This window comes from Dermacentor andersoni, chromosome 6 (genome assembly GCF_023375885.2).
Source record: "Dermacentor andersoni chromosome 6, qqDerAnde1_hic_scaffold, whole genome shotgun sequence".
In the NCBI taxonomy this organism is placed as follows: Eukaryota; Metazoa; Arthropoda; class Arachnida; order Ixodida; family Ixodidae; genus Dermacentor; species Dermacentor andersoni.
Window position 1 is genome coordinate 12,646,254 of NC_092819.1, and position 72,089 is coordinate 12,718,342.

At 44.5% G+C, this 72,089-nt stretch overlaps 1 protein-coding gene across 5 annotated transcripts; it reads left to right on the plus strand.

The window, feature by feature from the left end:
- Nucleotides 1–3,613: 3,613 nt before the first annotated feature.
- Nucleotides 3,614–56,729, plus strand: LOC126521231 (MFS-type transporter SLC18B1-like). 5 transcript variants are annotated; one of them, XM_055065848.2, is made up of 15 exons: nucleotides 3,619–3,795; nucleotides 21,487–21,794; nucleotides 25,161–25,256; nucleotides 29,123–29,196; nucleotides 31,006–31,153; nucleotides 33,071–33,139; nucleotides 33,813–33,909; nucleotides 34,982–35,142; nucleotides 39,434–39,532; nucleotides 45,611–45,699; nucleotides 47,180–47,275; nucleotides 54,694–54,771; nucleotides 54,858–54,951; nucleotides 55,994–56,029; nucleotides 56,296–56,729. In XM_055065848.2, the coding sequence occupies exons 2-15, from the start codon at nucleotides 21,543–21,545 to the stop codon at nucleotides 56,434–56,436; spliced, it is 1,530 nt and encodes a 509-aa protein (XP_054921823.1). In that variant the 5' UTR covers nucleotides 3,619–3,795; nucleotides 21,487–21,542; the 3' UTR covers nucleotides 56,437–56,729. The 5 variants fall into 5 exon arrangements, with proteins under 5 accessions (XP_072144734.1, XP_054921824.1, XP_054921823.1 ...); XM_055065849.2 differs by lacking the exon at nucleotides 39,434–39,532 and having other exon boundaries at nucleotides 3,617–3,795; XM_050169876.3 differs by lacking the exon at nucleotides 55,994–56,029 and having other exon boundaries at nucleotides 3,620–3,795.
- Nucleotides 56,730–72,089: the final 15,360 nt, after the last annotated feature.

Sequence of the window (72,089 nt, forward strand, 5' to 3'; positions counted from 1 at the left end):
TCAGGGCTGTGTCGGCCTGTTTTCATTATGATATATTGCATGTATGTTCGCCCGATAATAGAGTTTGGCTGCGTTTTGTTTTCTGGCGGACCTGCATACAAAATGAGGCCTCTGATTCTATTAGAACGAGAGGCGTTACGTTTATGTCTTGGGCTTCCTAAGTTTGTCGCTAACGATATCTTATATCAAGAAGCATGCCTGCCTTCTCTTCTCATGCGATTTCATACCCTAACAGTACAAACTTTTCTAAATATACATGCATCACCACAGAGGATATCACAATATGTTTTCGTAAATGAACCGGCCTCATTCTTTAACTATCACTGGTATCGCTCATGTTGCCCTCAAGATGTTTTCGCTCAAGAACTATTGGACCCAATAAACTTTCACCTATGCGAGGTGGTCTTACTGAATTCCTCGGTTCCAGATGCTAAAATTGAATTTGATGATACTTTTCCAAATAATGTCAGACATCTTCCCTATCAATATCTGAATAGTATTCGGGAAGATCACCTTGCACACCTGAATACAAAGACCGTTATAGCAACTGATGCTTCTGTCTGTGAAGAAAAGGAAGATGTGGGCATTGTATCATCACATTTAAATTGGTCTTTTTCGATTCGGCTACCTGACTTCACGCCTATCTTTCAGGCGGAGTTATTGGCCATTTCCTTAGCTTCACGCAAATTACCACCATCCACGTTATCAGTTATAACCATAACTGATTGCCTGTCTGCCTGTTCTTCACTAACCACACCCGAATTTTCAGATTCATTAAAACGTTTCTATTATCTTCTCCCAAGACACTGACGTCTCATTCGGTTAGTGCGGGTGCCAGGCCACAAAGGTCTAGCCTTAAACGAATATGCTAATACACTCGCAGTAGCATCCCACGATGGTCGTATAATCCCCATTTTACCTTTGTTAGCTTTCATCACTGCAGCGCTGATTCAGAAAATACACTACTACAAATAAGTTCGCGCAATTATCATTAGCAACATCTGATTTCCCGCATCTCCGTTTTCCTTGGAACAGCAAATCGTGCTCCTCTAGAAAAATTGGAGTAACGATTACAAGACTATGGTGCCGAGTCTTCCTACTAAACTTTTACCTCCACAGGTCGGGTCTGGCTATATCGCCCTTGTGCCCTTTATGCAACGAGAGTGAATCTACAGAACACTTCTTTTTGACATGTCGCCGTTTCATTATACAACAAAAATGATTTTTAGAAGAACCCTTCCAAAAGCTTGGCTTGAATATGACTCTTCCTGTAACTTTCCTTTGGGGCTACCGTACTGGGTTACAGCCACAGGAACGTTTGTGAAGCCCTCTGCATCTTTTTGCGTGAGACAAAACGAATTTCATGTTAGAATTCTTCTAAATACTTGAAATGTTCACAAAATTCGCAAAATATCTATATAATTGATTTTTCATATCTGTAACAGCAGACACCTTAAAATCCCATTTGCAAGATAGTTGTTTCATTTCTCCCTAATTTATTTTTTAAAATGCTAACAGTTCCTTCACCGCCCGATTCATGGCCGACCCCCCAGAGTGGCTTACGCCATTTCACTAGGAAACAAGAATAAGAACAAAAAAATGCGGCCTATGAACACATGTCGTTCGGTGCAGAGAGCTTTATGTTACGCGCAGCGGCTTCTGAAAAAGTATGGTGCACCAGTTTTGCAAAATAAATGTGGGTATTTCTAAAGCCGCACACGTGCAATATTTGCAGTATGGCAATAATGCGCGCGCTCTCAACCACTGCAGCAGGCTATGTGGGCTCTAGCGTTGTTAGCTGTTTTGCATTGGGCTGAAAATACGTGCTATCACGTTTTAATTGTGTATAGAGTCCTTACCGTAGAAAGTTTCTCGTTTCTTAGCATTTATAACAGTGCTTCCCTGACCTTAGATCAGAAAATAATGCATTACATGAAGGAACGTGGCATCGCCATTCAAAAGCTTTGAAGGCTTCAGTAATGCATACACGAATGAATGTAGCACCTACATTTAATAGCTTTGAGGCCTCCAGTACTACCTCCGGCCTGTCATATTACGTACTGCAGGGATATCCCCTATTCTTTCCTCAAAAATACACTCTACAGCCAAAGGACACCATGCATATTCAAGAACAAATTTCCAAGCATCAGAAGACGAGTGCAAGGCTTCGAAAACAGCAGGTAAAGACCCCCAACACAGTCGAAGTGCTTAATTGACTGAGATACCAATATCTTGCAGCTGCTTAATGAAGAGCTCACTGGAATACACATTCGAGATGAGGATGTTGGTGCTTGCCTAATCATTTTTGCAGCCATTTTATTTTGGCATGCAACCATTCACATAATTTTGCTACCTTAATTCATCCTCCTTCATAGAATTAAGTACAAGAAAAAGGGTATTATTATTCCTTCTAAAACAACCCATTTCGAGTAATTTAATTGCTGGCCTGTCCGGGTAGGGTTTTTTTTTTCTTTTTCTTCATTCTCTGGATATTTGCAATATGTCATGTGCGTGTTGTTATGCTTGTGTAAAGTTTATTGCCATCACGCCAATACCTTTCGACTATTCTCATTTACTTTAATTTCACAGTTTCTCCCCGTTTTCATGTGTGTGCCACTTTTCTCACAAGCTTGCGGCAATAAATTGGTTGTTATTTTCGTGCCCTTAGACGTCCAGCAAGCTGATTGTTATTGAAAACATGGCACATTGATTCACGATACTCTTTTTCGTAGGAGTTATTAAAAGGGCAACGTCACAAACAATAAAGTTCTTCTTCCTCCTTAACAATTGGCATGATTGTGGCACCAAGTTACAGTTGCAAACATAATGAATACGACTATAATCAAAAATAAAAATAAAACTTCTTTAACAAAATTTGTTGCTGGGCTCGTTGGTTCATGCTTGGCCAAAGAAATCGTGGAGGAATATACTAGAAAGAAAAAATTGCCTGTATTAGCGATATGTTTGTTGTTTCGCGTAGCAAAGAAAACCAGTTTTTAGAAATTATGCTGTAATCTATGCACTTCTTGATATCGTGCATTGGATGGCTTGATGGGCAGTGCGCTTGCGCGATTCTGGTCTGCTGTGTACGTAAGTAGGCGAAGTCTTCAGAATAAAGTTTAGTTGCGAGTTAGCGCTTGTGCTGTTCTTGTGTCTTCAGTCACATCTTCGAAATGCGCTTACCAGTATTCAGTTAAAACACCTTTGGGCGCTTGTCGTCGGAACATATAGACAGCGGCACAAGCACCTGCATGAAATAACTCAATTTATGCAACGTTACTGGTCACACATAAAAAAATTATAGAAGCAACGAAAATAATCATGGCCTCCGAGATTCGGCGGCGTGCGGCGACCATCTTAAAGGCTGCGGCAAATCTTTTGTGCCTTTTCTACCACTCGCGCTCTCCACCTACTAGCTTCGCTAACACGTCAGCTTAAGAACGCCTTCGTGGAAAGCAGGAACACGTGGCGGCGCATGTGACTGTCGTATCACAGCTGTCACCACGCGCGAAACAGAGGCGAAATGCAGCGAGCCTCTCCACGGCAGCCCCAGCCGGAGAGCTCACGTTTGGAAAGGGAGTCAATGACGGAGGCCGTCCGGTGGAAGTGGCAAGAGAGAAAGATAACGGGGAAAATTGGCTTTTGCGGGCAGCGACGCGCTAGCCGTGACGCTCGGGCAGCGGCGGAAGCGGCGGCATCGAGGCCGACCGAGATGCGTGTGCTTTCTGCGTAGAATAGCGAAAGCGCCGCTCGGCAGCTGCGACGCCCTCGCGCGCAACAACTGAGAAGCAAAATGTACGTACAACATTGTGAGCTTGCTACGTGTGCAATCCCACCTAAACTAGTTGCATGCGGAGCATCTGAATAACTAGTGACGTGCATTACTGCGCGCGATGCTTCGCGTTCGCTCTTAGATTGCAACAACCGAGACCTTGGCGGGCTTGTCGCTGGACCCGCCGCGCTCAATATTTTCACTCCACGCTGGTGTGAGAAAAACAAGTGAGCTTGCTTTTAGACCGTGGCTGGGCGTTTACTCCTGGTCATTCAGTGTAGCAAGAATCACGCCTGCGACTGAAGGCGGTTTGGTTGACCGAGAACTTAGTTGTCAACGGTTGGGTTCTACTTATGTTGGAGTGCGTAAAGAGCAGATCCGCGCTTCCGTGTTGGAGCTGAACGTGGCGATAGCGAGATGCAGAGCTGCGGCTAGCGGCTTCGCTTGAAAGAATGGCATGGCCGGTACGACCGTACCATTCATTCAATCACTATTTGTTGACCTCAAAGCACCTCCCGCACAAATATTACAAAGAGGACGTCTATAGGCATGGAGGAAGGAAAAAGACGAAGGAAGCAAAACGTCATGGCAGTTAGCCTCGGCAAGGCAGCTTCCTATAATGTCGCCCCTATTTTCCTTCGGGACCCTCTGCGCGTTGAAGATGGCGTAGAATGTACTAGAATACTGTTGAGTGGCACGAGCGGCTGGAGCGGCGCACGCTTTGCAGGGAGGCGCCCGACGACGAAAAATACCGTGGCGGCGTTGCGATCGAAGTGGGTTGGGCCGCATCAAGGTCGCGCCGTTTTAAATTGCTGGCGATTCTGCTGCGCGGAGTCGTTCGTACTGTTTCACGCGCTGCTGTTTGCGGTCATACCGCTCAAATTGTGTTCTTAATTACATATGGCTTCTATTTTTATCTTAAGAATACATTCATTTCCGTGAGTTTATGCAACGCGGTGAGTGGGCGTACATTGCGGCAGCAGTGTTGGCTTTCATTCTGCTATGTTACTGCAGTTGCCTTGGAGAATTATGTTGCTTGTTCTTCAAGCAGCATGTCTCTCGTGTGCATACTTGCGCATATATTAGTAGTTTTTACAAAACGCAGACGAAAGAAAAACTGCACGCTTGATGCTTGCCGCTTTAACAAATGAAATTTTCGTGAGCCTCCAGGTTTTTGCCATGCACGTGAGTACAGGTAAGACACAGCTGCTATACCCTTTTCTCTTGAGGGATAATGGCAACCTGCTGTTCATGATCTGAGAATGCCTGCCGAATGCACCCCAGCCCATTCTTATTCTTCTGATTATTTCAGTCTCATGATCTGGATCCGGGGTCACTACTTGCCCTAAGTAGATGTATTTCCTTACCAGTTCCAGTGCCTCGCTACCTATCGTAAACTGCTGTTCTCTTCCGACAGTGTTAAACATTACTTTAGTTTTCTGCAGATTAACTTTTAGGCCCAGCCTTCTGCTTTGCCTCTCCACGTCAGTGAGCATGCATTGCAATTGGTCCCCCGAGTTACTAAGCAAGGCAATATCATCAACGAATCGCAAGTTAATAAGGTATACTCCATTAAATCTTATCCCCAATTCTTCCCAATCCAGGTCTCTGAATACCTCCTGCAAACAGGCTGTGAATAGCATTGGACAGATCGTATCTCCAGGCCTGACGCCCTTCTTTATTGCGATTTTGTTGCTTTATTTATGGAGGACTACGGGGGCTTTGGAACCGCTATAGATATCTTTCAGTATATTTACATACGGCACGTCTACACCCTGATTCCTAATGCCTGCATGACTGCTGAGGTTTCGACTGAATCAAACGCTTTCTCGTAATAAATGAAATCTATACATAAAGGTTGGTTATATTCCGCACGTTTCTCTATCGTCTGCTTGATAGTGTGAATATGGTCTATTGTTGAGTAGCCTCTACGAAATCCTGCCTGGTGCTTTGGTTCACAGAAGTCTAAGGTGTTCCTTATTCTATTTGCCATTACCTTAGTAAATACTTTGTAGGCAACGGACAGTAAGCTGATTGGTTTATAATTTTTCAAATCTTTGGCGTCTCCTTTCTTATGAATTAGGATTATGTTAGCGTTCTTCCAAGTTCCGGTACGCTAGAAGTCATGAGGCATTTCGTATACAGGGTGGCAATTTTTTCTAGAACAATCTGCCCACCATCCTTCCACAAATCTGCTGTAACCTGATCCTCCCCAACTACCTTCCCCCTTTGCGTTGCTCCCAAGGCTTTCTTTACTTCTTCCGGCGTTAGTTGTGGGATGTCAAATTCCTCTAAACTATTCCCTCTTCCATTATCGTCGTGGGTGCCACTGGTACTGTATAAATCTCTATAGAACTCCTCAGCCACTTGAACTATCTTATCCATATTAGTAATGATATTGCCGGCTTTGTCTCTTAACGCATACATCTGATTCTTGCCTATTCCTAGATTATTCTTCACTGCTTTTAGGCTTCCTCCATTCCTCAGAGCATGCTCAATTCTATCAATATTATACTTCCTTATGTCAGCTATCTTACGCTTGTTGATTAACTTGGAAAGCTCTGCCAGTTCTATTCTAGCTGTAGGGTTAGAGGCTTTCATACATTGGCGTTTCTTAATTTAGATCTTTCGTCTCCTGCGACAGCTTACCGGTATCCTGTTTAACGAAGTTGCCACCGACTTCTATTGCACGCTCCTTAATGCTGCCTATAAGATTGTCGTTCATTGCTCCAACACTAAGGTTCTCTTCCTGAGTTAAAGCCGAATATCTGTTCTGTAGCTTGATGCGGAATTCCTCTAGTTTCCCTCTTACCGCTAACTCATTGATTGGCTTCTTATGTACCAGTTTCTTCCGTTCCCTCCTCAAGTCTAGGCTAATTCGAGTTCTTACCATCCTGTGGTCACTGCAGCGCACCTTGCCGAGCACGTCCACATCTTGTATGATGTCAGCGTTAGCGCAGAGTATGAAGTATATTTCATTTCTAGTCTCATAATTAGAGTCTCATAATTTTAGTCTCATAATTAGATCGTGGTTCTGGCACGCAAAACCACAGAATTTCATTTTCATTATGAACCAAAAATACATATACCGACATTGCAATCAATATGTGAACACCGAAAACTTAAAACATGCCAGGTCACATTTCACTATCGAAATTTAAAACACGAACTACCCTTTCAGACATTCTCTGTTTGATAATAGTTAGCTCCCTGCGAACTCTGCAATCTGGGACTTATGCTTAACATCGCACCAGCTGCGTGTCCTGACGTAACTGCGCCGTACTCTTTTCCGCGAGAAAGAGAATACCGTCTGTCTTCAGGCTCCAAGAAAGGGCATAAAGTAAGACGTGTGTGTTCGTTTCAGTTCTTCCTCCCTTCATTTTTTTTTATTTTTTCTCGTTTAAGTGTACGTAGGTTTCATGTTCCGTACATTAGGTGATGGTTCTAATTAAATACTTCGTTCGTAGCACTACACATGTACCCAAAGGGCTCATAACCTCGCGTCGTAGAGAATTTTGCCAACGCCGTTACGCTTCCTTTCATGAAAATGTCTTCGAACGGCCGCTTCTATTCATTCGTACGTAGCCCATCAACCCAAAACCTAAGCCTGTCGCGAAGACTGCATCAAGCACTTAAGCCATCATCACGCAAGAAATTATTTCTGTTCCCGCATATCTGCAAGCTCTTCAAGCAGGTACCATTATACGTACATACCGGGTGTCCCAGTTAACTTGCACGAAGATTTTTAAAAAACTCGAGAGCTCTGGGAAAATCGTACCAACTGCATAGTAGCCGTAGTCGTGTGTACTTACAGCCAGTACTTTTTTTCATCACGAAGGATTAATTAATATATTGCTTTTAATAGGTGAACTTTTTAATTATTGCTTCAATCGCAAACATGTCACTTACAAAGTTGTAGGGAACCTTAAATAATCTCCAAATCAAGCATTTATATCGCGCTGAAGTGTGCCTGGGTGGCTTTTCCAAGAAAAAATAAAAGCCCGCGAAATACGCGAAATATGAAATGGGTGCGCGCTCGCGCGCCGCTACTCAATCGCATCCAAGCAACCTTTGAAAGATATGCGGCTGCATTCGCTTATCGCCGCATCGTATAATGCTTCGTCATGCAGAATCGCTCGAGAGGTTTCGCGACCTCACTGGCGTGGTGCGATAAGCGTCAGCATCTGCTGACGCAAGAATGTTGTGCTCGATTATGAAGCACTCGGGATAGCTTTAACCTTCACGTAAAGTGAAACAAAACCACAAAATAAATTCAGCTATGGCTAAAAAAGAACTGTGCGCGAAAGCGCACAAAAAAAAGAAAGAAGGAAGCTCTCGGAAGAACAGAAAATTGTTACTCGGGAGTTTATTTAAATAAAAAAAACCTTAACCAAAAGCACATAAGGCGTCTCCGCCGCCCACAAAGAAACATCCAAAGAAGCAACTGGTTTAGCCATTTATCCTTTCTGTCTCTTGAACTCCGGAAAAGAGGCAAAACAAAGCACTTTATTACCTATTTCTACTTTTGTCGCAAACTTTCTTTGTGTAAGGGTAGGGTGACATCATGAAGGTGCGTTAAACATTCACGCTTTACACCGGTTTTGAGTGGTTATTTTCCACTGCCACTTATAGCACGTGTTCAAACAGCTCGCCGTCTGAAGCAATAGAGTATACCTGCTTCTTTCCAACACTTGTTCTGTTGCAGCTTTGACCAAAGACGGTGTAATCTCGGGGCAGACTCTGCTTATTTTTGCCTTTTGGGGGTCCGGTGTGGTAGTTTCTCTGCTACACACGCTATCTTTCACGTAGCCCCATAACAAAAGTCCAGTGGTGTGCTGTTCGGCGGCCTTGCAGGCCAGGGTACAGGTCCGTCCAGGAAAAAGCTTGTCGAGCAACGCTCGAGACTGACCAGATGTTGTTGAAGCCAGACGTTGCGAAAGACCGCAAGTGGAACGTTGCAACAGACGTCGTTCACAGGGCCCTCGAGGATATCGTTGATGCAGTGTTGCGTCGTTAGTGTGTTGTCAAAAAAGATGGATCCGATGATATTGCCGTCAAAAATACCACACCACACATTAAACGACCACTGGTATTGCTGTCGTGTTTGTGCCAGATAGTGGGAATTCCCATCACTCCAGTAGTCCGCGTTGTGAAGATTAACTTGTGCGTTTTTGGAGAAATCAGCCTCATCCGTCTAAAGCACGCGAGTAAGAAAGTCCGGTTCTTCTTCACGTTTCGTGAAAATCCAATTGGCAAGGCCAAGTCTGTTTTCAAAATCTCGGTCTTTCTTTCTCGGTCGTTTCTGATGAAGATGTACATGGGACGGGTGCATATGACCTTTTTTTAATATCCTCCACACTGATGACCTTGAGGTTCCCGCCTCCGCACTGGCATCGCGCATACTACCGTGAGAGTTAGCAGCAAAGACTGTCAGAACATCCGTTTGCGCTTCTTGGACTATACCGTCGCAGTCCAGTCCTGTGTCGCTTTTTTGTGAAGCTGCCCGTCTCGCAAAGGACTTCGTACGTTCTAAGTATTGTTGAAGGGCTAGGGCGTCCTCCACAATGCCACATCCGGAATAGCTTGGCTGGCTTCCTCTTGTCGCCGTGCGCCGCCCCACAGCCAGGATCATTTCAGCATTCTCATCATTCGTGAAGGGTATGACTGTTTTGTTGAAGAGCAGGTCACTGGCGTGGTACCGTTGAGATCTCCGGTTATTATCTACGCACTGACACGTCAAGGAAAAATTATTTACGTAATCGACAACAGCATATATGCTGGCCTTACAAATCCGCCAAAACGCATTAGATGGACATAGCTTGCGCAATGTTTGTCTCTCTTGCTAAAGGGAACAAAAGGAAGAGACGTTCCGGGTGCGCCTATCTACAGAACAAGATAACTGCGCAAAATGAGTCCCAAATTCGCCGTCACGGTTTTCGTACGTACTGTACGGGCGCATTCCAGCTGTGGTCGGATGAGATGATTACGCCTAAGTATTTATACTGATTTATACTGAGTGACACTTTGGAGAACAGTGCCGTTGAAACCGTACGGGAACTGCAGACTTGATTTTTTGTTTGTGACTGACGTGCAGACAGTTTTATCGGAATTTATCACCATTTGCTAGTCTGCACACGACCGCACTACCTTATTTAGGGAATTGTTCAGTTTTACTTGATCTTCGTGGTCACTCACAGTATGATAAAGAATGCAATCGTCTGCAAAGAGACGAATGGCGACGTCGACTTGGTTTGTTATATCATCTATGTACAATAAGAACAGAAGTGGGGCCAGAACAAAGCCCTGGGAAACGCCGGACAAAACAGGGACAACATCAGAAAGGTGATCATTGTATTCTATTGGTAGCGGTTTGACAGAAAGTCGTTTATCCAATGAACAAGATGGCCGTTACCAAGCAGGCGGTGAAGTCTGTGAAGAAATTTAACATGGGAAACACGATCAAACGCTTTAGAAAAACCCATAAATATTATGTCTACCTGTAGTTGCTCATTAATGTTTTGAGTTAAGTCGTGAAGGGTTCCCACGAGTTGTGTGACTGTTGATAAACCGTTTCGAAAACCGTGCTGGTTTGGATGGATTAAATTGTTTGATTCCGTGAATTCTCTCAAGTGTTTCAATATTATGTGCTCTAGTATTTTTCGGCACGTGCATGTTAAAGAAATTGGCCGATGGTCAGACAGGCAAGATATGTCACCTGATTTTGGTGTGGGAATTATTTTTGCAACCTTCCACTCTGCAGGAAGGCGGCTCTCGCGGAGTGACTTTAAGAACATTAAATGAAGAAACTTGCTTACTGGTTCTGCGCACTTTTCAAGAAGCTGTTCGGAATTTGATGTGGGCCATTGCTTTTCTTTTCATCTAAATTCAACAAGAGCGATAATATGCCAGCTTGTGATATTTTTGGGGTGCCCAAAACGCTTTCTTGGCAGTGGTTAGGGACGAAATGGTTCAAGGAACCATTGTCGACGGTGAAAATGGATTGAAAGTACTTGTTAAATGCGTTAGATTTTTGCTTGCTTTCCTGAGCATTCAGGGAGGGTACGTTAGAGCGTTTCACGCTTAGGTAGCGCCAGAATTTTTCAGGCGAGTTCCTGATAAAGCTGTGTAATTATTTTGAGGAAACTTTTTGGCACAGCATATTTTACTTTTTAATGACGTTGTTAGCAGTGTTATTTCCGAGTAAGTTTTTTACACATATGCGATTTTCTTCTTTTCCTAAGTCTCTTTATTTTGCGCTTCAAGTGGATTATATCTCGACATATCCAAGGACTGCGTTTTCTAGTTTTTCTTTGAACTCGTGGAACAACAACGCTTATACAGTGCGTCACAATGCTTTTAAACTCGGTCTACAGCACATCAATAGACAAATGCTGGTCGGTAGGTCATGATAGCTACATCGTCTGCATCTTTGAACGAGAGCACTCGCTTTATAGGACCGAGCGTTCGTACAGGATTTGAGCATTGTAAAGAACAAAATATTTTCTTGTGGTCAGACAGTCCTTCGAAAGGTTCAACGTGAACAGTATCCTCAAGGAAATGGTCGCTAATAAACACGTCTAAGAGTGCACTTGATGTACCGACAACCCTGGTTGGGAAATCAACAATTTCCGTCAGGTGATATGCTAACTGGATATCTGATATGGTGTCAAGCGTAACGTTTCCCGGGGTCATTTAATTCCACCTTATGTCAGGCAAGTTGAAGTCTCCCGCCATTATTTTGCTGCCGTAGGGTATGTGTTGTTGCATGTATTCTGAAAGAAGCCAAGAATAGTGCCTCAGCATCAGGCGGCCGATAAACTGCACCTATATGGAAGACCATCTTTTAAACGGATGGTGCACCAAACAGCCTCGATGTCTGTAGCCTCGGGCATGACACTGTAAGATGCCCCTTGCCTAAACAGCAGTGCAATGCCCCTACCTCTTGTCTTTCTATCTTTGCGTACAATTGCATATTCCGGTGGCACAATTTCTTAGTTTAAAATGTTCGAGTGAAGCCATGCCTCTGTAACAACGGCGATATCCGACTGGTAAGCGAGTAGAACAGCTTCTAGTTCATGGAATGTGTTGAACAGGCTGCGAGCGTTTATATTTATGATTGTAGCTGATTGCGATTTTGAGCACTGCGCGTCCGCATGCTGATGTGTTCTTCGTTTTTTTTCTTTTTTTTTCTTTAGTCTACGGTATTTTATTTATTTATTTATTTATTTATACATACTGCAGCCCGTTAGGGCTATGGCAGGAGTGGGTTTACATGCGAAGAAAACTGATTATGATATGGAGAAACAAGAACATAGAAATATAAAGATGTGAAGGAACTATACATCAGCAATAGCATTTTAAAAATTGAGAAAGGGTAACAAACGAAATGTAAAAATCTGAAGGAACTATACATCAGCAATAGCATTTAAAAATTGAGAAATCGGTAACAAACGAACTTCGGCAGGTAACGAATTCCACTGTTCAATCATGCGGGGAAAAAAACTGTATTTGAAAGTGTTAGTGCGTGGATGGAGTGGTCTGATATTAGAGGCGTGATAAGCTCTAGTTGAAGTCGGGCAAGCAGGCATTAAAAGGGAGGGATCTGATAGGTGACAAAGAGAGTTCTTATAAGAATAGAAAATCTTCAGAGATTCTATGTGCCGCCGCCTAGAAAGAAACTGGAGGCTTAATTCCGTAAGAGCAGCTGACGGTGAAAAGTCTCGGTCGAAGCGACGGTAAACAAAACGAATAGCCTTCCTCTGGACAGACTCAATACAATTAATTTCACATTGTTTATATGGGCTCCATACGGAGGAAGCATATTCTAAAATTGGGCGAATCAGTGTTTTATATGCTACTAACTTAGTGTCCCTCGGAGCAGGAGACAACGTCCGGCGGATGTAACCAAGTTTTTTTAACGCTTTACTACAAATGTAATCTATATGTTTAGACCAAGACAAGGTGGGTGTAAAAATGACGCCTAAATATTTGTATTGAAAAACTCGTGTTAGTGGTACACCGTTGCATATATAATCATAACATACGGGCATGTGTCTGTGAGTAAAAGACATTAGAACAGTTTTATCAAAATTTATGCTCATTTTCCAAGTCGCACACCAGTCACAAAATGAAACAAAGGAATCTTTAAGGCGCTGATGATCAGCGAGTGAGTCAACTGGGCTGTACATAACACAATCATCTGCATAGAGGCGTATTTTAGAAGTAACATGGTCTGGAAGGTCGTTAATGAACAATAAGAATAGTAGAGGGCCAAGTACGGATCCCTGTGGGACTCCTGAGGTGACATCGACTACCGACGAATCTGCAGAATCATAGCACACGAATTGGGAACGCAAAGAAAGGAAACTGGAAATCCAAGACACTAACTGAGGGTTATTTAGAATATTATGGAGTTTCAAAAGCAATTTAGAATGTAGTACAGTGTCAAAAGCTTTGCTAAAGTCAATGAAAAAGGTGTCAATCTGATTACCTAAGTCGATGTAATGGGAAAGGTCATGAGTGAACTCCGTAAGTTGTGTTACAGTACTAAAACCGCGCCTGAAGCCGTGCTGAAAGCTGTTCAATAGGTTATTATTTTCAAGGAACAGTATTATATGCTTATAGATTATGTGTTCTAGTATTTTACATGAGGTTGCAGTTAAAGAAATGGGCCTATAGTTAGATAAAAGCTGCGTGTCACCAGATTTATATAAAGGTAGTACTTTAGCTCTTTTCCAGGAAGAAGGCACAACGCCACTATTAAGGGACTTCTGACATATAATAAACAGATATTTAGATGTCCATTGCGAGAATCGTACTAAAAAGGAATTCGGAATTCCATCAGGGCCGGCTGGCTTTTTAGTATCTAAGTTTAGTATGAGATTCAAAACACCTTCTAGGCTAATGTTGATATCATCAATTGCATATGAATCGTTAGTTGCAAATGTTGAACGACTGGAATCATCCGAGGCGAATACTGACTGAAAATATGTATTAAACGCTTCTGAAATCTCTAATGGATCGTTAACAACACTGTTGTTGATTTTAAAAGATGTGGAAGAAGAAGAGCCAGGAGATGTGAAAGACCAGAATTTACGGGGGTTTGATTTGAGCGGTTTCAGCGATTGAACATGATAGAAGAAATGTTTGGCCGAGGTGGTTTTTTTCTGCAGTTCATTTTTTACCTAAGCGTACAAAACGCATGCCTCAGGATTATTCGAACGTTTAGTGCGAAGTCTACCAGCACGTCGCGATAAGTGCAGCAGTTCTCGGTTCATCCAGGCAAGGTTAATGTTTTTTTTCTTAGTTTTCAAAGGAACGAATCGATATATACATGATTTTACTATGCTTTCAAAACACGCCACGAGCGCATCAACGTCACTAGATAGTCCAAGTGCCAAAAATGCGTCGAAATTATTGGATAGTTCATCCGTGATACGGACGTCATCAGCTCTGGAAAAGTCTCGAAACGTGGACAGCGTAAAACTTTGGTTATGGATTGGCCGGTTTACAGATAGAAAAACAGCATTGTGATCCGAGATACCATCAATTATTTCGTACTTGTAACCCGTCTTGGCAAAATCAGTGCTGAGAAAAATCAAATCCAGTACTGCGTCACCACGTGTGGGACTGTGAACGACCTGCTTTAAGCCAAGAGATAACGATAATTCAACAAATTTCCTGTTTAATGCATTACCATGATCAAAAAATGAGAGAGACGTCCAGTCGATTCCGGGAGCATTAAAATCACCCAGTAAGACGAAATTTGAGGAAACTAAATTCTCTTGCAGTAAAAGTTGGTCCAGGTTGTCAAGAGTTTCCAACGAACTATTAGGGGGACGATAGAAAACGCATACGTTTAAGAATTGTTTACCGTAGTAAAGTCTGCAGCAGACTGATTCTATGTCTAGCGGAGAGAAGAGGACTTTGAATTTGAAATCAGAGCGAAAAAGCAATGCAACTCCACCACCTCTTTGATTATGACGATCATTTCGCACGGTGACGTAACCTGGTGGTGTAAACTCCGAGTCATGAATACCCGCATGTAACCAAGTTTCGGTGATACCAATAATGTCAGGTGAATAGGACAAAACAAGCGCAAGAAAAAGGGGAAATTTATTAGCTATACTTCTAGCGTTGATGTTCATAATTTTAAGGTCTCTTTGGGCTGTAGAAGTTCAAGCTGTTGCTGACTGTGATGCGGGACCTGTTGTCTCAGAAAAGTTGCGACGATTAGAGATTTTTACAAGGGAGTTGGTGGAATCGCACCAGTTATACCGAATGTTGTCAATGAAAATATGGTCAAACCTAATCTTAACAGAAGACCCATTGTTGCGATGCTGACTGGACGCCTCCCATAGTTTCTTCCGAATTCCACGAACTCTGGGTGAAAAGTCATCAGAAAGCCTAAGTCCGGAATCGGTAAGCTTAAAACCATTCTTCAGCAAAGTAAGCTTGTCATTAAAATCAAGCATTTTCAAAATTACCGGGCGTGGATGGTTTTCACGAGCTCTTCCCAAACGATGGAGGCGTTCGATGCGAGGACATTGAATACCAAGACTCTGTTGAAATAATTCAGATATTTTAGAAAGAAGGGAATCGTGAGTTTCATCAACAGTTTCTAATAAGCCATGTAAAATAATGTTTGAATCGTTGTCCCAAGCGAAAAAGCGGCCATCCATGCGGACTTTGTCATAGACTAGAAATACCTTTTCCTTACGATCACGGTTCGCTTTAGTTTTTCCCAGTTCTTTTTTACTTCCCGGATAGGTCGCGAAAAAACTTCGCCGATTCAGTAGCCGGACCCTTCAGCCTTTTAGTTTTAGAATAGTCACTTTGTCACGGTGATCAAGTAACTTCAGAATTGCGGGCCTGCTTTTATCGTCATCATTATCCGGCTTTCGGTTTCCGAGTCGATGAGGTCTTTCGATGCCTCGAGTCCTATAATACATCTTCGGCGCGAAAGTGCTGATGGTGCCACAGACGTGTGTCAGTGTTGTTGGCAACATGTAGGGTCTCACATGGATAGCGCAACGATATAAACTCGCAGATACCGATGTAGTATTGTTGCGGGGCGATAACATTACTGATAGTGTATCACTGGGACTGCAGCCAGCGTTTCCGCGTCGCTTCAATACCGTCATCGGCAGTCTTTGTCCCTCGCTCGTGTGATTCTTTATGGTTTAATAACTGTTGTTGAATCACATTATCCCACGTGCCCTGTGTCCTTCAATGCGCCCCTATAATCACTATCTTCCGCGGCAGTTGATTGGCTTTCACGCTTTGCTTCTGATCACAAGGACACGTGATCGATTCCTGGCCATGACTGCCGCCTCGCGATAGGAACTGATTGCAAAACTTGAACGGTTGTGTATGGCGTCTTTTAGTGAATCTCAAGACCTTCGCAACGCCGGCTTTTACACACCATGTATTGCTTTGGTGCGCTGAGTTGCATAATTATTCAGGTTAATTATGTAATGTGTCTGTATCTTTCGTTGAACTTTGTACGACATACTTACTCAGAGACCTGTTTCCCTTGAGGCACCATCCTTATAAACGAGGAGGCAGGGGTTCGATATACAGAAGTAAAATCTGATGCTATATTTCGCGCATTTTATCATAATCGTTCACTTATGCATACTGCAGCAGTGTTTGGAATTGGAGAAAAATACAGACAGAAGCTTAAAGTTCTTTTGCGTAGACAGACCCCCCCCCAGGGTGGTCGCAGTAGTAGCGTTCTGTCTCGTATATAGGAAAAAACTGTACGAGTCCCTTAAAACTAGCAGTTCTTGTTTTAGCCATTTTAATGTGTTTTACCCTCGCATATGTTGATTTTTTTTAATAAACCGGAAAGTTGGATGTTTGCATCTGCTGTGTTACGCATAGCCCTGGCTGTATGTTTTCGCTATTACTTGGAGGCCCTTGGTACTCAACTTGCTTATGTGGCTAATCGTAGAAATAACTGTCGCGAGTGCGCGAACATAGCCTGTTGCTTAACCCTCGCAGAGGTAAGACAAAAAAAACTAAAATTGAATTATGGGGTTTTACGTGCCAAAACCACGACCTAATTATGAGGCATGCCGTAGTTGGCAACTCCGGAAATTCGGAACACTTGGGGTTCTTTAACGTGCACCTAAACCTAAGTACACGAGTGTTTTCGCATTTCGCCCCCATCGGAATGTGGACGCCGTGGCCGGGATCGCAGGCACGACAGAGCGGACCCATCTCGACGTTGGAAGTTTGGATAATTCACATATTTTATTTCCAATACAAACGGGGCAAACACAGAAGTATAGTCAGTACAATGTTTACCCTCTATAGTCAATGATCTACTGAATAGAAGACCGCTTGAACTTTAGTAGATCAGACGAAAAACGAAACGTCACTTCCAACGTCTCACGAGGCGTTAATATAAGTCTCCCAGAACACGAGCTGCAGAAAAACATGGATGGAAACAACTTTATTTTGAATCCGGCAAATTTGACGACCCGGGCTCAGGTCTCCCATGAGGGGACTTCGAGGCCTTGCCTCGTCGCCGCCTCTCGGGCTTGCTGGACAGCAAACATGCAGAAAAACATGTTTCCTTTCCAGAAGCGATACCGACTCGGTTACCTAATAAAACAACAAAGGGCCATCCCAGCACAAAACAAACACCGCTTAACTGCCGTATTTTACGAAAAGCGATATAATCAACGATGTCACATATACAGAATAGGTTCGACACGGGTGTCGTCTCATCGTACAGCCCTAATTGAAACATGCACCTCAAAACTACCGTGAATGGATCATAACCATGCATGGGCAAGGTAAGAAAATATTTACCATCATCGACAAATGAACATCAAGCAAGATGCAGAAACACTTTCTCCTCTAAGGGACGCAAATTGTTGTCTTATCGTCTATTTTTTGCACAGCCCTGGTTTTCATTTGCTTAATTAACATCTGTCATCGCCAGAATGATATAATGTCATAACGCCTGACCACCAAAACTTCGGTCCGTAATATCCTGCGCAGCTAGAGAAAAGTTGATCCAAAGTGAGCGCGTTCAGACCACCGCAGGAAGAACCGATGTGTTGAGACGTTTCTGTGTCTCGCTACTTCTTCTTCCATGAAGGGAATGAACGTTCGCTTGGGAAAGCTGCCAACGAACTGTCCACGCGGGCGCGAATGCGCAGTCACTGTGACCACTTCAAACGCAGTCGCCGTAACGGACGTAGCACCGGTCCGTTCTACCCGCGTGTTTTGGCGGGGATCGACCATCATGCGTCGGGCTCTTTGTGGTTGATGGGAAACGACGTGTGACGAGCAGGTCAAAAAGAGAGAAAAAGATGATTGTTCCTGACAATATAGAATAAATCGTTAGGCGCTGTATGAAATATGCTAGAATATGACAGCGTTCATATGTTCAGGGAGTGCCACTTCAGTTTGTGGCGTGCAAAATCGATGATGACGATGAGCCACAATAAACAGGAGTATATGTTTACTGAGAAGAAGGCCTTTGCTTACGGTCATTCCTCGGCGAATAAGATCTCCCGGCCACCCCGCGCTGGCCGCTCGGGATCTGAGCCATGATAGAATACCTACCTCACCATCCTCGACCTCGATGCTGCTACAAGTGTAACATAAGAGTGAGTCAGTGACGGCTCCTTATCTGCTGCTGCTCAATTTGAACCACCCGCGCCAAAACATACGATTTGACGTAATCTCCACGTGACCTTTCTCTATGCCGCTCTCTGTGAATCAGCCAGTGATGACGTTACATGATAGGTACCATAGTTTATCACAGGTGGTGCCACTCGGATACTTCATTTATGTCATTTTTTGACCTGCAGAAATTCTGTTCTCGCTATGAATGACGAATTCGTTATTGGAACCGACTGTAGCGAGGGGGCCCTTTGTTATAGCCATAACAATATATCGACTGGTAAGAGCGACCGATGCAGAACCTGTGTAATAGTCGTGAACCTTTCCCTCTGGTTTCATGGCGCCAGATTTTGTTTCCTGCTCGACCAAACACACGGTTGCCTAAGAATGATTATACAACTGAGATCAAGAGATGACTTGCCTGATTTTATAGTGTGCACACATGTTATCAAATCAAGAGCACAAACGGGTTTCGTAGAGGAAGTTGTTCTAGCTTATCGGGCATTGAAGACCAGGTTTTCAATTGAAGTCATATATCACTGGAAAGACACGGACAGGAAAGACGACAGGACGTGCGCTAACTATCAACTGAATTTTATTTCAGAAAAGCATGGTACTTATGCCGGCTAATACGAGTGGAAATCATCGCACGCGCAACCCAGCATTTTCCAGAAAGGCTATTTCCTTTCCGCTCACAGAAGTCGACGGAGCGCTGACGCAGTTTGTACCTTCTTTTGCAATCAAGCTTGCTTCTACAAGCTCCCTCGTATCTTTATCTGCATTTCTAAACACAACTATAGAATCATTAAACAGTGGTTTAGACCCGCAATCATCACAACGCACGTGCGATGATTGCCACTCGTTTGAGCCGGCATAAATACCATGCTTTTCTGAAATAAAATTCAGTTGATAGTTAGCGCACGTCCTGTCGTCTTTCTTGTCCGTGTCTTTCCTGCGCTATGACTTCAATTGATGCAACCAACCAACTAGCCCAAAAATCTACACGCCAGGCTTTTGTCCGACTATTTGGCAACCGTTACAAGAAAAAGGTTGAAAGTTCTTTGCCTCTTACAGTGCACAGTGCTATGTATAACTTAGGATCAGAACTTCAGGCAACGTGTGTTGCCAAGTCTTGATAAGAGTGGCTTCTGTTGGCCACTTCCGCCATCCATTCCGCCCATACGTACCGAAGCGCCTGCAATGATACAAATGCTGCAAGATGGGACACGTAACAGGTGTCTGTAGGAATAACCTCGTGTGCCCACGGTGCGCTGAATCTCGTTCAGCAGATGCCTGCCGCGCAGCTGTGTTGAAGTGCCCTAACTACCATGGTACTCATGAGGCCTCATCCAATGATTGCCCGCGGGTGAGGAACGAGCGAGCAGCACTCAAACGTATGGTCCGGGACCATTGGACACACAGAGAGGCTGCCGCTACTCTCAGGTGACGACGACATCGCCATCGAAGAGCATCACGAAGAGTTACATCTACTGAAAGATATACACCATCTTCCGGCAAAGCGGCTACCGTATCAACGCCGACTTCCACAAAGACAGAGACTGCTAAAACGAAGAAAGGGGCAAGACTCGCACCTCCTGAAGAGTGGCCTACACTTCCACGAGCACAACCTGCATTGGAGTCGCATCAAATTGCGCCGCCCTGAATGACCTCACGAACCGCGGATGCGACGACGACTGAGGATCGCCAAGTCATAGTGATGCTGAAGTCACTTATGGACGCCATGCGCATTCTACTGAGCAGCATGAAAACCCCGTCGGCACAGAGCGCACTGCAGGTGCGCTCTGTTAGTTTAGCAAGAACCGTTTTAGCAAGAACCGGCTACCGCGACGGAAATGCGCAAGCTCACCAACAATGCCGGTGCCTCTCACTTGAAGCAAGTATAAGAGACAGGTTATAACTGTAATGCCTATATTCAGACGATGTAAGGCTCTTCTCTCATATTTTTGTCTCACCGAGGCTGAGTCTTCGGAGGCTGCGACGCCATTTGCGCTTTTCCATTGTGCGTCTTAAGCACCTGTGAGACTTGTTTAGGCGGCTTCCTGTCAGCTGCAACATCTCGCTCTCAACAGCTGCTGCTCGGCGCATTACTGAATAGAACGCGGGCGTGTGCCCGCTTTTACTGTGGGAGAGCAATATCATAACGATACCTCCACGAAAATGCAGCTAACGTAGTTCAGTTGTTGTGGGGATCTATCGTATAGCAAACGATCTTGAGTGCGTCTCAATCGATGCTTTCAAATTGTTTCAATATTGTGAGATGTTACACGACCGACTCCCGATGTCCACAGCGAATGCTCTCAGTCAACTCTAGAAATGTTCTCGCACAATCCGAAATTGCATCTACATACAGACCGTGCACTGCGTAATTAATGGAACATAATTAGTGTAAAAAATTGCGCGCATTTGCAATACTGTAGCCTCTTCCATTCGAGTGGTAGGATAAACCATTAACGAATGGTTTCGTTTACACAATTGTTCTGCTGAGAAAAATTGTCCTGACACTTTTGAGTATAGAAATACAGATTCCTTGTCGGTATTGAACCCCTTCTCTGTGACCTTGACGTCAGGTGCCCCCTCGATGTTACTCTCCTAAGCATCTTTGAAATGCTATGATCTTACAAACCGACCAGGTAGGCTGGATGATCTGGCGCAACGAACGTGAAAGATTTCAGATACTCCAACTTCGACTGGGTGCCCAGCAATCCTTTCAGTAGCAAGAGCATGCTCCTGCTAACTAATACGCGCAGCCTGTGCGTCAGATGCGCATCATGCATTGTTGTCTGTCCAACACAGCGCCGTTGCGAAAGATTTCTAACTATAGTACCATTCGCGCCGCAACCGTCAAATCGGCCCCGCGAGGCTATTTTTTCTAGTACAATGCCGGCAAATTGCAGACAACTCACAGTTCTCAACACGGGCTTTATATCAAACTAAAATGTGCAATAAAGTCGATGTGAAGAGGGCGCGCATCTTGTTTCGCTCGAGGCACAGACCATACTACGACACAAGTTCATGGCGTAGCTTGTCTGAGGGTGTTTATGCAACTGCAGAACCGCCGTTGTCGCCACCTCAGGGGCTCCGGCCCGCCTGACACCCGCTTGTGGCCATGTCCTTGGAGGGAGGAGTTAACGCCATCGGGTCGACCAACAGCGACATTCGGTGGGACTACGAAAGCGGCGCTGCGCTGTCGGAGAGCGGCGACGCAGGTGAGCCTCTCATTCAAGGCAGCGACAGCGGCGCCATGCGCCGCTCTCTGTGGACCCGCCTCAGGAAGCGAGCCTGGATCGTGCCGGTGATTTACACGCACTTCTGGGCGGCTGCCGTCATTTCGCTCGTGGCACCTTTCTTTCCGCCGCTTGTAAGTATGCCAAGATCTTCTTGCACCGACGAAGAAACGCAGTGTCGGTGCGTGCCTGTTCGTTGTGAAGCAACACGGCCCGGAAAGGCCGATGCTGCTGTTAGCCACTGTCCACGAGCAGTAAAGCATAAAAAATACGGCGAGAGTAGAATGTACAGAAAGTAGAGAATGGTGTACAGATACCGTTGATAGTGAAAGACAACATCGCGGAATCAATTCCCCGCCGCGGCGGCCGCATTTTGATGGGGGCGAAATGCAAAAGTGTCCCGTGCATTGGGAGCACGTCAAAGAACCCCAGCTGGTCGCCCCCGCCCCCTCCACAGAGGCGTGCCTCATATCGTGGTTTTGGCACATGAAACCGCAGACTCTAAGCGAAAGACAACAAATATAGCGAATATTTTTTTTTCTCTGGATGGGAATGCATCGATATGAGGGGCGCTTTTTAACATAGTTGCTAATGCACAAATATTCGGATATGCTAATTGCTCACCGCCGTTAATGTGCGTGCTCTAGCGCCGCTGTCTTCGTACTGAATATAGAAATCTGCTCACGTTTTTAGTTGAGATACTGGGCAGCTACGGTTATAGCTGTGCGTTACAATAATCTGAAGTAGGTCTTTGTGAAACTGAATGGCCCATGTTGTTATTTTGGTAACCGACTTACCTAATCTTTTCCATCGGATGTTCCTCCGCATCCGCTATTCATTTGATTTTACCGCGATATCTTAAGAGGAAGTTTCGGCTCGTGCCCAACTCCGATGCCGCTATTGCGCCTTGAGGTGGCGTTTGGGCCAGGAATCCACGAAGCCCATTGACGAGTACGTCCGGTAGTAGGAATGAAGGGAAAAGGGTTTATTTTACATAATATACACTCGCTCCAGATACGAAAGCCCCCTTTATGTTAGGAGCATATTAAACGCCCGAGTTCACATCACGTCAGCACTTCTCACCGCACCAGAGGTCTCCTCTTGTAATATGGTCATCTTCTCTAGGTGATTAGACTAGGGAATCTGAGGACTGTATCGCGACAAATCATAATCGTCGAATCGATCGCAATATCCCACCCATGATATCGCACCATTCTGCCGAACTCCGACTCCGATGTTGTACCTTCGCCCCCCCATATTTAGCAACCTAGGAGTCCAAGGTCGAAGCCGTTGCGTGGTAGCATTCGCCATTGGACCTATTCATCAATTAGTTCAGGGGTCATTTGTTGACCCGTCAACAGTCGGCGTCCACGCTGCGTTGACTTATGGATAGGCGCTAATGAATGGGTGGAGTTGCCTCGAGGTAAACGTCTAATTAATGCCCTTGGTCGGGTTGAGACGTAACACCGCCTTTCAAATACACGTAAGACGCAGAAACACTTTTCTGAAATAACCACTGAGCCGATTTCAGTTAAGTTTGTTGCATTTGAGAGAGAATGTTAAATTCTAGTGACCTTTGGAAGCGGAATTTTAATTTAAGGCCAGAATTTTTTAGAGGAGCTTTCAAATATAGGTAAGTTCGAAAAAAATGGAAACACGAACTTTACCAGTTCTTAGCCCTGCACTAAAAACAGATATCGCAGTTCTGTAAACTGCATCCACTAGAGCATCCACAGCGGACAAATCTGATTTATCAACTTGCATCTTACGTGAATTTGTTACATTGTTTGCAAGGCTTTTGCAAAAGTTTTACTCACATATTAGTGGTCAATTTGAGGGTCATTTTTTCATTGCTGAGTTAGAGTTGTAAACTTCACATTTTCGCTTTCTGGAAATTCGCTATTTTCAATAATTTTTACAATACGTATGGCAGCCTAGATAAAAAATTGGCTACCAACTGTCACTAGATTTTATCTTTTCTTTTAAATGCAACAAACCTCATCAAATTTGGTGCAGTGGTTGCCGAGAAAAACGATTTCTTCTTTCCCGTGTCTTTAGATAGGAACATCCGATAGCTATATGCCGCGCGCCCATGTGCTTTATTTAAACGTTGCGCAGCCTGACTATCCAACTTGAGTTCGGTTGGACACGCCTTTCAACTTTTCTTTCGACCATCATTAGAAGCAAGATCAATGATCATTGTCATTTTGTCCATAATTACAGACTCAGCCATTTTCACACTCCACCAAATGTTACGAAAAGGAAGCCCGATGCACAAACGTATATACAACCATTTAAATGTGAAAGATTAGTGGTAAACGCGCAGGCTGGCACACAGGTCACAGCTCCAGGAGCGAGTCTACCACTTCCTCTTCGTCTCTCTCTCTTGCGCACGGTCCTGTCCAAATGCACCATAACAATATTGCGACTACAGATGTGGTCGACAATGTCCTCTCCAAATGTCGATGAAAATGCACCGGGCGAAATGCTGAAGCTAGCGCGATGCAATTTTAGGGGACACTGTGCATGGAAAAAGTAAAGTATACACAAATTTAAGGTGTACGGGGTAACAATGGTCATTGCGGGGAATTGCCGCAGCTGTGTTCATTGCGCTTTCGAGTTCTCAACATTGACTCGTTGCGAACCTATTGGGTGTGTTGGTATGAAAACTGTTAGGAATAAATTGTGGCTTGGGAGAAACGTAAAGGCTATTTTTTAAAGTTGTGGATGCTCTGGGTGTACCGTATAAAATTTACGCGTATTCTGGTTCCTCTTGATGCTATCAAGGGGGATTGAAAGGCTTGCCATTTGCGAACTACTTCAAGTATCTCGACAAAACACCGTATGGATGAAGGGTTATGTGAGGAACCTGCTAGAGAAATTAAAAAGTTGTGGGGGCCTCAGAGGCACCGCAAGAAATTTCTAAGTCGGCCCTTCTGTCTATTTTGCTCCGCTTATCTGCCCGTCGTGGTGGTTAAGCAACTATGGAATTGCTCTTCTCGACACAAGACCGCGGGCTCAATTACTGGCTGCGGCTACTGCATTTCTATGAAAGCATAATCCAGAGATGTCTGCATGCTGAACAGCATTAAGTGATCAGATTTTATCTAGAGCCATCCACTTCGGCCTCTTTCATAGTCCAGGTATAGCACAAGAAACTGAAACCCTTTTGTATGCACTAAGTGCCGATCGAACGTGAATAGCACATTCTAAAAAAAGTTTACACCCTTTGAGGCTTATCTTGTCCCCAAAAAATAATCGTCATCTGCCTTGCTTGCGTTTCTTCTCTTGAAAACTCGGCGCTCGCTACGTTCCTGTCGAGAGTGCTATGTCAAGCTGATAACGCGTAAGCCGTTCGTGACCATAGGACGTACCGGGCTCGCAGCGTTAAATAAAGGAAATGCGGGCAAGACAGATGACGATTATATTTTGGGGACGAAATACAACCCAAAGGGTGTAAACTTATTATAGAGTGTAGTACAGTCCGTTTTATTTCGCAGGCGGACTCCAGAGGCATACCAGCATGGAAATATGGCTTCTTTTTCTCAACCATGAAACTTATGATGCTTCCAGGAGCTGTGATAGCCGAAAAGTTGGTGAGCGAGGCTGTTCATTCACTCATTCATTCATTCATTCATTCATTCATTCATCATTCACCTATTCGAGAAACACCAATGTACCTGCATTATTGCTACATATTTTCTGGTCGCAAAGCAAAACCAAGAGACGGACACGTCTGAAAGTGGCATCACAAATTAATCCATATCATGAATCAATAGACCCAAATACGCACAAAAGAAGCCAACGCCAAAAAATGGTTGATGTTGCACACGGTTCAATTGAGCGTTGACGGTGGCCTCTTTTTGTCTTTATCCTCGCAAAAGAAAACGAAAAAACATGCTGGTTACGGAGTAGATCTAGTCAGAACATGGAATGAAACGCTGTTTAAATCGTCAGCTAGTCCAGCATTGCGTGTGCGGATTACGTCGTTTAGGCTAGAGTTAAAGATCAACGTAGATTCTTATTGACGTAACAACTCAACAACTTCAGTTTTATTTTATTTTTTTCAGGGTTCTATCGTCAAGCGGTCGTTATTGCACTGCGCTACCGAAACGATGGCCGTGTGATTAACAAATGCCTGACACCCCCATAAATTAATAACTTGGTGTTCTACAAATGACATCATACTTCAAAAGATTGAATGCCTAAAAACATGAACCAAGCTTTAGAAATGTCAATGCAATACATGCAATAAGCTGACAGTGTTCACCTCAGTTAGCCTGTGCACCAGGGGTTGCTTTGTTAATTCTATTCGCATAGTTAAGTACTCGAAAATTAACAGCCTACCTAAGTATGTGTCTCCTTCCGTTAAGTATGTATCTTAGGCTGCAGTTAAGTGTCTCGAGTATTTCTAAGCTGTGTACAGTTTGAATAAACTGTACAAAACTGTGTACACTTTTGAATAAACTGTACACATGGTCATTTGACAACGGTTTAACTATTAATTCGCAAAAAACTAAGGCGGTGTTATTTCCCGCTATAAACACGCAAATTACTCTAGAGGAAGATTTGCGAATGATCAATTCTAAAATTGAACTTGTAAATTCGGTTAAATCGCTAGGTGTATTTTTTTTTATCATACTATGACCTGGCATAGCCATATAGATTTTCTTGCTAGTAAGCTTTCACAAATCACTAGAATTTTTTTATTTCTTGAACTATCTTCCTGGACTATCTTCAGGCCAACCACTGTAGATGCGAACGCTGCAATCTTTTTTATGATTGGTTGGATTGGTTTGACGATTGACGTGGCTGCCGGCACTTCTTGCTGGCGCGAGAAGTCCCGGCAGCCACGCGCTCCTAGCATTGCGTTTCAATCGCTGGGCACTGTTCGTTGGCCGCAAACCGCCAGCATAATATTTGTCTCTTTCGCGGCAGGGTGGAATCAATCGTCGATAAATTCAATGCCGATCTGGCTCGATGGCCGAAAATGCACCGTGTGACAACCGTATGATTCTCGCATAAAATAGCATTCTCACAGGGGAAAAGGGGTCACTGCAACCCTTTTCCCCCTGCTGAGCTCTTCTTTTCCTCTCCCGCTAGGTCACGTGGCCCCTTATTAGGGAAGTCCGACAACGATGGCACAAAACAACATCGCTGTAAAAGTAGAGTTCGCGGAAACGGGGCGGCGACGTTGCCTGTCACTGTTGCGACGATACAAGGTGTGCTTCGTCATCCTGAAGAACCAGGACAATAGCTCCGGACAAAGGACAGAAAGTTAATAAGCATTTCTCTTCTCTCTCTTCCTCTTCCTCTCAAGAAAATAACTCGAGCAGGGAATTCCTGTTGAAGACCTGATCATGCAGAAGCGCAATATCGGAAACGCCGCGTCTTTCGAATTCGGAGTCGTTGCTGCAGTGTGATAAGCGGCGTACAATTTTGATTATTCATAGCCAAGACTGTGGCCGTAACTGTTTACATTCTATAAAGGTAAGATGTAGGAAACTCTATCGTTGTATGTGAGTGGCTGATGGCGGCGGATAAGAGGTATGCCACAAATGTCAAGCCAGAAATAATATTTACTGGACTTTGGTGATGGCTGTCGAGTTACCTTAAGATTTGCACTGCCGCGAGACGATGTTTAAGCTGCGACGATTTAAAGTGTATACGTTGATCGCTTCCTCTGTCGCAAAAATATCGTGGACGTAAGCATGGTACATTTCCAACGTTCTCGCGGTCCAGGACGACCACTCGTTGCAACAGAGGTGCCATATTTGCAATAATGAAGATCACTGGCGGTAAAATGGTACTTGATAAGTTAAGTTTGTTTTATAGCAGCGCTATCAGTGATTGCTTCCACTCGCTATATGCCTCCGCGTGATGCGTGCCCCCACCCCCCTGCCTACTACCTTTCTTTTTTATCTTTCTGCAAATGCTTCCATTGTTTAGGCACTCAATGTACTACAGATAATAGAGTCAGTTATCAATGCTTACGTACAGACCGCTTTCTCTCACACTTGGATAAAAACACGCTTTGGTCGTTCTTGCTTGCTTGTCTTTCGCTTACTTGCGTTTCATTGATTCTGCTTGCGTGTTTAGATATTATTTTAGATAGATAGAGATAAATAGAGAGATAGATAGAAGCTAGAGAGATAGTGCATGGAATGATTAATGAAAAACAATGCCTTACATATCCCATGCACATCACCAGCTCAACTGTGTGCGTGTACTTTGAATGAAATGAATGGTAGTTCACAGTGGTTAATTCTCGTGGTGGATGCGAACTTGCTTTTGACGGGTGTTTAGATAACAGAGAAGCGCTACACAGCAAGAAGAAAAGGAACATTAATGGAATTTCAGAACGCGAAAACTACAGTGATTCACAGGGGTACCGAAGAATGCAAACAGAAAAGGAGAACGGCGTCATTGAAAAAGAAAAAATCTGCAGGAACCATCGACGATAATTTTCAATCTAAGCGAATGGCTCGAACGAACGAGCGAGCGAGCGTCTAGTCCCCCTCCCCCCCTTCTTGCATCTTATCCCTGCAACTCGGTTGCCAGAGAGCACGCGCCCTTTCACTCGGCGCCTTCCCTCCCCTCCCCGGCGTTCCTTCATGGCAGCCGTGTTTAGGTGTCCTCTGCTGAGAGACAGTTACTGCGCTGCACTTTACCCCATTTACACCTCCCCCCTTCAAGAACCTCCTTTAAAGCGACCGCATCCACGTCTTGCTCTCCTTGATGTGTCGGCGTCAATGCTGTCCGCGTTCGAAGGGACGCTCGCCTGCCTTTTGTACGCCGCATTGTCCACGATGTGCTGGCCACCGCTCGGCGGCAAGCGAGACGTGCGACGAACGAGCGAACTACAGCCTCCCTTCGTCGTGATGATGATGATGATCCCCGCGCGGGCGACATCTTCAAAGCGATCTGCGATGTTTGCATAGTGCGCGTAGTGCCGATACCTTCGTATGCACTGTGCTTTTGACTTTTCGTACGCGTTGAAGCGACAGATGCACGGAGGTCAATCGGCTCGCGACTGCTGCAGCGATTCCTAACTCCAGCGTTTTCACAGACAGTTTCCGCTGTCATCAAGCGATGTGTGTTCATGTTTACCTGTGCGCGCGTGACACCGTGCTGCTTAATTTGGTTAAAACTCGTTGACGGGCTCGTTGGTTAGAGCCCATGTTAGAATGTGTAAGCGCGACTGAACAAGGACGTAGAAAGAAGCAGACGCACAAAGACAGCGCTGTCTCCGTGTGTCTGTTTCTTTCTGCGTCCTCGTTGAGTCACGCTTACGCATTCTATCATTGTTAATCTAGTTGGTAAGCGAATGGTTACAAGTTTATACGGCTGATAAAACTACAATCTTTACTTCGTACAGCTATCCCCTAATTTGCTATCGCAATCGGTGCTTCGCCTTTCCGGCGGAGCTGCAATTTTTCTTTTTTTTTTTTTTTGGACACAGATCTCAGATGTCTCCGCCAAGGCAGGCTACCTAGGTGGACAAGTAACCACAGCGTTATTCTCTGTCATGTGCGGGTAAGACAACCAATTATTTTTCCTTACTTTTATCTAATATTTCTTACCGCTATCATAAAGACGGAAGGGAGAAGGCAATACACCCATGATAAGGGTGCCTTCAGTAAAACTCGCGTGTTGCGTCGTTGCTGGGGAGTGGGATAAATAATTGAAAGGTCCCACTTTAAGGAATTATGTGCTACTATGCAGTCGGCTGAATATCAGCTGGTCTTTCCCCACAACACGCAGCAGTAACTTGTGAGAGTGGTGACAAGATGAGCGGGTTTTGTTGTATGGTAATAATAAAATTCATGCATAAGCTGCAATTTGTTGCTTTTCGGGTGTACGAGTGGTGATTAAGCTTCTGTGACTGGTGATGTACCAATTGCCGGGCGATCGAGAGGTCCGGGGTGACGTCCAAGAGATGAGAAAAGGGTTTATTTACAAATTTACATGATGAGAGTTTACATGTACTAGCACGAGTTCGATTACTACAAACGAGCATGGACAGGAGCACCCGTATGAGTCACAGCACACTCCCACAGCACTCAAGATCCATTTTATGTGCACTTCTTTTTCCCCTTTCTCCCGTCGGGGAAATTCACTGTTCCTCTTCTCGGCCAACCACAATCGATGAACCGTTCGCAAAATCCCGCCCATGACGTCGCAATGTCCCGCCGGGCTCCGCCTCCAATGTTGCACGCTCGCCCCCGCATACAAGACAACGACGTGGCAAGCTGGCAGCTTGGATGTTCAAGTAGTTCCCAAGGAAGTCCTCGATGTTGGCTCCTTTAATCTAGTAGGCCATTCGTGACGGTCCGCTTGTCAGGGTCGGGCTCTGGTAGAGTGGATTTCACTGTAGTTGTTGCTTCCACGAAGGACGGCGGCTGTGGTTGCCTCGACGTGAGTGCCTTTGTTTGCTTGTCATCGTCCATGATGGGTCTCGTCCAGGCGGGCGCTCGCCTCACCCGTCAGCTTTGGTTACGCTGCTTTAGTAGCCAGCTCCCTAGTCATGAGAAAACGACGATATAGAGTGAAAAGCCTTTCATAACTGCACGCTTGCTGGTGAAGCATTAATCGTCGAGAAGGGATGCCGGGTAAGCAATGCTAAACGCCAATCGTAATCGATCGCAGTAACTAAGACCGTTATACGCTAAGACTGAAAGGTGGACGAGCTACAACGCATTTTGGTATATGAAAGCGCAATCGCTATTAACATATTACCATAATATCTGGTATTTTACAACACTGAGTGACATCTTCGTAACGTACGAGACGAAAGAGGGTTAACCGAGGGGCCCGATTTTTAATAATCATATCATGAGAAGCCAACAAAAAAACAAAGACAAAGAGCATCGCACGCGTAATGCGAAGACGTGGAATCGTTCCCCACCTGCGGCAAGTTTTTTCATCCACTTTCATTGTCATTAATTTATCATTTCTTTAATTCAATCAGTAAGTACAAGTAATTTTCCTTATGTTGTCCTTGGTGTCTTTGTTTGTTGACTTCTTATGATGTCTTTGTAATGTGTAATACAAAATAATACCTCTACGATGGTATGCGTGAAGTCTCCAGTAATACCCATCGCTTGCGAGTAAGAGTGCCTGCCGGGTGTTGCGTTATGTCAGTAGATGTGCTCAATCTCTGTTCGCTGTTCTCAAAGCACCAACGAACTGCTTGTTGTGGCACGAGAATTTTCAGGGAGCTTGCTTTATCTCTCTCCCTTTGAAGTACTACCCTAAAGTTTAAGTGAGTTCATGTGTGCTCCATTTTCGCAAGCGACGCTGAATTATCAAGCACTGCGTGGTTACAGGAAAGTTTCCACGCAGCTTTCTCTACTGGGTAAAGGGTGGCAACCTACTGTTCGGCGTCTCCCTGCTGATGGCAGCTTTCGGCGGCTGTTGTAACACAGTCTACAGCGTTTGCTTGTACACTCTACTTACCTCAAGATTTCAAGACGACGGCGGTATGCTCATAGTGAGTATTCTTTTCTTTCCTAGCCGGTGAAAGATAGGTTGAAATTCCGTCACATTATCTATTGGCCTACACCAGTCAATCACGATAGATAAGCGCGTTGTTCGAATCAACTTTCATTTCTAAAAGAGAGGCATGGTAGGGAGGTTTAACTGTATAGTATATTTTGCTGCCCTATACTGTGGCAAAAGGAACTGGAAAGCGATCGAAAGAAGGAAGCCACTGGCAATGGGAAATCACATATACCCGGCAAGCCAAATAAGCACAATAATAATTTCAGTACTTCGTGAGCTTATGAGCGACAAGGTCATTGTTGAAATATGACCTCAGATAGTGGTAGTGGTCTAAATGTCTTAAGAAAGCGAAAAACGATAGTCTCCCTACATTATTCAGGGACAGTTTTATAACAGATGGCGCGCGATCTCCTTTCAACTGCTAGCGTTCCGGGTAGCAATGTAAGTCATTCAGATCAAATAATAGTGGGCATCTATAGTATACTCATCGCTCGTGCGCACGGACACGAATACTGCTCCTGCTGTTGCCTGACACTGTTGTAGAGCTAGAACTTCTGTGACACTAACATTGTTGGTTCACAACAATGTTTTTCTTGACAAATAGATTCAATTACGAATTCAAGTGACAACGTTTGACACTTCAGCGAAATTACTATTTCATTTAGAAGATGGTTGCACAATCATTATTGATGAACATCCACGATTTTATTGTTTTCTTTCTTGTGTGTGAGGTGCGGGAGGAGATGGAAAGAAGAGAAGCGGGGAATATACGAAAGCGTGCGATCTCTGATGCTTAGGCAGTGGCGGCAGCAAAATTTGGACGGCGCCTCCATCCTTTGAAGATTACCGGCGATACTAGTGCGATTAGCATTCGATGATGTATGTGTAATTAGTGATGATATGTTCTATATGTAATGATAAATATTATTATGATTATTTTATTGCCATGCCATAACCCCCAGCCATCCATGAATCGCGAAACTTTATGAGCACATCAGCAGACACACGAAGGGGCACACCCGCTGCCAACCACAATGCCGAATGATACCCCGTTATAGCATATATTTATGTAATCACTGCGCCCCTGTTGAAACTTCGCCGCAACGCCCATTATCCATAGTGTCCCGTCCGCAACTTCGTTGCAGTGGCTCTCTATCGAGTAGTCGCGCTCGGCACTGTGGTGTCTGTTCTGGATGAGTCGCTATCGCTTAAATATAGTTAAGGCCGCGTACCCCACTGTGCCAATTTGCACGGTCATTTCCAACCTTTCGCTATCTCTCTCCATTCTGAGGGATTGGCCAAGAATGGGCGCTTACAAATGTCGCATACGCCGTGCCGAAGTTGTCTTTCCGGGCACATACCGAGTGACCCAAGGCGTCTACTGGGCCACGCCGCAGCCAGCAGCAAGTGGTCTATTCGGGCACACACCTGGTGACCCAAGCTAGGTATGCTGGGTCGCTTGGTATGTGAAAGAGGTTATAGATACATACCGCAAACTGAGTGAACGTTCCAAAGAATGATAGTCGGATTAATTGCAGAATTTACTGGTAGCCGCCTGTCTAAGCACAATTCGGCAAACTGCACGCTCTTATACCAATTTCTTTTTTATTTTATTCGCATGAAAGCAAAGATGGCAACGAGACGCGACACATGGCACTCTTCATCGTATAAATGTGGCAGAATGAAGTAACACCGTGGATAGCAAAGTTCAGCTGCACTGAAGTGTTAGGATCACGTTTAATTTTATTATCTTTTCTCGTGCATCGCTCTTCAAGTATGCATTCCGTGATCGAACATAGTATCGGTCAAGTCGTTGTGAGCACCTAAAGGGTCGAAGCTAGTGGGCGGCCTCAAATAATCCGCGATAGTGAGATCAGAAGCCTTTTTTAGCTCGTTATAATTTCAGGGCCTGATGGAATGCCTCTGGGGAGCGGGCACATTGGTTGGATCGTCCGTCGGCGGGGCTCTTATAGACGTAAGTATTACCACAGAGACACCTAAGCATTGATCAAAGGCTGAGCAATGAGCAGCTCAAGGTATGGCGAGGAAAAGTCGGGAGCTTAACCACCTGCAAGCAAGATGTTAAGCGGGATTGTTACTTAACTATTGCAAATTTTGTGTATCTTGAAAAGGAGTAGCAGTATTATCGCACAAGAATCAGCCTAAGAATTCTTCAAAAAGAAGTAACGATGAACAATGCGTCCGCTTACTCTTTCTAACACTCGCATAGTGAATATAAACTTTCGAGCTGCCTTTTTTGTACATACTGTCACGATACTGAAAGTGATGTGTGCATGTCCTGTTATAAATGTACCTACTGTTTAAATAAATATGCAGTGAAGGTGTTAAGATACAAACTATTCAAAGTGCTATCTCTCCGAGCGCTGAGCTTTCAGAATTCTAGGGAATCCGAAAGTGACTTTCTGCTAACACTATGCCGGGTTATCCCATTCCACCTTTTGCCGAAAGTTGCTGAGCTCAGACAGGGGGTTTCTTTGAAAGGATAATAGGTTTGCGGTCTTGTGCGTTCGCTTGTCATGAAAACACACTCGGTAAAAATTACCTTTACCTACCGAGCTAAGAACAGTCGATGAATGGAACTGCTCACTCTTCCCTCTTATTCTTGTTCTTTTTGTTAATCCTGACAGCTTTGGGCGTTTCCTCTCCCTTTCTTCGTCATCGGAGGTGTTCTACTTCTGTCATTGCCATTCATGGCACTTATAAATCCCAGGAGCTCCAAACATGGTAAAAAAAATTCATGAAACTCGCAATCGTGTTTCCTCGTAGGCTGATTATCGTATTTTACACTTGCTATAGAGTAGCTAAGTTTAGGACATGATAATTATGGTGACATGTCCTCGCTAAATCTGACGTTCTTATGTTGTAGCTATATATAGAAAGCCAGCTTTGATTAGTGGTCATCGCTGTCCTGCTTCAGTGTAGTTGACGTGGCATCTACTACATGTTCTGCATGCGATACTGGGCGCGACCCCCGAAGTGAGCTATCCATGCCATGACCTGTTAGTTGAACAATAGAAGAGATTGGTCTAGGTGGCACTCTATGTGCGCGCATTTGAAGATTAAGATTCGCCAGAATGGTAAAAATAATGAGCTTTGTGGCATGGCGCTACCATCTTATTTCAAACGCAGAAGTCTCACCATACCATCACCAACATCGCTTGCTCAGCACGCTAGTTCTTTGGGCGGAGTAAAGGTGCCTCGAGAAACGCAGACAATATTCCAAACGACGAATTACATGAGGCTTTACACTTTTCTGAAAGACACGCTACATGTCGTTACGTTGTTGGTTCAGTCCAGTGTACCGAGCACCTCCACAAATATATGTTACGGAGATGAATATTTACAAAATGTATCTACAGATACAACGCGTGCCACTGCGAGATTGCATTCAGGGCTGCTATGAGTATAGGCGCAATGAAGACATCGACGTCACTTCATCGTCTTCTGTGTCCAGCGTCTGGTTACCTCGACACTCGGCACAACCCACTACAGAAGAGCGATTTCGGCATTGTTCATACGCTTGTGCTAATAGCAGCCCTGACTGCAATCTCAGAATGGTACGCGGTTTATCTGCAAATACATTTTGTAAATATTCGTTCCAGTAGCATTTGTTGGAGATGCTCGGTAGATTCTGGCACAACTCACTACGTAACAATATAATACGTGTATTCAAAAACACAGGCACGAAAACCCCTCTTTTTTTCGTCAGACGCTTTCGAAATAACGTAGTGCTTGAACGTTTTCGTCTTTTATGGAAGTTTCACTGTGGTGAAAGTTGTTCTCTCTTGATCTGCAGACAGCCCAACAAATGATAGGGTGCTTCAACAACAAGGTGCGGAGAAGAAATACTGGCACCTCATTTTCGATTTTATATTTATAGTTAACCTTTTTACCGTCACAATAAGTTGGGCTATGACCAGCTTCAACGAACCAACATTGGAACCACATCTACGTCAGGTAAGCCCAGCACATATGGTCACATAATGATGCCATTAAAAATAGATTCAAGTCACAAATTTTAGAAACTTTACAGCACTGTGCCACCCTGTAACTTTATTTTTTCGCCTGGGTCGCCACGGGACATAATGTAGCAGTTAAATTACATGGAAAGATGGATACCAGTTTCATGCAGGTACTCCAAGAGCCTTTTATGAGGTATATTGTCTTTGAGTCATCGTTCATAGTCTTCAGACTGGTTGCATCTTAACTTCACATCCCTAAGCACATTTTCGTAGGCTGTCTTTGTCCCAAGGCACGTCCAACGTAGATGGCGAGCATCCGTTGCAGACGCAGGAGCGGAACACTTCGTGCACTGAACATTGTTTCCATATCATTGACCCGACGTAAAAGTGATGGATGGCGAAAGGACCGTCCCGGCCTACGGGGAGAGGCCTCCTCCAGCCGACAAAGGAGGAAGGGAGCAGACACACGGCGGTAGGCGAGGGCACGCGTATCCTGGATATAGTTTACGATAATGAGGACCCTGTAAATGCGACACCTTCTTTCACCATTTTGTATATTCTTTCACATGTGCGCCTGTGGACGCATTCACGTGCTGTGCACTCGCGTTCAGAAAACCAGGAAAAGGTAATGATGTTAATGCAAATCATTCTTTCAAATCTAGTCCGTTTTTCCTGCCATCGGTCTGACCGTATTCGCGAAGCAGCTAGTGTTATCAAACGCCTATATGGAGCCCGAAGGGGTGGCGAAACAGTCTGCAATCACTTATCGCTTGACGCGTTCGCTCTTGGCTTCCCGCAGGAGTGCGCCGGGTTTCGCTCGCCAGTGGCGATAGTCTACGTTGGTATTAGCCCTACGGATGCCTAGCAGTGTAAGTGACGATTGACGCTAGGCTCCCTAACCCAACGCCTCTAAGCACGTGTGAGTGACGTCAGGACACTCTATAAAAGAGAGGCTCGCTCCTTCTCGCTTCAGTGCGCCCTGGGAGCTGCGTGAAGTCTCCACGTCACCCCAAGGACTGTTTCCCGCCAAACTTCCTCGCCCTAAGAGGCATCGCACCTGAGGCCAGTTCGAGGAACGTAATCGTAACCACGCCGAGGCTGCTCGCCGCCGTTATGCGGCTCAGACGCTTAAAGCTCGCGCTGGCCTGCTGGAACGAAAACGAATCGCCGAACGTGAAAGCTACAAATCAGTGAAACCTCTGAACCAATAGACATCGAATAACTGAATGCCAGTCTAATATATATATATATATATATATATATATATATATATATATATATATATATATATATATATATATATATATATATAAATCGTAATGCAACATATTGTACATAATCATCTTTATTCCTTCTCTGTAGTAAAATATCCCATCTTCGAGAAGGACTGCGTGATTCCCGTTGCATATACCACTAGTTGGCACACACGTTACAACTGCGGTTGCCGTTTCTCCCCAGAAAATTTACACGATTTGTGAGAACCTTTCGAACCAAACAACAATGCTTCACATCACGTCGCACTCAACTAGGGTCGTGGCTGCAGGAACTTTTATTTCCTAAGACGCAAATGTCAAAATATTGGCGCGAAATTATTCGTGGGATGTGTATAATTTCTAAGCCGGAGCCTCCGGTAGTAAAAACCTATCGGTTGAGTGGTGTACCCAAATATAAGAAATCGTAGATGTGTTGAATGTCATGCCCATTATTTATTAATAGGTCCACGTGCTTTGGAGATACCTATGAACCGGCATTACATGTGCAGGTTTTATGTCGTGATTTATTGTTTTATCACACAGAAAGAAGTCGCCCTCCCTGGCACCACTTAGTCGGTTAGAAATATGCCATACTACGTGGCGTGACATAAGAAAGAACTCGTACACATCTTGGCGCGAAAGTGACCACGAACTATTGGGAAGGACTATATTCACAGATGCGCGTCGTCCTTGAAGGTCCACCTCAAAGCCACTGTTGACAGTGCAGTACTTTGACTGAAACGGTCACGGCGCTTAAGTTCTCCAATATGGTGGCTCATTACTATATTTTACAGTTTGCTTGGAATCAGTGCAGCGAAAAATCGCTTCTGAAGCAACCCGTCATCGCACGAACCGCCTATACTTGCGCTTTCTGAAGTGCAATCGAGCAGCGTTAATTCCGGTCACATGAGTACAACGTACGTGTTGAGCATGATATGGTCGACTGCAGCCGCCCCCAATCAGACGCAATCGAGGAGACAGCGGTCGAGAAGCACCTTCCAGTCCAGGCGTTTGAGAAAACGTGTGCAGCGAGGAAAAAAAAGAGTTGTAAGGGTACCTTGCAGTGAAGCGAGATGCTGGAAACTTGCACTCGCCAGGTGGCGCTGCGAGTGTTTCACTATCTTATTGTATTTGCTATACACCGGAGTCAGAGAAGCGCAGAGCAAAATTAGTTTCGATGAAAGACTCGGGAACATGGATCAGAATAAATGGGTGGCTAAAATACACAAGTATTTGTACCTGAAAAGCGTGGCCACAGAATGGACGAAGAGGCCAAGAAAGTTCGCAGCCAAGTACGGAATAACTGGCAATGTAAATAGACAACCAGGAGTCATTAAAAAGAAAATGAGAGAAACAGAGACAGTCAATTGGATGTAAAGAATGGAAACAAAGAATACCATGGACATTTACAAGAATGAGAAGAAGGAAATTAAAAGGGATGATCTATACGATAACACAAAGGGCAGTGCCTTGCTACTTGAGACCCGACCTGTTTGCCTAAGAACAAAAACATACTGGAGCAAATGTTCGCAACAAGATAAGGCATGCGCCTGCGGCAGTAAACATCTGTAGACCACTCGGCACATCCTAATGGAATGCGAAGGGATTCGCCCAGCGAGGACCGTAGCTAACGTGCACTTCCCACAAGCGCTTAATTTGAAATGGACGGAAGCATCAATCGGTCAGCAGTGAGATAAACAAGAGACGTTTAAAGTATTGGTGGGAAAAAACGTGGGGAAGAGATCGATACGACCGGGTCCGTTAGAGGCATAGGCAGCGGTACAAGGTAGATATAGAACTATTAATAAAGAAAAAAAAACATTAAGGATATGTATACAGAATCGCTATAATGAAAAGCGTGTATAGCATACCCGATTAACTCAAGCAGGCTAGGCGACTATTTGTCGCCGCCCACTTTCAAAGGGAATACCAATAAATCAACATCATTTCTTACCGGAGTTGCTGACGCCAACCACTTGAGTGGGTCACGTGCATTTGCATATATACTTGCATAAACGGACAGTATTGTACCAGGATACCGTCATGGCAAATTAATTGATTAAAATTTGGGGTTTTATGTGCCCTAAACCACGATTTGATTATGAGGCACGCTGTAGTGAGGGGCTCCAGAATAATTTAGACCATCCGGGGTTATTTAACGTGCACCTAAGTCTAAGCACACAGGTGTTTTCGCATTTCGTACCCCATCGAAATGCCGCCGCCGAGGCCGTCATTTGATCCCGCGACCTCGTGCTTAGCAGCCCAACACCATAGTCACTAAGCAACTACAGCGGGTCATGGCAAATGGCAAGCATGCCCTTAATTTTGCGTCCTCCGCCCGCCGGACAATGTGTTCTGGCACTGATATCACGGTGAGAAACTTCGTGCAGGTTTTCTGCACATGCGAACAAATTCTATAGTTACTATAAGTTTCTATTATGCGACTACAACGAAAGAATATTTGCGCTGTTGCGTCTGCAGTATCGTCACCTTAATAAACGTCGCACACAGACAAATAAACCGTAACGTAATGGTTTGAATGAACAGTCGACCATAAAATGTTGCGGACTGTGGGATCTGAGAAGAAGCTGATTACCTCCGCATCCCGCGACGTAGCCCAGTATTTGCCTTTCCAGCCTCTAGTAGCATATGCGAACAACATTGTGATGTACTGTTTTACTGGCTACTTTTACAGGCTGCTCGGAAATTTAACGTTTTTTTTTTTTAGATCCCATGGTCCTTAAACTTTTGTGATTTACTGTACGTACTTTTCCTTGTATCAGTGAATTTAAGTATACATAAATCATTAAACGTGTCTTTCTCAGGGGTCAAGCGCCAACAATAAAGATCGCCCTGCAGCAAAAAAAAAAATTATACAGGCGACATCACAGTAGGCTGCTGCTAATGTGCGAGGACGCGCAATGTTTGTTTAGCAAGAAGGATTAGTCTGATACACAGCCAGTGATGTAATATTTCAATAGTCATAGTTTTCGCTCACTAGCCTAAGGTGGAGAATAATCTTTCGCTTTGCAGTTTAAGATGTCAAGCACCGAAGTAGGAACTGTATTCACAGTCCAGTTCGTTGGATACTCCATTGGTTCTTTACTTGGAGGTCTCTTCGCCAAGTTCAAGGTGAGAAAAAAATACTGTCTGTAGACCTTATAATTCGGTTTTTTAGAAAATGCGTTTGCAAACAACATCACAATGTTGTTTGCATATACTAGTCCAGCAATAAATAAAAACATTCAGCACTGCTAATGTGATAGTGAAGGCTCCCACGAAACGAGGCTATTTCCACTGTCACAATAAGTAACGAGCATATTATGTACCACGACCTTATCAGATTGATTATTGCGGAGCAGACGAACCTTGCTCTCAAAAGAAGTCCACAGGGCCTTCGTTTCATGCCACTATGTGCGTTTTCAGGTCATTTCTGTCTCGCACAGAGTTGGATTTATTTGCTCGTATATAGTGTGAAACCGTAACAGTAATTGAGGCTCCCGCTGCGCGAAATGTTAAAGCAACGAAACAATTGGATTTAAAACTATGTCGTCACAATGTAAGCCTGGACAATCAATTATCTGGCATTCTGTTTATTCTCTGGCACGTCTATTAAGTTAGTATGCCAGGACCCTTACTGTTCACATAAAAGAAAATGTTCACGGCCATCTCAAACTATTGTCATAATGTAAGGGAATAACACTAGGTCGTTTTTCAAAGCCAAGTGTGCAGCTGTAGCAGAACATGTCCACTTGCTCCAGTATTGGTATACTTGAGTCCCGTTCCGGACTGGCAGTGTAAAAACTAACCGGCGCTTTGCAGGTTCCTGAACAGGTTTATCCTCGTAATCACTTATATCACTTATATACGGCCGCAAGTAGAATATGCATCAACAATGGGGTACTATGGCGAACTAGCACAAACAAATGAACTTGAGGCACTACAAAATAGCCGTGCCGTCCGTTTTATGTGATCGAATTATCACCGCACTGCAAGTGTTACACCATTAAAATGAGATATTGATCTTCCCCTACCTTCTAGTCATCGTTATAGCTCGTATTAGTCTTTTCCACAAAATTTACTCTCATAATTCATTCTCAGCATTTCATTCGCCCACCACCATATATCTCGCGTACGATTCACCACAAACAAAGCCCCTACCTTCTACTCGTCGTTAAATAGCTCGTATTATTCTTTTCCACGGCGACGCCAAAGACTTGAAAAATTATAGACCGATCAGCTTACTGTCCGTTGCCTACAAAGTATTTACTAAGGTAATTGCAAATAGAATCCGGAACACCTTAGACTTCCGTCAACCAAAGGACCAGGCAGGATTCCGTAAAGGCTACTCAACAATAGATCATATTCACACTATCAATCAGGTGATAGAGAAATGTGCGGAATATAACCAACCATTATATATAGCTTTCATTGATTACGAGAAAGCGTTTGATTCAGTCGAAACCTCAGCAGTCATGGAGGCATTGCGGAATCAGGGTGTAGACGAGCCGTATGTAAAAATACTGAAAGATATCTATAGCGGCTCCACAGCCACTGTACTCCTCCATAAAGAAAGCAACAAAATCCCAATAAAGAAAGGCGTCAGGCAGGGAGATACGATCTCTCCAATGCTATTCACAGCGTGTTTACAGGAGGTATTCAGAGACCTGGATTGGGAAGAATTGGGGATAAGAGTACATGGAGAATACCTTAGTAACTTGCGCTTCGCTGATGATATTGCCTTGCTTAGTAACTCGGGGGACCAACTGCAATGCATGCTCACTGATCTGGAGAGGCAGAGCAGAAGGGTGGGACTAAAAATGAATCTGCAGAAAACTAAAGTAATGTTTAACAGTCTCGGAAGGGAACAGCAGTTTACGATAGGTAGCGAGGCACTGGAAGTGGTAAGAGAATACATCTACTTAGGACAGGTAGTGACTGCTGATCCAGATCATGAGAGTGAAATAATCAGAAGAATAAGAATGGGCTGGGGTGCGTTTGGCAGGCATTCGCAGATCATGAACAGCAGGTTGCCATTATCCCTCAAGAGAAAAGTGTATAACAGCTGTGTCTTACCAGTACTCACGTACGGGGCAGAAACCTGGAGGCTTACGAAAAGGGTTCTACTTAAATTGAGGACGACGCAACGAGCTATGGAAAGAAAAATGATAGGTGTAATGTTAAGGGATAAGAAAAGAGCAGATTGGGTGAGGGAACAAACGCGCGTTAATGACATCTTAGTTGAAATCAAGAAAAAGAAATGGGCATGGGCAGGACATGTAATGAGGAGGGAAGATAACCGATGGTCATTAAGGGTTACGGACTGGATTCCGAGGGAAGGTAAGCGTAGCAGGGGGCGACAGAAAGTTAGGTGGGCAGATGAGATAAGGAAGTTTGGAGGGTCAACATGGCCACAATTAGTACATGACCGGGGTAGTTGGAGAAGTATGGGAGAGGCCTTTGCCCTGCAGTGGGCGTAATCAGGCTGATGATGATGATGATGATGATGATGATTCTTTTCCACAACATTTACTCTCATAATTTATTATGAGCATTTCATTCGCCCACCACCATTTATCTCGCCTACGAGTCACTACAGACAAAACCCCTACCTTCTGCTCATCGTTAAATAGCTCGTATTAGTCTTTTCCACAAAATTTACTCTCATAATTTATTCTCAGCATTTCATTCGCCCACCAGTATGTATCTCACGTGCGATTCACCACCGATAAAAGGTTGATGTCCCTCGCTAAAATACGGTAATATACTCACGTGCTTTCTACACGAAAACTCCCATAGCATGGAATAACCTCCCACAGTAACTCATTTCCATCCCAGATTCATGGATTCTCAAATCGGTTTTATTTAACATATACGACAGTGCTTGACTGCTTGGTGATTTTGTATTGCTATAGCATGGATTGCCTTATAACTTTATATGCTTTTGTATATTGTGCGTAGTGTATACCTTCTTGATTTGTGCGCTTTTCTTTTTTTGTTGCCCCTCCTCTCTGTAATGGGCAAACCCTGCGAGTACAATAAATAAATATACATTGCCTTCAGAATTGCTTGAATTACTAAAGAAACAGCATCTCACTGTAAATGTTTAGGAATTATATCCGAAGAGTCTTTACCATGGAATGATATTGCAGATAAAGTAGCAACAAAGTTCAAGAACTGCGGAGATACTGCCGATGTACCGAGTTTTCTTCTATATTTCCTGCGATTGTTCAACCCTATCACTCACTTTCTACTCTCGCATAAACTATTCATTGCGTGGAGCACAACTTCGTGCTGCTTCTCGCTTCAAGGCGAACTAAGCGGCGAGAACACAGCGCACACGAAGCTATCAGCACTCGCCATCGCAGATCGCTTTCAATATAGGGCGCGCGTGCTCACGCCACACGAAGCCACTGCAGGAGTAGAAAGCTCCCCTCCCCGGTGCTTTGTGCGCGATGGAAGACTGCGCGCTTCCTCCCCGCTTTCCACCCTTGCGCGGGCAAGATTGAACTGCCATCGTCGGCTCACCCTCACACGCTTTCACGCGTACATAACGATGTTATCGCACTTGGACTCTATACGAAACATCACGGCGGCGGCGACGGCGAAAATGCCACATAATTGCTGTCGCAATAAAACAATACGGCAGAAACCATCCTCGATGATCACCTAAGTAAATGTGAAGTCTTTTTCCCCTGCACGTGACGCAAAGCCCGAACGAGCTCACGTACTTCCCGGGGATACGCTCACTCGAGGACCGCCATGTGCCAAGCCACGACACCCTGACGACGTACGATGGGAACCCGAGGCGGTCACAGACGCTGCACACCCCACCAAATTCGTCTTTGACAAAGTGCTTTTGAAATTACGCGTCTGCCTCGCAAGTAGTGGTCCTCCGATCAGCGCTGCTCGGTCTCGGCGGTCTGTTTGTTGACCGGCCGTTCGCTCAGCGTACCACTGCTCTTCGGCCACGCGTCGGCCCGTCGCTTCACCTCTTCCCTCGTCGCTTCAGTACGCGCAGCATACCTCTGTAGTCTCTGCAGAGCCTTTGCACTCTTCCGCTCCTCTTGCGCTTCATACCTTCGAGGGTCAATTGTTGTTCCTGTAAGTAGAGGTCTAAGCGCAAGATAGCGCAGCTAACGCAACGGAACCGTGCCTGTTTGTAGCGCGCACGCCCGCGCCGGCGAGTGGAGCGAGGAAAAGAGGCGCCAAACCAGTTAGCGACGGGCACGTGGGAGAGCGCGCACGTGCGTGGAGGAAGGAGGGGCAGAGCCAGTTGATGCCAGCGAGCGGGCGCACAAGGGTGCGTGCGCATCGGCAACAAACTTTGTGACCTTGGACGGGCTGGTGTTTGACCTTGGCTCCGACTAGGCAGAGAAATGCTTCCCATTAAAGAAAAAAAATTAAGAAAGTCGCTATCGAAGATTGGAAGTGGTTGGTCAAGAGAGACAGTTAAAAGAAGAGGCAAAATTAAACTCCTTTATAAGGCCTGAGCATACCGTCTTCGAACGCCAACCAATAAAAGACGGCATAGCCAAGATCACTTTACAGTGACGTTGTTGCTGCGATTACGTGTGATGGAGAATGTTCGCTCGGTAATGTCCCCTCCGAATGTCGACGACGATTGATTGAGAGACTCAATGGAGCCCGCACAAAAAAAATTTGCAGATGATGGGCATTTCATATCTGATGTGTTGGCAAAGTAGTTAGAAGTTCATGGGGCTAGGGAGTAAGAAATTGAGCACACCCTTGGTAGTCAGCGTCTCTTTTTTTTTTACTTTGATTACTTCAGGTGGTGCTTTTCATTTCACACGTGCTCAAATATGGTAACACAATTTGGTTTCCTTGTACACAACAGCTTGTTCACAAGATAGAAGGAGTGTAGCGAAAGGCAATTAGATTCATCTTTAACAAATACAAGAATAGCGATTCACCTACCCAACTGCTAAAACACGCTTGTATTCCTACTCTGCGAAACCGCGCCATACTAGCAAGACTAAAATTATTGTTCCAATTAATACATAATGCACTACGAATAAATACTTCGTTGTATATATCCCTAGCTGACACCAGAGCTTCCCGCCATAACCATTCACTAACACTTAAAGAATATGCATTTCGCACTGACTGTTTTAGGTATTTGTTCTTTCCGCTCGCAATAAGAGAATGGAATAGCCTGGACCCCTGCATAACGACTAACACATCGTTGCCGAAATTTGTAACCTTTGAAGAAGAACTGATGCGCAATGTTAGATTATGCTTGCCGGAAATAACACACCACTCACGTCGTTGTATAAGATAAAATCTGTGTAAGCATTGTATTTGCCTATGCAATTTCACCCCTTTTGGCCAAATGCACTGTATTATTTGTTGCCATATGTGTATATCTGCTCAAGTAAAACTCTTGCTTGGGCTAGTTGGTTCATGCTTGAAGTAGGTAAAGGCAAGGCGCAGAAGACCAGGACTTAGGAAGGAGAACACAAACGACAAGACGGGCGCCACTCACAACTAAGTTTATTTTCGCAACAAGCCTGCCTTATGTAGGTCATTCACGCCGAGTCACGCTTATGTAGGTCATTCACGCCGAGTCACGCGTGAATGACCTACATAAGGCAGGCTTGTTGCGAAAATAAACTTAGTTGTGAGTGGCGGCCGTCTTGTCGTTTGTGTTCTCCTTCCTAAGTCCTGGTCTTCTGCGCCTTGCCTTTACCTACTTCAAGCATGAACCAACTAGCCCAAGCAAGAGTTTTACTTGAGCATATTTCTTCTACATTGGGCCCTTTCTTTCATCAAAGCTTTCGCACCGATCCTGCCATTTTGTGCGTCAACTTGTTCGCCGTCTCAGCTTGCCAGTCTCGAGTGGTGTCGTATTGCTTGAGAAAAAAGCGTGACTCGGCGTGAATGACCTACATAAGGCAGGCTTGTTGCGAAAATAAACTTAGTTGTGAGTGGCGCCTGTCTTGTCGTTTGTGTTCTCCTTCCTAAGTCCTGGTCTTCTGCGCCTTGCCTTTACCTACTTCAAGTATATCTGCTCCTTGTCGATTGCAAATATCATTGTTGAAATTATTTAAACCTGTTTTCACCGATATTTGTGAGTATATAATGTATGCCCAACCTGTGAAAATCCCACTGGGATTGACAGCATCTGACATAAATAAAAATAAAAGAACATTGCAAGATTTCTTGTTTCTTGTTCTTTTCTCTTCGCAGATGGAACCATTCATGAACTTTTTCGGGATGTTGCTGTCCACGATAGCGTACATCATACTCGGCCCAATACCGATAATACCAATTCCACCGTAAGCAAAAGTACCTTTGCACTTTCTTCATCTCGTGCGTATAAACCTATATACGTACATCTCATGCGTATGAAAGGCGCTTGCGACTTTATACAGCCAGCCAGCCCTTATAGGCTCAGAACTCGTACAAATTTTTTCGTGAAAGCTGCCTGCGAACAGCAACATGTTGTTCGAGCAGCGAAGTGACCAAATCTCCTTTAAGACGGTCTTTGCATTCCACTAAGGCAGCGCAGACTGAACAACTTTTGAAGCAGCACATTTTCCCGCTGTATCACACGGGCATGTCGGAAGCCTTTGAACTGAGAGCCTGTTAAGCTCAAAACTGTCAAGTGACCGCTGTGTTACATGCGATTCAAGAAATTTTATTCCGTAGACAGTCTGTCAAGTCAGTGGAGGAGCACTTCACCTCGACCGAAAGGCTGGAAGACGATAAACAGGCGGGAGCAAGCATTTTCTTCCGCATCTTGGTCACACTAGAGTGCCGAAAATAAAAACCTCGCAATTATATAGCAGAACATTTATTTACTAAAAAAAACACTCATGAAAGAACAATGCAAGAAACGCTGCAACGGACAGCCTGTAGCGGCTCTGCCATGCGATGAGGCGAAGTTGGTGTGGAGCAACAATAGCCGATCACATTCTCTTTCTGTACCACCACCCGTCATATTGTTTCCAGACATGTGTCCATGGCTCTATTTATGACAGGGAACATAAAATTTTTAACTTCACAGATTCAAACAATGTGCTATACTAACACAGCGAACATCAAAACAACCTATAACAATACTAAGTCTGTCTTGCTTTAATCACTTAAATTTGCAGGGAGATAATTTCTGGTACAATCCCGTTACTGGGAGGAAGCAGTGACGTCACAAACGCCTGGCGTCAGAATAGAGAAACATCGCTAATCCTTTCACCTTTCCCACCCAGAAGTGATGCAACTCTCCGTGCTCGGTGAAGTCTGGAAATAATTAAGGCTATCTACAGGAGCGGCTACATGAAGATGTCCATGTGACACAGCTGTTAGCAATGTGCATGTAGTGTGTGAGCCTCGCACTAAATAATTTGAAGCCCGCCACGCGCTTCACAACTCGCGTTCGGGTATATACGGTGCCCTGCAGTACTTCTGGTTCTCAGAGCATAGAAAACCATACATTGCGTATATAGCCGCCTGTTTAGATGTAAATTGTCTCTCTTGCGTCTGACAATGCGGTTTTAATGTTGTTCACGATTCTCGCTCATTGGTTCCTGATACCCAGATACGATGTGGAAACTGTAGCGCAGGCAGACAGGCTGGCAATGAAGTTTATTTAGGTCCTGAGCGCGTCTCAGAAAAAAAAAGAGTTGGTATGGTATTATTTTGTGTGCGGCTCTTGTCTTCTGGACCTGCTGTATTTCTTCCTAAAGTATCAGTCGCGCGATTGACTGTTTCACATGATTTGCTGAGCAGCTGTGCCATGTGCTCTTCTGCGCGTTTCAGGAACGTTTTCTTCGTATACATCTCCCAGGTGTTCATCGGCATCGGCATGGCAGTCACATATGTCAGCCCCTACATGCATGCCCTCAGACATGTCATGTAAGCAGCCAGTTATCATTTTTATTTTTATTTTATTTTTTGGCTCTAACGAAGCGAAATGGAAAGCCTATTTAGGGCTAGGTTGCGACAGTATGTTCGTGATTACTTTACGCGCACAGTTTGCAAACTTTACAAACTATAAGAATGACCCCGTATTACAATCTGGATTGCCCGTCTTTTAGTACTGTTGATGTGCTTGATTTAGCCACATGTTAAATTAGAGCGAGGTTCTGTTCCTAAAGAAACATACTACAGTCGAACCTCCTTACAAGGAAGTCGGATTCGACAGACCAATACCTTCATTATATCCGACAATCATTAAAAGCAAGTATTTGTTACGCACTGATAGTATCATCAGAAAGCATTACATATTTAACTTTATTACATCCGACAATTCCTCATGTCCATGTTCGTTATGTAGAGGTGTGACTGTAATTCGCTTTATTAGTTTTTATATTAAGCTTCACATCCCGGTGGCAGGATGACTTGGCGACATTAAAACAATAAGAAAGACTGCACATTTAGTAACGTAATGATGTCAGCTTGATGTACTATTATCTAATTCTCTAGGCAAATAACTAAATTTACTAGAGTACACAATGCTTTTTCCCAACTAGTTCGTCCTGTACGGTATAGTAGAATGTCGCAGCAGTTAGCCTTTATGTGCGTGTTTTAAAAGATCCGCAAGCGTTGCCTCAGGTGGTGGCACTGATTCATCGTCATGTGAACGAACCTGATTGAACAAATTATAACCGACAATGAGAAAGGCGACGTTATTACCAAGAGTAGTGTTAGGAATGCTGTTAGCGAGAGATGCAGAAACGAAGGTGGTCGAACAAGTCGAACAAGGTCTTCGCTATATATATATATATATATATATATATATATATATATATATATATATATATATATAGCGAAGACCTTGTTCGACTTGTTCGACCACCTTCGTTTCTGCATCTCTCGCTAACAGCATTCCTAACACTACTCTTGGTAATAACGTCGCCTTTCTCATATATATATATATATATATATATATATATATATATATATATATATATATATATATATATACGAAATGGTTCGAAGTTAATCAACAAGCGTAAGACAGCTGACATACGGAATTATAATATGGATAGAATTGAACATGCTCTCAGGAACAGAGGCAGCCTAACAGCAGTGAAAAAGAAACTAGGAATAGGCCAGAATCAGATGTATGCGCTAAGAGACAAAGCCGGCAATGTCGTTACTAATATAGATGACATAGTTCAAGTGGCTGAGGAGTTCTATAGAGATTTATAGAGTACCAGTGGCACCCACGACGATAATGGAAGAGAGAATAGTCTAGAGAAATTTGAAATTCCACAAGTAACGCCGGAAGAAGTAAAGAAAGCCTTGGGAGCTATGCAAAGGGGGAAGGCAGCTGGGGAGGATCAGGTAACCGCAGATTTCTTGAAGGATGGTGGGCAGATTGTTCTAGAAAACCTGGCCACCCCGTATACGCAATGCCTCATGACTTCGAGCGTACCGGAATCTTGGAAGAACGCTAACATAATCCTAATTCATAAGAAAGGGGATGCCAAAGACTTGAAAAATTATAAACCAATCAGCTTACTGTCCGTTGCCTACAAAGTATTTACTAAGGTAATCGCAAATAGAATTGCGGGAACACCTTAGACTTCTGTAAACCTAAGGACCAGGCAGGATTCCGTAAAGGCTACTCAACAATAGACCATATTCACACTATCAATCAGGTGACAGAAATGTGCGGAATATAACCAACCCTTATATATAGCTTTCATTGATTACGAGAAAGCGTTTGATTCAGTCGAAACCTCAGCATTCATGTAGGCATCACAGTATCAGGGTGTAGACGAGCCGTATGTAAATATGCTGAAGGATATCTATAGCGGCTCCACAGCCACTGTAGTCCTACATAAAGAAAGCAACAAAATCCCAATAAAGAAAGGCGTCAGGCAGGGAGATACGATCTCTCCAATGCTATTCACAGCGTGTTTACAGGAGGTATTCAGAGACCTGGATTGGGAAAAATTGGGGATAAGAGTTAATGGAGAATACCTTATTAACTTCCGATTCGTTCATGATATTGCCTTGCTTGGTATTGCATATTGCCTTGATATTGCATTGCAATTGGTCAGGGGACCAATTGCAATACATGCTCACTGACCTGGAGAGGCAATGCAGAAAAGTGGGTCTAAAAATTAATCTGCAGAAAACTAAAGTAATGTTTAACAGTCTCGGAAGAGAACAGCAGTTTACGATAGGTAGCGAGGCACTGGAAGCCGTAAGGGAATACATCTACTCAGGGCAAGTAGTGAACCCGGATCCAGATCATGAGACTGAAATAATTAGAAGAATAAGAATGTGCTGGGGTGCGTTCGGCAGGCATTCTCAGATCATGAACAGCAGGTTGCCATTATCCCTCAAGAGAAAAGTGTATAGCAGCTGTGTCTTACCAGTACTCACGTACGGGGCAGAAACCTGGAGACTTACGAAAATGGTTCTACTTAAATTGAGGACGACGCAACGAGCTATGAAAAGAAGAATGATGGATGTAACGTTAAGGAATAAGAAAAGAGCAGATTAGGTGAGGCACCAAACGCGAGTTAATGACACCTTAGTTGAAATCAAGAAAAAGAAATGGGCATGGGCAGGACATGTAATGAGAAGGGAAGATAACCGATGGTCATTAAGGGTTACGGACTGGATTCCAAGGGAAGGGAAGCGTAGCAGGAGGCGGCAGAAAGTTAGGTGGGCGGATGAGATTAAGAAGTTTGCAGGGACAACATGGCCACAATGACCGGGGTAGTCGGAGAAGTATGGGAGAGGCCTTTGCCCTGCAGTGGGCGTAACCAGGATGATGATGATGATGATGATGATGATGATGATGTGAGAGGGACGGGCAATGCATGCTGTGCATGTATAAAGGATAGCGTCCCACCCGTTTCGTAGGCCCCATAAGTTTGGCATCGTGCCAGCAAAAATCAACCTTTCGAAGGCGACTTCCGAGGAGATTAAAGGACTGAGTCAAATTTGCTGTAAATAAGTATCGTAACAAGCTTGACGCTCTGTCAGGGCTGGAAGTAGAACTGGGGCATTGCAAAACGCAACTTAACTCTATGGCTAGGGTAATACAAACATTAGAATAGAGAATGGACGACCTCAAGAATAGGAGCAGAAGATCCAACCTAATCGTCTATGGACTGCCGGAAACAAAAACTGAGACAAATGAAGCCATCGAACAAGCAGTAAAGAAGGACGTCATACAAGATACTCAAGCTGCAACCGATTGCGATTGAAAGCATCCACCGGTTGGGTAAGCCCTCTCCCAATAAAACCAGACCAATTATCTTCAAACTTGTAGATACGCGACAGAAGGAAGCAATATTAAAGAATGGCAAGTATCTTAAGGGCACCTATTACGCTATCGGTGAATATTTCTGTCGCAGAACTCACGAAATCAGGAAGAAGCTCTGGGACAATGCGAGACCAAACCGAGACAGAAAAGAAAACAAGTAGCGCTGGTTTTCCATAAGCAATTTATAAATGATTGCGCGTTTGTTTGGAATGACGAGATAGAAGAAAGGGTGCCACTAAACAAACCAAAAGACTACGAAATACCAAGTCGTCCGAGCACTCGGAGCACCACAGAGAACAAAAGATAACATTACTAAACGTGAATGCCAGAAGTGTCGTGAATAAAGTGCTGCCACTTGAAGACTTGTTGCTACTTTATGAACCAGACATTGTGTCAATCCCGGAAACCTGGCTGTCACCAGCTGTACTTGACTAGGAATTCGCTCCTCCTAACTACGCTGTCATCCGAAAAGACAGACCATCTCGGGGCGGAGGCGTGGCATTGTTACTTCAACGTTCCATTTCATATACACTGCTGCCTCATGTCCCAGACACAGAGGTGGTTTCCTGCAAAATAACTTGAAATGGTACAAGCATAGTGGCGGGTCGCTTTTATTGTCGCCCATCCTCTGGTCCCGAATCCATAGTTTCCAACCGCGATTTTCTTCAGCAATATCTCCGTAGCTCTGCAGTCATACTAATTGGTGATTTTAACATTGTTGGTAATAATTGGAGTAGCATGCACCACACCACGCAGGGTTCAGAGGCTTTATTCGATTTAATGTTAAATTTCAACCTCCATCAAGTTGTTTCATGCCCAACGCGTGTTCAAGGAACAGCCACAAGTGTATTAGATCTAATACTTATTAGTAGTCACCTTATCATTAACAACGCTCAAGTTGACATTGTTGAGCGTATTTAGCACCACAGAGTGTCCATCTACCGGTTAATACTCGATCACAGCTTACACTTTTAATCAATAGTAACTCATGTTCCGAACTTCCGTAAAGCAGATGACGCCAGCGTACTTATTTAGCGCCTGAATTTGACGAGTTCATGGAATTGAGCTGTGATCTTGCCACAACTGTAAATGAGCTCTGGCTACAATTCAAGCACATTGTTTGTTACTCTATGAATAACTTTATTCCACTACGGCTTACACGGCCCCAAAGAAATAACCCCTGGATAACAGGAGAAATTCTACACGCAAAGGAGAAAGTTAAACGACTGCGGAAAGCGGTAGTCGTAGCAAAAGCAAGCAAAAGAACATTACTTCAATGTAACGCTACCATCATTCATTACTGGTGAACCGCAGAGGTCCTGGAAGCATTTCCGCCCTAGGAAAACAGGCAGTCCTTAACTAACATTAGAACAGAAAGAGGCGAAGTCTAATATACACAACATTTTACGCTTTGTCTTCACGAAAGATAACGGGAAAATCCCGTACCTTATACCCCCCGATATTACCGGAATCCACCCAATAGATGTAAATGACGAAGGAATATTTAGCCTTTTGCTCGAACTAGACCCAAAAAAAGTATTCAGAACCAGACGACGTCTCCAATCCTTTTCTTAAACGATATGCGGAATGGTGCAGCAAATACCTTGGTTTGGTTTTCGGCAAATCTCTTGCCGTATCAAAATTTCGAGATGACTGGAAAAAAGCTAAAATAACACCGATCCCCAAAGCCGGAAATAGCGATGACTCTTCAAAATTCGGACCATTATCGTTAACCAGCACGCCGTGCAAAATATTGGAACATATAATCTTAAAACACTTAATCGTTTTCTTGGAGACGAACGGCATTTTGTCATCTAGCCAGCATGGGTTCCGTAGCAAATTATCAACTATACCGCAACTAACAGAGGTTGTTCATGATTTAGCTCTGTCTATTAACAACTGCGCGCAAACATATATTACACTACTAGACTTTTCTAAGGCCTTTGATTCCGTATGTCACAACAAATAAATTGCAAAGCTCCGAAATATGATCCGATATGGATTATTAACACGTTGGATTGAAGACTTTTTAACTGACCTTTCCCAATATGTCCTGTTTGAGCAAGTACCATCAGGAACCCTGCCTGTTGCGTCCAGAGTACCGCAAGGCTCCCTTCTGGGGGGGGGGGGGGGGGGGCTTATGTTATTTCTTTTTTTCATTAACGTTATCACAGACAATATCTCTTGCAACATTAGGCTCTTCGCCGACGACTGCATTAATTACAAAGAAATGAACAGTAATTGAGACCACCTTGCACTGATTCCTTAAACCATCTCTCGAACTGGTGCGACACTGGCAAATGTCGATTAACCCCAAGAAACACTATGTATGACGATGACGCGAAAGAAAGATGCTATCGAATATGATTACAGCATTAAAGGCACTGGGCTTCAACAAGTGAATGAACAAACATATTTTGATGCCACGATTGCGTGAAACCTCAAATGAGATGTGCACATTTCTAATATTACTTCAGTGGCTCTGTGCAATCTCTTTTATCGTCACAGATGCCTCCGGCTGGCCCCTGAATATACCAAGCTTTTAGCCTATACTACCTATGTTAGACCGGTATTAGAATACGCTAACATACTACGGTTTCCTTATACAGTCACAAACATTAAAAAAGTGGCAAAGGTACAGAGGAAGGCTGCAAGATTCATCTGCAACAAATAGATATATAAGCGCGCTGATTCTCCCACAAATATGTTTACACATTCTGGCCTCTAAACACTGGCAATTAGTGCCAAACACGCCAGCCTGAAATTTCTTTTTCAGCTACTATTATAAAATTGACACATAATTCTACATCCGTCCATCAGAATCTCGCGTAACCCGGCACAAAGATTCACACTCACTAAAAGAGTACTCTTACCACAATGACACTTTCAAGTACTCTATTTTTCCACTTGCTGTGAGGGAATGGAATTGTTTAGATCCCTCGGTTACTAATGCGAATTCACTATCGGACTTTGCCTCAAAAATAGAAATATCATCTGTTAATGCCGTAACGCTCTCAGCCCTAGAGGCATTTCGCCATCATTGGAAGCATGTTAGTGGCTTAGTGCTCACAACAGAGTATAATCAGGCTTGCTGTTATCTGCCTGTGTACCACTCCATTTCACGTATAATTTCTGTTAGCTCTTGCTGTTGGTTGCTTTGTGTTATCTGAGATTATAAATGTGTGCTTTCTATAGTATTTTTTTATAAGTGTCTATATGTTATAAGCGTTACTAATGTGTTCACAGAATTTCAGCTCAGCATTCATTCATAATTATGGAATTAAGGAAACTTATTCTGTATACCTTTAGCTCTACACCTTTGCGATGACTGTCACTCATTGGATTCTTGTTCCTGTTTCGCCGTGTGGTGCTGACGTATTGTTATACCTGCATGTACAATCTGTGCGCCCACCTGCTATGGTCTCGGAAAAAGACTGGTAGTATTGAAAATAAATAAATAAACTGACTGCGCGGCTATGACATTGAATGATTGCACTGCATTATATTCATTCTAGACCAGCCGCGGTGACTTAGTGGCTATCAGAGTCGGGACAGTTTGTGCTTGTTGTTTGAACATATTGACGAATTGTATGCAGAAAAACTTGCACAGAAGATATGTGAGACAGTAGGCAAGCGTAGGCACCAACAAAGGTTTATTTTCTGCTACCCTTGTTTATGCTAAAAGCTCATCGTCATTACACATGTGCCATTCACTTTCTTAGGAATGTTAACTCCTTATCTCAAAGGTGCACAGATGGGTTACTCATACGCCCAGAACTAAGTCTACGCTTATTATTTCAAGTGTAAGCTATGACGTCTTGTCGCTAAGCACCAGGTCGTGGGTTCGACCCCTGGCTGCAGCGGCTTGATTCCGACGGAGGTGGAATGCAAGAACGCTCGTGCGCAAAGCACTACGGGTGCACAATTAAGAGCCCCAGTTGTGAATATCCAGCACCTCCTTTTCTCGGCGTCTCTTGTAGTTAAATTGTGGCTTTCGAGACTTAAAAATCCGTAATCTAATCGTGGTCATTCTGTTCGACAGTGAAAATGCTGGTTACCCCGACAACGAGAAAACCCACGGAGTAGTCACAAGTGCCACATACCAGTTCATGGTCTTTGGGTAAGCGAAAAGACACATAACGTTAATATTCAATACCGCAGCTCCATTGATCGCTGACTCGTTTATTTTTGCCACCTTTGCTCTAGCGCCGTCGTAACTTCTCCCTTGGCGGGCTTTGTGACCCAGAGGCTGGGCTTTCCATTTTCTTCCATGATTTTCGCCGGTTTTCTGGCTTTTTGGGTAAGTTCGATAATGTATTGTAAGGCAAAGGACATTTAAATAAAAGAGCATTAGCTCATTTGTGTTAATATGTTAGCTTAGGAGTGCCAAATGGAAATAAAGTGCGTGTGTGTGTGGTGTTAGAAGGTGGTCACGTGGTACCGGCAGAGAAGGGAAGGGCTAGCTTAGAAGAGCGCATTTATATATATATATATATATATATATATATATATATATGTATAAATATATATATATATATATATATATATATATATATATTTAATGCCAGCTGTTATTTGAAAAAAATTACGGCACAATAGAGGCGCTGTCGTAATCGAAAACTGAAATATCATATTTGCCAACACTTTCGAAAGTAGAACTCTCTGCGCCAGGCCAGTTTCAAACTTTGAAACCGCTCTATATATATATATATATATATATATATATATATATAGTCATATCATAAGAAGCCAACAAACATTGACACCAAGGACAACACAGGGAAAATTACTTGTGCTTAATAAATGGAATAAAGAAACGATAAACTAATGCAAATTAAAGTGAATGTAAATACAACTTGCATCAGGTGGGAACCGAACCCATAACATTCGCATTTCGCGTGCGATGCTCTACCAATTGAGCTACAGCGGCGCCGTTTCCCCATTCACTTTCTTGGGTATTTATGTGCCCTAGTAGAGTGGTGGCGCTGGCTAACACTCCCAGGGTTCTACTGGGGCACATAAATACCCAAGAAAGTGAATGGGGAAACGGTGCCGCTGTAGCTCGATTGGTAGAGCATCGCACGCGAAATGCGAATGTTATGGGTTCGGTTCCCACCTGCGGCAAGTTGTATTTTCATTCACTTTAATTTGCATTAGTTTGTCGTTTCTTTATTTCATTTATTAAGCACAAGTAATTTCCCCTATGTTGTCCATTGTGTCAATGTTTGTTGGCTTATTATGATATGACTAATAAAAATCGGGCCCCTCAGTTAACCCCCTTTTTTCTCGTTTATATATATATATATATATATATATATATATATATATACACACACACACAGGTGCCCTTCGGCTCGAAGAGGCAGGACATGTGCCGAGTGAGCTCCTGAACCATACTTTGCAATTTGCAACGTGGCGAACGCGGTTTCAATCATGCATCCTGATCCTCAAAGAGATGCGATAAAATGTAAGGTGTAAGGCTTAAGTACGAGTCACGCTTATTTACGAGATTATGAGATGTGCTCTGTTAAAACTTCCAGCTTTTGGTAGCGTTGAAGGGGTGAGTGAATGAATGACCTACGGTCGCTGACTTCTTTCATCTTATTGTTCTTTCTTTTCCCCCTCCCCCTGCTCCATTTTGCAGACCATCGTGACGGGTTTTGTGTGGTTGCACCTAGATTACTCACTTTTCTGCAAGCAGCGACCACCGAGCTACCAAAAACATCCTGTTCTGGAGAATGAAGGCAAGGCGCAGACGGCGCCCAACTCTTCGTGGTCTTACTGAAAAGTATCAGTCATTCGCGTTGAGTACTCCTCGTCTAGAAGTGCTGTATAGTGCTCCAGTACTGTAAATAAGCAAAACTGGACACATGAAACCTTATCTGTGATTTCACGCGGTATCTAGTGTGGTTGTGAGTAGCACGCGCTGAAGCTGCGCGGACAAGTCAGGGACGTGCGCATAATACTGGTCGCGCTTAGATAAGAGTTCCTTTTTTTTTTTTCCTCAACAGAATTGATGCAAAGAGAAACGTGAAAGTATCGCAAGCAATGCTGAGTAAAAACGTTGAAGAAGTGTTGTCCAAAGTGAGTCATTTTTGGCAAACTTGATAAAAGAGGCCGTTTTGTCTGGTCAACCAACATCATCATCATCATCCTGGTTACGCCCACTGCAGGGCAAAGGCCTCTCCCATACTTCTCAAACTACCCCGGTCATGTACTAAATGTGGCCATGTTGTCCCTGCAAACTTCTTAATCTCATCCGCCCACCTAACTTTCTGTCGCCCCCTGCTACGCTTCCCTTCCCTTGGAATCCAGTCCGTAACCCTTAATGACCATCGGTTATGTTCCCTCCTCATTACATGTCCTGCCCATGCCCATTTCTTTTTCTTGATTTCAACTAAGATGTCATTAACTCGCGTTTTTTTCCCTGACACAATCTGCTCTTTTCTTATCCCTTAACGTTACACCCATTATTCTTCTTTCCATAGCTCGTTGCGTCGTCCTCAATTTAAGCAGAACCCTTTTCGTAAGCCTCCAGGTTTCTGCCCCGTAGGTGAGTACTCGTAAGACACAGCTGTTATACACTTTCCTCTTGAGGGATAGTGGCAACCTGCTGTTCATGATCTTAGAATGCCTGCCGAACGCACCCCAGCCCATTCTTATTCTTCTGATTATTTCAGTCTCATGATCTGGATCCGGGGTCACTACTTGCCCTAAGTAGATGTATTTCCTTACCACTTCCAGTGCCTCGCTACCTATCGTAACCTGCTGTTCTCTTCCGAGACTGTTAAACATTACTTTAGTTTTCTGCAGATTAATTTTTAGGCCCAGCCTTCTGCTTTGCCTCTTCATGACAGTGAGCATGCATTGCGATTGGTCCCCTGAGTTACTAAGCAAGGCAATATTATCAACGAATCGCAAGTTAATAAGGTATTCTCCATTAAATCTTATCCCCAATTCTTCCCCATTCAGGCCTCTGAATACTTCCTGCAAACAGGCTGTGAATAGCATTGGAGAGATCGCATCTCTAGGCCTGACGCTCTTCTTTATTGGGATTTTGTTGCTTTATTTATGGAGGACTACGGGGGCTTTGGAGCCGCTATAGATATCTTTCAGTATATTTACATACGGCACGTCTACACCCTGATTCCTAATGCCTGCATGACTGCTGAGGTTTCGACTGAATCAAACGCTTTCTCGTAATGAATGCAATCTATACATAAAGGTTGGTTATATTCCGCACGTTTCTCTATCGTCTGCTTGATAGTGTGAATATGGTCTATTGTTGAGTAGCCTTTACGAAATCCTGCCTGGTGCTTTGGTTCACAGAAGTCTAAGGTGTTCCTTATTCTATTTGCCATTACCTTAGTAAATACTTTGTAGGCAACGGACCGTAAGCTCATCGGTCTATAATTTTTCAAGTCTTTGGGGTCCCCTTTCTTATGAATTAGGATTATGTTAGCGTTCTTATAAGTTCCGGTACGCTAGAAGTCGTGAGGCATTTCGTATACAGCGTGGCAATTTTTTCCAGAACAATCTGCCCACCATCCTTCAACAAATCTGCTGTAACCTGATCCTCCCCAGCTGCCTTCCCCCTTTGCGTTGCTCCCAAGGCTTTCTTTACTTCTTCCGGCGTTAGTTGTGGGATGTCAAATTCCTCTAAACTATTCCCTCTTCCATTATCGTCGTGGGTGCCACTGGTACTGTATAAATCTCTATAGAATCCCTCAGCCACTTGAACTATCTTACCCATATTAGTAATGATATTGCCGGCTTTGTCTCTTAACGCATACATCTGATTCTTGCCTATTCCTAGTTTATTCTTCACTGCTTTTAGGCTTCCTCCATTCCTGAGAGCATGCTCAATTCTATCAATATTATACTTCCTTATGTCAGCTATCTTACGCTTGTTGATTAACTTGGAAAGATCTGCCAGTTCTATTCTAGCTGTAGGGTTAGAGGCTTTCATACATTGGCGCTTCTTAATTTAGATCTCTCGTCTCCTGCGACAGCGTACCGGTATCCTGTTTAACGAAGTTGCCACCGACTTCTATTGCACGCTCCTTAATGCTGCCTATAAGATTGTCGTTCATTGCTCCAACACTAACCCCCGTATTCACAAACCAAACTTAACTTATCGCGATAAGGTCACTTATGAAAGGACGAGAAAAGTATAAGTATAAGGAAAGAACAAGGTGCGTTTCGAAAACGCACCTTAACGCGCCATAAGTGTGCCTTATGAAAGGCACCCTTCACTTGTTAAGTGTTTTACCTGGGAGCGAGGCTAGAGAATTTTTTGCTACGAAATAATGCTTTGACGACGTTTAAACTGCTTTTATTATACGAAAGCAATAATGGCATGCACACAAGCATCTGTACATAAATAATGTACAAATGCTTGATGAAACGTGATGAAACGCTCGCCGTTTTTGGTGAGTCCGCCATTTACGTCTGGCCACGTTGGTCTAAACCAGTCGACGCAGCGCACGTTTTTGTACCGTCTTCTCCAGATTGGTTTTGTCCGTGTTGTGTTTGTATTTCCTTCGTCCGTCTTGTTTTGCCTTGTTATTACTTCCTTCGCTTTTTCTTGCTTATTTATAGTTAGCTGTGTATTATTTTACTCATTTTTTATCAGTTTAGTTGTTTCAATTGTCGTAGTATTATCTTTTTTTGGTAAACCGCGTTGAGAATGGAGCGGCGCAAAATTAACTTTACGGACGAAGTGCGCACCATCCTGATGGATTTGATGGAGAGGCACCGCGATGTGCTTGAGTGTAAAAGGACTGATGCGGTGTCCATCAACGCAAAGAAGAAGACGTGGGAGAAGTTGGCCGACGAATTTAACAGTCGCCACAACGTGCGGCCACGAACGTCCAAGCAATTAAAGAAGTGCTGGGACAACCTAAAAGAAAGGTGCCGCCGTGCCAAAGCTCACCACACCGCTCATTTCTGAAGCGGCAGGGAACTTCACAAGCGCAGTGAACAGGCTTCTCGCGATCATGGTAGATACGCGTTCGATGACCCGGGAGACCGTCGGCTGGGAAACATTCACGAGGTCCCCGGTCACAATTTGAAATGTGCCTGCTCCATAGAACCGCAGTGTTATAAGGAGCTGCAGGAGAGGCGGCACAGGGAACCCACGTCCGTCGGTGTGTTCCCGCAGAGGCAGCATTGCGAGCAGCTGCTGCACGGCACTTTTGCTGAAGCGGAATCGGCACAAAAACTCGTCGTCGTTGTAAAGCTCCATGGGATTTAAGCGATCCCTGACTACTCGACGCGGCGGCGATGCGTATTCGAAGGCTGCTCCAGTCGATATTCCTTCGTGGCGATCCAGGTAGCCAACAAACTCCTCGAAGTCGTCCATCGCCGCCATTTTGTTTGTATACAAGGGAGCGTTAAGGTAGGTCAGAGGCTACCTTAACCGAGCCTTACTTATCACGACCATAAGTACGAGAAAAGTTCTGCGATAAGTACAAGCTTGGTTCTTGAAACGCGTTAAGGGCTGTTAACTGACGTAAGTCATAAGCATAAGTATAAGTTTGGTTTGTGAATACGGCGGTAAGGTTCTCTTCCTGAGTTAAAGCCGAATATCTGTTCTGTAGCTTGATGCGGAATTCCTCTAGTTTCCCTCTTACCGCTAACTAATTGGTTGGCTTCTTATGTACCAGTTTCTTCCGTTCCCTCCTCGAGTCTACGCTAATTCGAGTTCTTACCATCCTATGGTCACTGCAGCGCACCTTGCCTAAGCACGTCCACATCTTGTATGATGCCAGGGTTAGCGCAGAGTATGAAGTCGATTTCATTTCTAGTCCCGCCATTCGGGCTCCTCCACGTCCACTTTCGGCTATCCCGCTTGCGGAAGAAGGTATTCATAATCCGCATATTGTTCTGTTTTGCAAACTCTACTAATAACTCTCCCCAGCTATTCCTAAAGCCTATGCCATATTCACCCACTTACTTGTCTCGAGCCTGCTTCTTGTCTACCTTAGCATTGAGGTCGCCCATCAGTATAGTGTATTTTGTTTTGACTTTACCCATCGACGATTCCACGTCTTCATAGTAGCTTTCGACTTCCTGGTCATCATGAGTGGATGTAGGGGCCTAGACCTGTACGACCTTCAATTTGTACCTCGTATTAAGTTTCACAACAAGACCTGCCACCCTCTCATTAACGCTATAGAGTTCCTGTATGTTACCAGCTATATCCTTATTAATCAGGAATCCGAATCCTAGTTCTCGTCTCTCCGCTAAACTCCGGTAGCACAGGACGTGCCCGCTTTTTAGCACTGTATATGCTTCTTTTGTCCTCCTAACCTCACTGAGCTCTATTATATCCCATTTACTGCCCTCTAATTCCTCCAATAACACTGCTAAACTCGCCTCACTAGATAACGCTCTAATGTTAAACGTTGCCAGGTTCAGATTCCAATGGCTGCCTGTTCGGAGCCAGAGATTCTTAGCACCCTCTGCTGCGTCACAGGTCTGACCGCCGCCGTGGTCAGTTGCTTCACGGCTGCTGGGGACTGAGGGGCCGGGGTTTGATTGTTGTATTCATATAGGAGGTTGTGGCCAGGTACTGCACCAGGGTGGCCAATCCTGCTCTGGTGAGAGAGTGCGTTACCTGTTCTGGTCACCGGGATCAGGCCGCACTCCAGGCCTGTTTATGCAATTTTATCCACACGCGGATTTTGTTTTATCCGGTGAAAAATTGCGCGGCACCGGGATTCGAACCACGGTCCTCTTGCACGCGAGGCGGATACTCTACCTCTTCGCCACCGCAGGAGTTAGTTGTACGTCTCATTTAACCTACAGTGGTGCCTTCTTCGATCAGCTGGAGAGACCTGGTAGTTTATGACCTGCACATAAATAATAGAGGAGAAAATATTTTTAGTGATAAACTACAAGAAAAGAGATAAAAAAAAGGAAAAAGGAAATCAAAGAAAGGAAGAGAACAGGGGATTTGAACTCATGACCCTTGGATGTTGCCCGGAGTGATAGCCCAGCCGGTTGGTCCGTCAGGCCCCAGGTTACATTGAAGCGGCATACCTCGTGTCCAGAGCCTCGTACTTACGTGGTAAGAGACTGATGTTGTTCGCGATGGTCGATTTTTGCTGATTCCGAGTGGTTCCGAGTGGCTGGAAGGCATACTTTGTTGGAAAAAATGGCCGCCCGTCGATGAGAGGGAACTCGAGCGGCTCTAGAGACTAGGAAAAGCTTAAGCAGGTGCGAGCTGAGCGCGGCACGCTTAGCGTGGGAAGCTAGCCCGAGTAACTAACCCAAGGACTGCGGCTCACGAGAGCAAAATGCCTTTGTCTAATTATCTAATTATACCAACCAACATGCAGGTAGCTATAAATGAGGGCCGTGCTCCCGTTGAGAACTGTCTAACTGACGCGAATGGTTTTTTTTTTTTTGGGGGGGGGGGGGCGGAAATTATTTGTGGAACTAAGGACGGGCTGTCTTCGGTGACTCTGTGAAAGGATGGATAAGTGAACCTGGAATGAAAAGTGAACCAATAATGGATTCTGATTGATTCATCTTGGCTTGGTTCGTTGTTCGCAGAAATTATGTTGGGAAGGAAGGCATGCGGCACCTTTCAACAGAGCGCATGAGTGAATGTGGTAAACTTTTACCAGCGCAAAGATGAGACGAATGAAGAATCATGGTGTCGGCGAAATCTCTGTAGGACTCTAAATAAAGTTGTTACCAAATTCTTCGTGGACGGAGTGGTCACAGGTTGCGGTGTCGGTCATCCCTATGCGGAATGCATAGGCTTTGGTAAAGGCAACGCCCAACCACAGTCGATACAAGAGCGTGGCGTCTCCCCGGCGAAGCTGTGATGGCGCTCGGAGACTTAATGCCGGATCAAGGGAGTACAGTCGAGTATTTCTTAAATGTGGCTCATTCCATTGCGACCTGGTGCACTACCGAGCAAGCAGGCGGAGCTTCCGTGCTGCGTCAGTTCTAGAAAGTGGAATTGGTACGTGGTGCTCTTCAATATGGGCTCAGCGGGCAGCTTGATCGGCCCGTTCATTGCCGATAATCCCGCAGTGACTTGGAAGCCATTGGAAGGTTATTTCATGCCCTGCATCACTTATATGGTGTAACGTCTCTGTAATGGGAAATATTAGCTGCTCGTGCAGTCCGCGTCGTAAAGGTGACAGTAGAGATTGCACTTCCGCCTTCGAATCGCAGAATACCGTCCACTTGTGTGGCTGTTCATTACCAATGTAATGAAGGGCAGTAAAGAGTGCTGCGAGCTCTGCTGCCGTCGACGTTGTCGCGTGAGTCGTCTTAAATTTGATTGTTGTGGCTGTCACTGGTATCACGATTGCCGCCGCGGAGCTGTTTGGCAAGACACATCCATCAGTGTAGATATGTGCAGAGTCACGGTAGCTGTCGTACAAAAATAGTAGTGTGAGCTTGTTTAAGGGCTGGTGATGATAGATCAGCTTATTTCGTGATGCCACGTATTGTGAGATTGATTTTTGGCTGAGTGAGGCACTATGGAGGAATCGAAGGTCTCGCAGCCGGAGTGAAACAAGATGGCAGTGATTCATCATGTGCGGTAATCGTTTGGCTGAAAGATGTACGAGGTCTGTCCGCTGGTAGAGAGGCTAAGCGGTGACGAGGCGTCCTGGCCAGATGCCTTATATGGGTTCTGAGTACTTCAATTTCAATGTGGGTCCTGACAAGGTGGTCTCCAGCGATTGCTATCGTAGCCACTGTTGAAGCACTCTGAGGCAGGCCTAGACATATCCGGAGAGCTTGAGCCTGAACACTTTGTATTGTGCGTAGATTCGTTTTTTCCAGTGTTTGTTATTGCTGGCAAGCTGTATCGCAGAAAGCCTAGAAAAAGCACCCTGTACAGTTGTAACATGGCACTTGTCGACATTCCCCAAGTCTTTCCAGTGAAGAACTTGAACAGGTGGCAGATGCCTATCAACCGCTTTTTCACGTATGATACGTGAGGGTTCCATTACAAGTCCCTGTCGATGACGCCTAGAAACTTGTGCGATCGAACATGTGGTATTATTTGGCCATTTATCATTACACTGTAGTTTGTCATGGGTTTGCGTGTAAATGGCACTAGTGCGTATTTCTCGGAGGAAATTTCCAGACCTCGATTACGGAGGTAGATAGCAGTTTGGGTGGCGGCTCTCTGAATTGTCGCTCGCAACTGTAGGCGTGTTACTGCAGACGTCCATATGCAGATGTCATCCGCGTACATTGATAATCTGAGTGTGCTTGGCACGTGCTCAAGGAGAGCAATTAGAGTTAGATTAAATAACACAGGGCTAAGTACACCGCCCTGGGGAGCGCCGCGGCAGCTATAATGTAGAGAAGTATGGCCTTCTTCGGGGCTTACAAAAAAGGATCGTATGGAGAGATAGCTCCGTATCCATTGAAACATACGACCACCCACTCCTACGTCTGCGAGAGCAGAGAGGATGGCTTCATGCGTAACGTTGTCATACGCCCCTTTGACGTCGAGGAACAAAGAAGCGCAGAGAAGCGTACGGCATTTCTCATGCTGAATGTTGATGACCAGGTCGACGACGTTATCAATCGATGATCGACCACGTCGAAAGCCTGCCATGGCATCCGGGTAGGTGTTGTGATACTCCAAGTACCACTCCAGGCGTCCTAGGACCATCCTCTCCATTACTTTGCCCACACAGCTTGCCAAAGAGATCGGGTGATATGACGAGAGTTCCAACGGCGACTTGCCAGGCTTCAGCAGTGGAACAAGGCGACTTGTCTTCCAGCTTGTTGGTAGCACACCACCTCTCCAAGATTCATTGTACAGCTCAAGGAGAGCACCTCTCGCTTGCTCACCCAGATGACACAGAGCTCGGTAGGAAATTCCATCAGGTCCTGAGAGTAATTTTTAAATGCTTATGTGCCAATATGACTAAGACAAAGAAATCTACCGAACCGATTGTTTAGCACATTAAATGCAACACAAGAGCAAATATAGAAGATATATACGTTACACGCTATAGCATGTAGTTTTGCATAACGAAAAACTTGCAACTGTAATGTTTCTCATATTGTCAGTCAACATATAGATTGAGCGGCGGCGTGAAAAACACGCAACACAGGAAGGCGGACCTGCGCCCTTTCGGCGACTTCCTATATAGAATAACTTCTTCACCTACGCAGCTGAGGACGTCGGGCCTGAAGCCCAGAATTTTGAAGATAATTCCGATGACGCCGCCGGACCCGGCCTAACTGCGATGCGGCGAAAAAATATATCAGAGAAAATAAACGACGTTTTTTAGCCCATCGCTCGTCTGAGTATTTTTCCTTTTCTGCCCGCTCACGATTGATTTGTAGGTATGTTTCTTTAGCCAGGGGGAATGGCATGCGGCAAGCCACTTCGTCCGCCTGTAATGTGACTGCGATCTTTCTCGCCACGCATTTTTTTGCAGACGCGTACTCTTCGGCGACTCTCGTGCGCAGCAAACGAAAGTACGGTGAATTAAGTGGGAGCGAGAGAGAGAGAGTTTATTCGAAGGAAGACAGAGAGGTCGGCCTTAGCTATAGCGCGCTCTATCCTGCACACCAAACGATCCATGCTAAAGCGATCCCAGGGGAGGTTGAGGAGGAGGGACGGAGATTGCGCCGCATTAGTGTGTATACTAGCACCATATTCCAGTACATTGTAGCCGCATTTATAGAAGGAGAATTCCTTCCTCCGTTGCTGCATGCTTGGATGCTACGCCGCCCACAGAGGAATGGTGCCACCGCCATATTGCTGCCTATATAGTTAATATACTTGTGACATTTATAAATGTGGTCAGTTATGAAAATCTCTCGGGGAGGTGGCCGCAACTTGTCGCCCACCCGAAGATGTCGCTGTCATCAATTTGTGACCACGCCGCGTGGTATCTTTCACGCGGTTTCCACGGCTGCGCGCGCCGGCAAATGACCCTTTTCTGCTGCAAACCAAGCGAAGGCGAATGGTAATTCGTCTGCAAGAAAACGGTTGCTCGTGGTTCTCTGTGGGCGAAGGCCTAACATGGCGAGGTGCACCGTGCCACGATGCTGCAGTGGTTATACATCGGTCTAAGGGAAAGCAAGCCTTACTGCTGAACCCCGGTGCGATTATATCCCGTTTAATTCTGTATCTCTCTCTCGCTCCTGCTGTATCACATTACAGGTCGAACGTGAGCACCGAAATTATCGCGTTTCCTTCAATAACGTTTGTACGTCACCTACTGTTAATTTTCATGCTTGCTGAGTTTTCCTCGCCTATTCTATGTTCCTTGATATTCACAAAAGGTTTGTTTGCGCGAACAGAGCCGACGACTATAGAATGAACGCGAACACCAAAACAAAAAAGGCGGTGTGCAAGTAGGCCCATTTCAACACTGCAATTGGCGGAACAGTTATGTTGGTGAAGAGTCAGTCAGTCAGTCAAGAACTTTATTGAAGTCCTGAGGAGTTTCAATTCATTGGAGATCCCACGCGGGGAACTAAAAATCAAATTCGCAAACAACAGGTAGCGGTCCTGTGTAACGCTTGCCGCCTTATGCTATGTCCACACGCATTCGTATCGAAGGCCACAAGACTTCTTTTCTTTGGAAGTTTGTCCATCGCTGTAAATTAATAAATGTTCATATCCTTGGCCGGTTTCCACAACATACGTCAGTATAGGGCGCGGTGGTATTGTCCAGGAAGCTACGAATTGTAATCTATAGGTACTAGTCTGGACACTCAAATTCCATCATATATTATCAAATTTTCCATCTTGTCGGCTCTGAATGGCTCACAGGGCTGATGAAATAAAAATGTTCACATGGTGGAATTTGGCAAATGTCCAGCATAGCAGCCCCGGAAATATTGTGGGGTGGAGACCCACTATATGCAGGTATCTTCGCTGGTTCCGGTTGAGGAAAGAGCGCGTTTTCAAGAGGTGCTAGACGGTAGCTGTCGATGTATTCATTTATTCGTATCCTGCAAATGCGATCGCCAAAAAATTCTGGAGTTTGTGCGTTGACAGTCATTCATTCTTCAGATATACATAAATACCGCACCAAGGTGGCACTGAGATCGGTCAGTACTGGGTATAAAGAACAACACCCCAATCACGCGCCCAGTGCTCATGGCTCCTCCTGCCACCGGATAGCTGAATTGCGCCCTCCTCGAGGGAGACAGTTACGATGTTCGCGGAAAAGGCACGGCTCCTTCTCGCAATAAGCATTAATTAATTAAATTCGAAGACCGGTTAACGCGAGTCGATTACTGATAAAAGCAGACAACACTAGGAGAACGAGTCACGTGAACAAAGCGCATCTAGATCGCAGCGCCGCCACTTTTTGGGCGACAGCCAGGAACCACGTTGCTGCTGAGGCGAGTCCCCGTAGTTTCCCAACTACTCTTATCTACCACTGCTGAATGTAGCGCTAGCCTCTGTAATACTGCACATAAATTATAACCGGCGCACGCTCGAACGGACACCGCCCGTGGGTAAGTGGCTATAGGCTGCAGAGATTGACCACGCTGCTTTTAAGCCGTTTAACTATTACGTTGTGGGCCCTTCGAAGACATCTCACGTCCATTTAAAAGGCTGACGACGTTATTGGTTTTAAAGAAACGCCAACAGCAGGCGCCACAAGTTTCTTTTGTGTGGTGTTCGTTGCTGCAGGGACTCATACTATACCAACTGCCCTGGAGCTTATAACATCCTTGGTCAGCACTACTTTCATGACTTCTATGCAAAGGTATGTCTTCTTCACTGTAAGGTATATATACATTTGGCGGGCGTATTCATATAGTTTCGTGCAATGTATTTAAAACCTTTTCCCCTCATATATGCTGCATTACCGATGTGTCACAGCTTCCTCAACCGGCCAACGCAGCCGGTGGTAGCGCGCCAGTTTTGAAGCTCTTGAAGCGCTGCAGTCCTGTCTGGCGCTCTGCCGGTTTTCAGTGGCTGTGCCGCGTCGACTAAAGGCCCATTAAAGCGCATGTTGCAAACGGGAAACCTCTCATTAGGCAATGACTGAATCTGATGGAAGTCTCTTCGGCCCTTCAAAGAAAAACGTTATTTCAGCGTACACATTGCAGCGTAATACTAATCTACGACCTAAGCTGCCCTTGGAATGTTTGTCCGTGCGCAACAAGAAGCGTATAGCGAACCTACAGAATTCACCTGACACAGCGTTTAAAGCAGATAAAATCGACAATTGTACAGATTTACACGAAAACATTCCTTCCAATATTTGTGTTTGGCAACTCGCAGTGATGCGGTGTATACTATAAAGTCGCCTATGTTACCTTTGTCCGCTTATTATCTAACAGAAATGCATACCTTACAAAAGTATGTGGTTTTGTTGAGGCATAGGCGGAAAGCTTTTATTTTTCCAAGGGGTGGGGGTGGGCGCCGGCCCTCGACCAGCTTTCCGAACCCCGTCTATGTATGTATGTATGTATGTATGTATGTATGTATGTATGTATGTATGTATGTATGTATGTATGTATGTATGTATGTATGTATGTATGTATGTATGTATGTATGTATGTGGGGGGGCAGGTACCTTATAAAGGTGTTATATAGGTACTCTGACGAAGGCTAGTGCACCAGCCGAAAACGTTAAGTAAACACGTCTTACTTCCAAAAGCTTCGGGGTCTTTTTCTTGCACACACACACACACACACACACACACACACACACACACACATATATATATATATATATATATATATATATATATATATATATATATATATATGTGCGGGACTTCGCTGAGAAACTCATCCACAGCTCCTTCAAAGATTTCGTTCACGTAATGCTGTCCAGTCAGTGTGTGATCGAAGAAGATGGTACCGATTATAGCACCGGCGTAAATTCCGAACCACACATCGAGCGATCACTGGTACTGGTGCCGATTGCACTTCGCCCAGTGTGGATTGGAGTCTCTCCAATGGTGTGCGTCATGCAAACCTACCTAGGCGTTTCTGCGAAAATTGGCTTCATCTGTGCATATGATAATGCCCAAGAAGTCCGGTGACTCATCGGCTTTTTTGAGAACCCAATTCGAGAAATCTAGACGATTCTACATGCCCCTATCTTCCAAGCATTGGTGCTGGTTAAGATGGTACGGGCGAAAGGCCGTCGTTTAGAATCCTCCAAACTGATGACTTGGAAATTGGTGCCTGGGCGGCCACGTACCACACTCTAGCATGAGGGTTTGAGGCCATATTTGCTAGAACATCTGTGCGTAGGCTAGGACTGAGAGATGGAGTCCTCCGCCGCTGTTTCTTGAAGCTGAACGGTTTGTCTCAGGTTTTCATAATTTCTGATGATAGTCGATGCGTTTGGTCTACCGCCACACTTCAATGACTGATATGTATATTTGCGGCCTTCCTCTCGTTGCCTTTTGCAGATTCCAAGGCAAGGATAATGTATACCTTCTGCTCATTAGAGATAGACATGGTGACTGGAACGAAACAAAACGCACCTTTAAACATTTCCACTGACGTTGTCAATTCGTGTTTGTGGTAATATGTTTCGTGGGGAAAAATCCGTGCACTTTAACTACGCTAAGACAATAGCTATGACAGCTTGTTTCCAACTAACGCCAAACGCGACGTGTTACTTCGGCCGGGGCACGGCAGATAAGGAAGTAGCTCAATCATGATGGTTTTCTTTATTTCCTTTATTTCATCCTGGCTAAAGCAGAGGGAGTAATGTACGAGGGCGCTTCTTTATGATGCGGGTGGGAGCACAGTCACGTGTTATTCTTCATATTTCGCAGGGTTTATTTATCAATTGTAAAAGATTAGTACGCAATTTGTGCGTCGCTGAAAATGCTGCAATTAGATTTCCATTGGCTGTGTCTACAAATGCCTCACTGACACTTTGATAATTAGGATACTACGTCACCAGCTAGATAATTACAATGACCTAATTAAACCTCAGTAACGAAAAAATTACTGGCAGCTACTCCACTGTACTGGAAACAATATGCACTAGAGCTTCTTCGTGTAACGCATTGCTCTTTCTTAAATATTGGTGAATTGTAGTTCGTTGGGACACCCTTTGTATATTGATGAGCTCTACATGCATGTGACGAAGGTTCCATCCCTAATAAATGTTGTGAATTATAAGAAGTGTTTTTTGATGAATCGTTAGTTTTGCTTACTGGAAAGCATAACGATATTGAGACACATATCATTCACGTGCATTTCACTCGCCATTGGTAAAAGACTCTGCCAAAGGGGTCACTAAAGTCTTCAGGTTTTCTTCAGGGTCAAAAATGCACGCAAAGCATTTTGAAGCGAGGTGAACATACAGCAACATATTCATTCTCTCGGCATAATCTATCCGTCCCTTTAGAAATAATTGGTAATTGTCTACCTCGTCCTCCTTAAAAATCTAATAAACTTTTTCCTGTGTATATATTTAAATATATTTTATATATGCGTGGCGTTTGCAGTGGAAATTTAAAACAACGTTGAAGTGAGAAAATACGGATGAGGCAGCTGCCGCTGGTACTTCTAAATGCGCGTGTTGTCCTATTGTCAGGATTTCCACAAATAAAGCAAAGTACGAATTAAAATGTGTGCACGTCCACGCCAACATTGATGGAGTAGGCTATTAGGCACAATAAAATTTTAAGTGAGCAGATCGAGGCAAGTCAGATGAAACCTCAACTTATGTAGGTGACAAAACTCTGGCAATGACGCGTTAGGTGACAGGGGTAGGCTTCGGCATCGCCGGGGGGCTCAGCCAGCGCCCCCCCCCCCCCCCGTAAAACCCCGGAGGGGGCTCGGGCCCGGAGCCCCCCGTAGTCGGCGCCTATGTGTTGACGTGTTACTTGGTAACACCTCAACTTGTAAACTCCCCTCTGTTATGCCCCTTTTGAACACCTAGCCACACAAAGAAAAGAACTCAGACACATGCAAAGCACGAAAAAGGCAAAACAAATGTCGCTTCATTGCGCCAATGTTTATTTATTTATTTATTTATTTATTTATTTATTTATTTATTTATTTATTTATTTATTTATTTATTTATTTATTACTGTCAGTTCCATCAGGGACCGAAGGGCACCTTGGTGGTATAATCCATGCATACATACTAATTGTAAAACAATAACAACAAAGATTTCACAAAGATAAGAAAAATGTAAAGTGCGAGATCCGAAGTGAAGGCACGACAACGACGGTGGACGAAGAAGGAACACACACACACACACACAGGGCGCCTGGTAGGCAACATAATAACAAATTCAATATCGGGAGGGAGGGCCACTTCGCAATTCATTGTAGAAATTGCAAATGCAAGCCATACTTTCACGCCTGCGCTATGGTCTGTGGTTGCCAGAAGCCATCACAAATCGGTTCGATTAATAATTGAGGCCAAAAGGATCATTGAGGCAGGTGATAAGTGCGTAAGTGTTGCATCGATATCACTATCACGCAAGGAACTGCTTTACCTGAACGCTAATGCGCACTGAGCAACTGTGATTGCGCTCCTTGTATAAATAGTGGCGTTTTTTCCTGATTAAACATTCTCAGAAGTGGCGCCCTGTGTGTGTGTGTGTGTGTGTGTGTGTGTGTGTGTGTGTGTGTGTGTGTGTGTGTGTGTGTGTGTGTGTGTGTGTGTGTGTGCGCGCGTGCGCGTGCGTGTGTGTGCGCGTGCGTGTGTGTGTGCGTGCGTGCGTGCGTGTGTGCGTGCGTGTGTGCGTGCGTGCGTGTGCGTGCGTGTGTGTGTGTGTGTGTGTGTGTGTGTGTGTGTGTGTGTGTGTGTGTGTGTGTGTGTGTGTGTGTGTGTGTGTGTGTGTGTGTGTGTGTGTGTGTGTGTGTGTGTGTGTGTGTGTGTGTTCCTTCTTCGTCCACCGTCGTTGTCACGCCTTCACTTCAGCTCATGCTTAACCAACACGCCCAACTTTCCATCCTAACGTCGTAAAGTGCAAGCACTATAGTTCAATAGATGTAGCTAATGCTCTATCGTGACAAGCCTTGCCTAATAGGATGAAGTATTATTCATTCAGTACAACATTGGACATATTATCAGCACTTCGGAACATTAAACAAGAACTTGTCGAGAGAATAGAGTAAAAAGAAAAAAATATAACACTTTCTATTTGAAATAATGATGTATACAACACATGCTCAAACAGCGACATAAAACCTTCTAATATTGTACTCCGATTCCAGTCGCGGATTGTATTTGGAAAAACATTTAATTTGAGACAGCTCGTGGTGGAATGGTAATTCCGTTAAAGTTAAAGAATGCTTATGGCGTGTCGGTCTAGTTTCTGATGTATTTAAGTTATCTTAAGTGTTAGTGCTTAATTGTTAGAGAAGGGTTGGTACAGAATTTGGAACGACAGAAAGCTGAGCTAGTTGGTAAGGATTCATTATGCAGTTATCTCTCACGTAGACCGGCACGTGTACCCGACTGACACGTGGTGTTACCA

Coding starts and splice junctions, on each gene's coding strand:
- LOC126521231 (XM_055065848.2), top strand. CDS start 21,543: ATGTCCTTGGAGGGAGGAGTTAACGCCATCGGGTCGACCAACAGCGAC. Junction 35,143..39,433: donor TGGAACCACATCTACGTCAG/GTAAGCCCAGCA, acceptor TTCGCTTTGCAG/TTTAAGATGTCAAGCACCGA. Junction 54,772..54,857: donor TACCAGTTCATGGTCTTTGG/GTAAGCGAAAAG, acceptor CCTTTGCTCTAG/CGCCGTCGTAACTTCTCCCT.